The 72089-nt window shown below is 40.3% G+C and overlaps 1 protein-coding gene across 1 annotated transcript; it reads right to left on the reverse strand.

The window, feature by feature from the left end:
• Positions 1-35885: 35885 nt before the first annotated feature.
• Positions 35886-48543, reverse strand: CGA (glycoprotein hormones, alpha polypeptide). Its single transcript, XM_087443738.1, has 4 exons — positions 48312-48543; positions 38251-38357; positions 37030-37214; positions 35886-36237 (listed from the first exon to the last, which is right to left on the reverse strand). Exons 2-4 carry the CDS (start codon positions 38348-38350, stop codon positions 36160-36162), a joined length of 363 nt encoding a protein of 120 aa, XP_087299864.1. The 5' UTR covers positions 38351-38357; positions 48312-48543; the 3' UTR covers positions 35886-36159.
• Between the last annotated feature and the right edge of the window lie 23546 nt (positions 48544-72089).

Genomic DNA, 72089 nt, shown 5'->3' on the forward strand with positions numbered 1-72089 from the left:
AGCTAATACATAACTAAGACAGAATTTGGACCGAAGAATGGTTTTGCTAACAACTACATTCTTAACTAGTACCTTCCTCTTAACAAAAGAAGTAGCAATGAGGAAACTAGAAGACCCTCTGTTTTGTGGCTGTAACTCACATTTAACTAGTTTGCTTGGTCCATAAAGAGAGACTAAAATCAGTTATTTGTACCACAAATAAACCCATGCAATATATTAGACCTGACCCCTAGCAATATTTTCCTTAAGTGTCCTCAGTCACTAAGCTTCAACACTCTTAATCAATGGAACCATATGTCAGCTGGATTTATTGCATATGAAAAGTACCCGGGAACAAACAGAAGAAATAATATGGTGTTTCCAGGAGAAGTAAGAGATTATTGATCACGATACATAAGAGTTTACTCAGGTGCTTTGCTCTAGTTGAGTAGGTGAGAGAAAAGAAAAACAGGTTGATGAAATAGAGCTCCTGTAAAGAGTTGGGTATTCTCCACGCTTTCGACAAACTCGATTTATGAGTGTAAATCTGTGCCACAGAGCTTGCCACCCAGCAACCACACAAAACCATCTGCGCTCACCTAGTGACTGCTCAGAATAACTTAATTCTCCTGTTTTCAAAGCTAATAATATGACATACAAAAGGAAAACATAGGGAATTGAAAGAAATTGCAGGGAGGTGGAATCTTTGCCAATGCTGAACTTAGCATTTGGGCTATGCTTATTCTAATTAGACAAGATACTATATAGGATATTTTCCAGGATAATTTTGAGTATACTATTGTTTTTAATAATCATAGCTCATAAATGAAGTAAAGAAATTTAAATCTGTCCTGCTCATGGAATTTCATACAAAGTCCTGATGGTAATATCCTAGTACATCTACTCCCTCTCAGCATCCTTCACTAGCTCCTCTACTTCTGCCCATGTCTTACAATTGGGACCTCTAGAAGAATCTGTCCTTCACTCACCTTTCTTTCCCTCTCTCCCTATTGTCTTGGCTTCAACCATCGTGTTTATGGATGGTTGCTCCTGAATCTGTATCACCAGATCTAATTTCCTCTTGAACTCCAGACAATTTTGTCCATCAGCGTGTTTGACATGTTCATTTATCGATGTGTGTATTAGTTCTAAGTCATTAGAATGGCCTAGACTAGTCTTGTTGTTGTCCTTTGAATATGCCAGGCACATTCCCACCTCCAGCCCTTTGCATCTGCTGTTTCTTCTGCCTGGAACACTGTTTCCCTATATATGCCTGGCTTGCCCCCTTGCCTCCTTCACATCTTCATCTAATGTCAGTGAGGTCTTCCTGACCAGGCTCTTTAAAACTGCAGCACAAACTAGACCCCTCTATTCCCTGTTCTCTTTATCTGCCTTACTCTTCTCCATAGCAGTTACCACCTCTAAAACATATTTTTCACTTATTTATTTTGTTTATTGCCTATCTCTCCATGCAAGCTCCTGAGGGCAAGAATTTTTTGTCTGTTTTGTTCAATTCTACATCTCTGGTGCCTGAAACAGTGACTGGTACAAAGTAGGCACCCAATTATGACCTGCTGAATAGAATGAATAAATGATTGCTGGCACCTCACATAAAACTCCTTATCTTCCATGAATCTGCTCCTCCTCCTTCCCATACTTGTTAGTATCATCTGCCTCCTCCCACTCACTCAGACCAAAAATCTGTCACCTCAACAATCCTTCTCTGTATCCCTTTATTCAATAATGTGTCAAATTATTTTTAAGTCATTTCCAAATCCCACTTACCCACCTTTTCCTGCCTATTCCATTTCTACTTCCCCAGCCCCGGTCCAGGGTCTCATCACCTCCTATGCTTATTACAGAGACGGCTATATAACTTCAAGTCGTACTTACCTCTATTCTTCAACTGACCTAGACTGAGGTTCCTAAAATACACATGTCAGATCATATTATGCCCCTGTTCTAAATCCTTAGCATGGAATTCAAAGCTGTCCATGACCCGATCTGAAACAAGCCTGCAATCTTCGCCTGTTGGCATGCTCTGTACCCGGACACATTGCACTACTCCCTATACCCCAAAGCCAGGGAGTGCTATTATGATTCCAAGCTTGCCTGTGTTCCCTCAGCCACCCAGGCCAGTTCAGCTGTCACTTCTTCTGAGAGAGTTCCCTGATCTCTCTCTCCCCTCCACCTCCCACCCATCTTGTTAATACCTCTATTTTAGCACTTACCCATTTAATCTTAAATGTTAAATGTTTATCTCTCACCACAAACCAAAATCTCCTCAAGGACTGGCAGTGGGCATCATTTATTTTTATACAAATCAGAGTGCCTGGCCCAGTGTTAAGCATACAGCAGGCACTGAGGAAATGTGTGTTGACTTGCTGAACGAAATGTGAGTACACGTTGAAAATTCCATGTAGTGTCGTCAGATAGAATTCTCAAACACGATTCAGAAAAGAGGCACTGGTTTAATTAGAGCACAATGTAGGCTAATTTCTACTTGTCATTCAGACCAGACTGAGGGCCCGCTAAGGAAGACCGACACGTATCCCCAGTCTAGATCAGCATAGCCTGTGCTTTACTCACAGTGTTGGTCACATTCACATGTGACAGATGAGGTCCCCCAGGCCCACTCCCAGCAGCAAACCTATCCACTCCCATTTCTAGGCTGCACAACTACCAAGCTATGAAATAGAGTCATTATTTATATAAGCAAATCAAAATGAAGCAAAAAGGAAGAAAATCGGTGGGAGGAGAGGGAGAGTGCAGGAGGGATAATTCCACACAGTCCATCTTATTTTGTTTCATCACATTGGATTTCATTTTTTTTCACTTTTACAAATAAATACATAGAAATTTGTATCAATGCACAAATGTGACTGTATCACCTACTTCTATTTTATATTAACATTTTTCTTTTTTTTCTTCCTTGCTTATGTTGATGCAAAATAACCAATAACCATTCTATGGATAAGAGAAATAAGGTGAGTTTACTTGAGCCAGAGTGAGGATTATAACCCGGGAAGGCCTTAGAAAGCATTCCGGAGAAGCATGGTTTTCAGTACAGTCTTATATCTTTTTAGAACAAAGAACATACATTAAACATGCCTGGGATATATATTCATCCAAGTCTCAAAGAGGCATTCAGTTGCAAATTAGCAGGTCAATATGACCCTGAGTTCGGGAAAGTGACTAATCCGGGCCTCACCAATAGGGCGTAGGAGGGGAAGTATGCATTCTTATCTTAAGAGAGTGCATTCGTTACTTTAATGGTTAAGCAAATGTACAATGTACATTTGATAGGCCATAAATCAGGCTTTTTAGTTCAAGCTGAATCAGTTTTAAACCCAGTTACCCCATATACCTCAATAGGTGAAACTCTCATGTCATTTAGCTCCCCCTCTGTCATCTGCTCCCCTTTTTGCCTTAGACAGCCCATGTTAACAATCTAGTCTACATAATTTTCTTCTTTCTCATATAAGCATATGAAAAATCTATTAATCATATACACACACAGCAGTTTGTAACTGTTTTATAAAAACTGGATTATTTTATGCACTCTTTGGCATCTTGCTTTTCTCCTTCATTTTACCTCATAAAGATCCCTCCAAATCAACTGGAACAGGTCGGTCTAATTCATTTGCTGTAATGGCTGCATAAAGTTCCCCGATCTGACTGTTGCATGATGGGCATTCAGTTTGGTTCTAGATTTTCTCTACTAATAAACCATGCTACAATAAACATGATTGCACAAATATTTTAAGTAGTGGTACTTTCATTTATAAGGGATAGATTCCCTGGAGTGAAATTTCTGGTCAGAGTGTACATGTATTTATAATTTTAATACTGTTGCCCAATGTTATATTACGAAAGGCTCTAACAGCGCATATTTTCACCTGCAGTAAATGGGAGAAGCCTTTGCTCTGCATCCCCACCAGCAGTAGTGTTTTGGAGTTTTTAAATTTCCATCTGAGAATTATAAAATGACATCTTGGTGTCACTCTAATTTGCATCTCCAGATGCTAGTGAGCTTGAGAGACTTTGCATATGTTTGTTACCTATCTGAATTTTCTCTTCTAGGAATTGTTTGTTCATGCTTTTTGATTATATCTCTACTGGGGTCTTTTGGCAACTTGTTTCAATTTGTAAGACCTCTTTGATGATAAATATCAACAGTCTGATAGCTCTCTGTATTGCAAATATTTCCCTAAGGTTTTCATTTGCATTTTGACTTAGTTTATCAGATCTTTTGCCATATTTATATAATCTAATGTTCTATCTTTTCTTTAATAGTTTCTAGATTTCCAGTCATGGGTAAAATGTCTCCAGCCTCTAGATTTTTCTCATAGTCACCTAGATTTTCTTGCAAGATAATATTTTTACATCTTTCTTAATCCATTTGAAATTTTTTGTTTATGATTTCAGATGAGGATGAAAGTGGGAATGTAAATTTATTTTTTTCATATTAATAGCCATTTGCGTCAACACAATTTATTAAATAATTCATCTTTTCTTACTAAATTGATATATCTACCAGTTTGGCCTTTATTAATTCTCACATATAATGGGATATATATTTAAATTCTCTTCTGCTCTATTCTGTCCCATGAATCCATTTGCATATTCCTAGGTCAATAGCATTTGATACCTATAAGGGCAAGTCCTCCTCTACTATTCTTTTTTTTTTTCCAAAATATACATATTTTTTGGAGCATTTATTCTTGCATAAAATCTTTTAAATCCTTTATTCAATTTTCTAATTCTCCCTCCCCCTAAAATTCCTTTGGGATTTGGTTTGGGATTGTCTTAAATGCATTTATCAATTTTGTGAGAATTGATATTTTATGATACTGTTTTTCAATCCAATAAAAAGGTACGCATTTCCATTCATTCTAATGTTATTTAACTCCCTGACCCCTGACCTCTGCAAATAAGATGAGACCTTTAAAATACTTTTGTTTTGTTTTGTTTTGTTGTTGTTGTTTTTTTCTTTTTTTGGTGAGGAAGATCAGCCCTGAGCTAACATCCACACCAATACTCCTCTTTTTGCTGAGGAAGATGCTCTGAGCTAACATCTGTGCCCATCTTCCTCCACTTTATGTGTGATGCCGCCACAGCATGGCCTGACAAGCAGTGTGTCGGTACGCGCCCCGGATCCGAACCCGGGCTGCCAGCAGCAGAGCGCAAGCACTTAACCGCTATGCCACAGGGCCAGCCCTTAAAATAATTTTGCTTCTTCCATCACTTCATCCTCAATCCTAGATGATACCTTGGAAAAATTTTTAATTTTTCTGAAAAATTATCTTTATTTCTAGACCATTATTAGCACTTACTTTGCCATATTCATTCAACTAAGCATTTGTTGAGAACCTACCATATGCTATGCATGGTTTGACGCCCTGGGGATATATCAGGGGGGGAAAATCTCTCCTCTCATAGAGTTGATATATGGGGAGACAGATACTAGACAAAATAAATGAATAAATTATATACTATGTTAGAAGGTAATAAATACTATAGGGAAAACCAAAGCATGAAAGTAGGTTGGAATGTAACAGCACTGAGCAGAAGGTGCATCAAAATGTTCAACAGTGTGGTAAAGAAGGCCTGAAGGAAAACATGGCATTGGAGAAAAGACTTGAAAGATGGAAGAGAAAGAGCCATGTGGATGTCTGAAGAAGTGCAATCCAAGCAGAGGAACCACAAGGAAGAATGCACTGAGGAGGTGTCATGCCCAACCTAGTCAGGAACTACACAGAGACCAGAGCACTGAGGTGGAGCGGAGTGGCAGGGCCTGGGAGGTGAGAACAGTCCGAATAGTAAGAGATGAGGTCGTGGAGGTTATGGGGGACAACTCACATAGGGCCTTACTGCCTATTATAAGGTCTTCAACTTTCACTCTCAGGGAAATGGGAAAACCATTGGACAGTTCTTAAAAGAGCACCAGGATCTGACTTAATGCTTTAACAGAATGTCAGTCTGATTGCTGTTAAGAGTAAAGTGTAGGGCCAGCCCCGTGGCTTAGTGGTTAAGTGCACGCACTCCCCTACTAGCGGCCCGGGTTCGGATCCCGGACGTGCACCAACGCACTGCTTCTCTGGCCATGCTGAGGCCGCGCCCCACATACAGCAACTAGAAGGATGTGCAACTATGACGTACAACTATCTATAGGGGCTTTGGGGAAAAAAAAGGAGGAGGATTGGCAATAGATGTTAGCTCAGGGCTGGTCTTCCTCAGCAAAAAGAGGAGGATAAGCATGGATGTTAGCTCAGGGCTGATCTTCCTCACAAAAAAAAAAAAAAAAGAGTAAAGTGTAGGGAGACAAGATGAGTTAGGAGGCTACTGCAATAATCGAAGCAAGAGATAGTAATCTTATGGACCAGGGGACTATGATGACAGAGAGTCAAAAAAAGATATCTTTTTAAGATAATAGAGCCAATGGTATTTGCTGCGGGATTAGATATGGAGTGTATGAGAAAGAAAGAAATCAAAGATAACTCTGAGGATTTTCGCCTGAGCAACTACAAAGATGGAATTCCATTCACTGAGACAGAAAACCACAAGAGGAACAAGGTGGGGTGGGGAGTAGAGGTGGTAAATCAGGAGTTTCATTCTGGACATGTCTATTAGACTTCCAAGTAGCTAAGATAGTAGTTGGATACACCAGATTGCTGTTCAGGAGAGGTCCAGACTCGAGATATAAATTTAGGAGTTGTTAGTATATGGTTGGTATTTGAAAGTGCGTAACTGGATAAGATCATCAATGAGGAGAGTGGAGACAATGAAGAGGAGAAGCTTAAAGATTTTACCATGGGGAATTCCAAAGTTAAAAGATTGGGAAGATAGAAGGAGCTAGAAAAACGGAGAAAAAGTGGCTAGTGAAGTGGGAGGAAAACCAAGAGAATATGATGCCCCAAAAGCCAAATGAAGAAAGTGTTTCTAGAATGAGAAAATGATCAACTCTGCCAAACGCTGCTGCTAAGATAAGATGAACACTTAGAATTGACCAGTGGATTTGGCAACATGGACGTCATTGGTGACCTCAAGAAGAGAAGCTCTGGTCATGTGATGCTGTGAGAGAAGGTTTCAAAATGTGGATAGTACAGATGTGTGGACAGCATCTGAAAACGGGAGTGATAAATTTATTAAAATTGGGGTTATATTTACACTTAGATTGTTAACTATAATTTTATTTCTCATTGTCAGTTAATAAGAGATAAGAGGCATCATCATCTTTTATGGAACACAAACATGTTTTCAATACACGTTTGTTGAATAAGTAGGTATGCATTTCACATTCTAACACTTCCTGGCAAGGACTCTCCTTATTGAATCAACATACTAACAGAATAACAGGAGTCAAGAACACTGATGGTCTCCTTAAATTAATAAATTATTACATTTTTCAATGGTATCTTTAAGATCTCAGTTGATGATTATGCTAAATGGTGAAGTAAAATAACAATTCCAGTCCAGAGCCCTAGCTCCAACTTAAATAACGTTTTCAAGTTCCTAGGTAGGCAGTGAGGGGGAAAAAAATGTCTTCTATGACAGATGACACCACTATATGACATTTTAGTCAAAGAACCAACTGTCCTTTAAAACTCAGTTTTCAAAATTGATCTATATATTAAAAAAGAGCAGTAGGAGGAGGACTAATAGCCCAGCAAAATAATGCAATCCAAATATACCAGGTTTTGGTAGAAAGTGTCTTCATGTGAGAATTGCATAGATGGAGATCAAACATGAAAGAAAAAGGAACAGAAGAAAATATTGTAAGAGATAATATTCACAGTTCCACTCCAGTGGATTTTGTGAATAAAGAAACAATTGTGAATTCCCTTCAAGTATCTCATGCCTCAAGCCATTATGAAGGGTGTACAATATCCTTTTTCAAAAAGTAGAATTAAATCAGATTTCTCAAAGGTTCACCAATCTTGCTTCATGTACGGTTCTTTGATTACAGATTTAAACACCTCTAAAATTCAGAGTAAACATTCTCACCCATTTAGAAGAAGCACATCAGAATGAAATTTCACATGCAATACATTAGCTAGAAACTCACATAGTACAGCATGTATGAGGAGAGAAAATTCTAATAACTAAAGTGAGGAATACAATCAAGGTGGTACCTTTATCCTTAAGGAAATGAAGAAATGTGATAAGCGAGGGTGAAAAAAGATATTATTTATAAAACTGCAAATCATTTGCTTTGATTTACTGTAAACCAAATAATTAAAAATATCGTTTATATTACGCAGGCATTGGAAGTCTATGAATCTTTGGAGGAAAATTGACACTAAAAATAACAAGATAAACTATTTGAGGGCGGGAATTTTTTTTAATTGAGATATAATTAACATATAACATTATATTAGTTCCAGGTGTACAACATAATGATTCAATCTATTTATATATTGCAAAATGATCACCACAATATCTTGTTAATGTCCTTCACCACTCATAGTTACAAATTTTTTTTTCTTGCCATGACAACTTTTAAGAGCTACTCTCCTGACAACTTTCAAGTATACAATATAATATTATTAACTATAGTCACCATGCTGTACATTACATCCCCAGGACTTACTCATTTTATAACTGGAAGTGTGTACCTTTTGACCCTCTTCACCCATTTCGCCCACTCCCCACCCTGCTGCCTCCAGCCGCTACCAATCTCTTCTCTGCGTACCTATGGGTTCAAATTTTTTTTAAGATTCCACATATAAATGAGCTCATACCATATCTGTCTTTCTCTGTCTGACTTATTTCACTTGGCATAATGCCCTCAATCTTCATCCATGTTGTTACAAATGGCAGGATTTCCTTCTTTTTTATAGCTGAATAATTTTCTGTTGTATATATACCACATTTTATTTATCCACTCATCCACTGATGGACACTTAGGTTGTTTCCATGTCTTGGCTATTGTAAATAATGCTGCAATCAACAAGGAGTGCAGATATCTTTTCGAGCTAGTGTTTTCATTTCCTTCGGATATATACACACAGAAGTGGAATTGCTGGGTCATGTGGTAGTTCTATTTTTAATTTTTTGAGGAACCTCCATACTATTTTTTTGATAGTGGCTAAACCAATTTACATTCCTACCAATAGAGCAAGGTAAACTATTGATATGCTATTCTACTCAGTTTTTCAGCTAATATATCAGACAGATGTTGTTAAAAATGTCTCACAAACAACTAATGATAATAATAAGTTTAACACACACACATATATCCACTCCGAAAGTAAGGAAAGCTTATCTAATGTCAATAAATGGCTTTTTATTCCTTTCTGCCTATCTTTATTTCTAATTTTTGTACAATGAGGCTGAATTACTTGTGTTAAGGGTTAAGTTTGCTGAAATGTTCATACATAGAAGGGTAATAGTTGCTAGCCAAACTTAAGGTGCTTGAACTGAAGAATTAATTGGAGAGTATTTCATCCGATGTTCCCATGTTACAGATGAAAAGACTGAGGTGGAGAAAGGTTATGTCAGCTTTGTTAATAATGATCTGAATGTATAGCTCACGTAACGCAATTATTCTCAACGCTGGCTGATTTAAAGGATAATGAAAGTATGCCTGACTGGACCCTACCCCAGACCAATTGAATTAGAATCAAGGCAGCTGTGGGCCAGAAGTTCCAGGTTCTCCATACTGCCTCCAAAGACTCTAAGAAAAATAATGGGGAGAGGGGGTCATTACATCAAAATAAAATCAACAGAAATTTTAACAAACATCTCTGTATAAATTTCCCTTTCCTAAACACGTGTTTGTCCATTAAATGCACAACGTAGCTCATTCCAAAACAGACGTTGGCAGTAGGATGCTGTATCTGTCTCTTACACTAAGGGTGCAATTGATCTTTGCATCCTTTAGATAAATTCACATTTCAGATTCTGAAAAGCATAATAAGAGTAACTAATATTTATCGAAGACTTACTATGTGCCAGGCATTGTTCTATATGTTTTACTCATTTAATCATTTCAATCCTATGAGGCAGGTTTTACCATTATCCACGTTTTACGTGTGACACTGAAGCTCAGAGAAGTTAGATAAATTTGCCTACAGTTACTAAGCAATTGACATGGGCAAGCCTGGAGTTGAAGTCAGCCGAGCTCCAGAATCTATGCCCTCAAGCTGCACACTACTGTGTAAGTAGGATGTTTACTCCTCATCAAGTCCAAGGAATTAATTGGGATTCTGATTTCTACATAGTACATCATACGGCTCCAGAAGAAGAGGAAAAAAGAGGACAGGAGGGGGAGAGAGAGGAATGTGCAAACAGTCCTGAAGGAGAAACTAGGTTAAGTGGTTTCCCCTGAGTAAAGTCTCTAAGCTGTAGTGTGTGGACTTCAAGTCATCTGTTAATGACTCAGCTGACTTCTTACTTACTTCATGACTGTGCTCTGAGAAGCTGAGGTTGGCAGAGGGCATCCTCTGTGTAGGTGCAGTGTGGCTGCATCCTCAAATGTCTACTGCTTGATTCAGTTCATATGCATTTAAAATTAAAGGAGAAGTGTTCCAGGGTTCCAGTGTCTATAAATAAACAAACAAACAAGCCTCTGCAATTGACAATAATAGCTTAGCCAAGGTTAATATTCCTAGTTCCATATGGAAACAGACGTTTTCCCAGCAGTACAGCAAGTAAGTTGGACTAAGTCAGTGTTTCTCAAACTGGAATCCACAGACATATTCTCAAGGGTACACAAGTTCTATGAGAAAGTCAATGTTCTCTTTTTATTTCAGCAATAATCTTTTTTTTTTCCTTAAAGTCTTTTTTATTTATTTATTTATTTTTGTGTATGTGTGAGGAAGATCAGCCCTGAGCTAACATCCATGCTAATTCTCTTTTTGCTGAGGAAGACCGGCTCTGAGCTAACACCCACTGCCAATCCTCCTCCTTTTTTCCCCAAAGCCCCAGTAGATAGTTGTATGTCATAGTTGCACATCCTTCTCGTTGCTGTATGTGGGACACGGCCTCAGCATGGCCAGAGAAGCGGTGCGTCGGTGCGCACCCAGGATCCAAACCCGGGCAGCCAGTAGCGGAGTGCACGCATTTAACTGCTAAGCCACAGGACCAGCCCAGCAATAATCTTTTTTAAAAAGCATATTTTGGGGCCGGCCCCGTGGCTTGGCGGTTAAGTGCGTGCTCTCCGCTGCCGGCGGCCCGGGTTCGGATCCCGGGTGCGCGCCGAGGCACCGCTCCTCCAGCCATGCTGAGGCCGCATCCCACGTACAGCAACTAGAAGGATGTGCAGCTATGACAGACAACTATGTACTGGGGCTTTGGGGGAAAAATAAATAAATAAAATCTTTAAAAAGCATATTTTGAATCATGTGGCTGACTAACTACCATATTACCAAGACCGCCTATAATTCAACGTTGTTTGTGTTTGCATCTACAACCCTGTAGTACCTAGGGATCACCTATAATCACGGTTTGCGCATTTTGGTCAACAAGAATGGCCACCATTCTGTTGGCATATCCTAATATCAAAATGACTACAGTTGGCCCACATTCACTTTTGTTTACCAGTTGTAGATAAAAAAATTTTTTCTCTCCTTTGCAATTTAAAGACACTTTTATAAAATAAGACTTTATTTCCTTAATTTACTTATTAAATTGGAATTGATTTAATATTGTAAAACAATATAGTAAAGCAGAATAATGTGTTTCTTGCCACAGGCTAATTGAGAAGAAAATAGATATAGACATAATAGATAAATGATTCAATTTATACCAAGTTGTTACATGGTACTGCAGTGACGCTGTGAAATGAAGGGTTCGGAGTGGTTTGAATAGAGAACAGAGGCACTAGAATTCAGGTATCACAAAGTAGGTTGAACATGCCAAACTAAAAAAATAAAAAACAACAACATTGTGGCACTCAGAATCGTATTCACTTTGCTAACAAACGTACTGCTTACAATGTACCAATTGTAAGAGTTCATTAGGATAAATGTAGCAGCCAATATTCACAGAAATTTTTATGGTTGAAAGAAACTTTTTTTTTGGATATCTTTTTTTTTTTTTTTTTTTTTTGGTGAGGAGATCAGCCCTGTGCTAACATCTGCCAATCCTCCTCTTTTTTTGCCAAGGAAGACTGGCCCTAGGCTAACATCCATGCCCATCTTCCTCCACTTTATATGGGACGCCGCCACAGCGTGGCTTGCCAAGCAGTGCGTTGGTGCACACCCGGGATCCGAACCAGCAAACCCCGGGCCATCACAGCAGAGCGCGCACACTTAACCGCTTGCGCCACCGGGCTGGCCCCTGAAAGAAACTTTTTAAATCTCCAATATTGTTTTACGTCATTAAATTGGTAGGTCCATGTAATAGATTGGTGGTTTAATATGCACTCATTTTTTAAAATGCAAAATAACATCAATAATAAAAATAAGGACTCAAATGATGGTTCACTATGTTCAAGACCAAAAGAATCAGATCCACAAATGACATATAAAACCTAAACATTTTTTATATTTCTGTAATTCAGTACTTGGGTTTATGTTTGCATTTACAATCCATTTACATTTTTTATATTTTGTTTTCTTTATATTTAATATTAAATTCAATGTTTTAAATTTTGTTTTAGCAAAATAGTATGTCATGCTAAATTAACAAGTAGTCTTTGCCTTGGTTTTATAAATATATGTATTTAAATATTATCATAATATAGTTTAAGTCAACACTGAGGGCCCAAAGAATTTTGCCTTTAAAGCGGGGGTCCATACTTTAATCCAGTTTGAGAAATCTTGGATAGATAATATCTAAAATGTTTTCCTGCTGTACTGTCCTACGTCTCTGAGCTTTTATCATCATCATGTGCCCCACTGCCAGCCTGGCATCTTGCACAAGCATGCTGATGGTGACCACAGGCCAAAAAGAAAACGAGGCTCAATCAGGGTCAATCTTTCATCACGACCAAGATGCTAACACAAAGCCATTGATGCTGAGACATTCAGGTCATTTTGAGATAAGAAAGAGAGCATGCATGCACATTGCACGGCATCTAATTCATCTATTTCATTCAAAACGTATTCTCCTAAGAGGACTATTTTATAAATAAAAATGAATTAAGTGAGTTTTCCTAAAATGACACTGGGTGGAGGGTTAACGAATACAGCCTATTCATGATTCCAGATTGTTTATCAAAGACCCACCATTGGGAAAAAAAATTTCCAAATCTATCTTATCTAAAATTTTCAGGAAGCACAAGGAAAGTGGCAGGCAGCATTCTGGGCTTGCTGGACATGATCGCTGAGGCCGGCTCTATTTTCTTTCTTGCTATGGTAGCTAGCAGCTAGTCTGAACGAAATTTGCATTTCCAATGCTTTACCTTGATCTTCTTTGAAGGTCTCTGAAAAAAGTTGAAATTTGCATTGCTTATAAGTCTCAATATATGACTATATGTGGAGATTCCTATTAGCTTTAATTTTTGATTTCTATTAATACTAATAAATAAATAAATTTATCAAGTTGTTGGCAATTAGGAAGCACTTGCACCAACTCTCCTGTCCTATTGAAGTTAAATGGAAACATTGTGCAGAGAAATAGAAATTTACCACCAACGTGATTGAATTCAGGGTGAATGAGCTTGTTTGCAACTTCTAGATTTTACCAAACGGAAACAAGCAACAGAAACAAAACCATTGTGAACTTCTGAGGTCAGGTTTGCTAATCTGACCGTGTGCTGTGGGTGAGAAGCACTGAAGACAGAAACAAAGTGGACAGAAAAGAGCATGGGTTTAGCCTCAAACACCTGGATTCTACGACTATATTAGTAGTAGTTTTCTTTACAGCAAAAGGAGGTTTTCTGTTTCCTCCACAGGGATTTAGAGAAAATTATAATGCATGACGTAAATGAAACATCTGCTACAGACTAAGCACTCAGTATAAGCTATCTTTATTTTTCAATACTATTATTACTATAATAATTATTATAATTGTCATGAACACTGTACCTGGCACCGAGGCATTTCCAAATAAATTTTAATTCTCATCCCTTTGAACTCAGGGTATAAGAATCACTCTTTTGAAATTTAGCTCATGGCACTCCATAGATTCAAAGGTGAGCGAGGGCATTTCTAACCCTCCTCCCATCCCCCATTCCTGCCCTGGGCCCACTCAGTGCAAGTTAGTCTCATATTGTCCAGAAATGTCAAACCCCCTAAAAGACCTTGAAGACCTCTTGTATCTCCCCCTCCACCCAGCCTCCTCCCTGCATGAAGATTAATACAATTAAAGCTGAATAACCCTTTATAATTCTAACAGTGCATTCACCTACATTATTGCATTTAATTCTTATGATATCTCCATTATTATGTTTATCTCCATTTCACAGATGAGAAAATTAAGTCTCTAAGAAATTAATAACTTAATAACAATAATGAAAATAATAGATAACATTTGGGGCCGGCCCAGTGACGCAAGCGGTTAAGTGCGCGCGCTCCGCTTCAGGGGCCCAGCGCTTGCAGGTTCGGATCCCAGGTGTGCACCGATGCACCCGCTTATCAAGCCATGCTGTGGCAGCGTCCCATATAAAGCAGAGGAAGATGGGCACGGATGTTAGCCCAGGGCCAGTCTTCCTCAGCAAAAAGAGGAGGATTGGCATCGGATGTTAGCTCAGGGCTGATCTTCCTCACCAAAAAATAAAAATCAAAAATAATAATAGATAACATTTGCTCCAGGCACTGTGCTAAGTACTTTACATATATTACTCATTTAATCTTCAAAACAAGTCTAGTAATGTAGCAGGCACAATTCCAGGATGGCCCCTGAGATCCCCTGCCTCGCTCTTCTTCCTTGTGCCTTGTACATACCCTGTACGTATAATCCGTGGTACTGTGAATCTGGTAGTTTTCTCACTGGAATAATTAAAAGCAGAGCTGATAACTTCTTTTCATAAATTGCCATTACTCTAGCCCTTTCCTCTCATCTACCTCCCATCTCCTCAAAATCCAAAAGCCAGATGTAACATCTGGCACAGCAGGGAGCCTCCAGGAGGCACTCTAATGGGCTGGTACCTGTGCCTTTTCTATTGTAAAATATTTTTTTGAACTCTGACTTAAAAGATTCACTGAATATCCCCTAGCTTCATGTCCACTGGTGTTCTTTGCTTAAAATGTATCCTTTGGGTTTATCTCAGTAAAATATGACTTGTATATGGTTTACATGCCAGAGCGCTCTATTTGCTAAGTCCCTATGGGATTACGTCAGGCGTACGACTAGGTGGCTATAAACCCAGCAGTCTGAGTTTAGTGCCCTGGCTTTTGGCAGAGCATCATACTGCCTTCCTCAGTGATCATGGCCATCTAGGAGGGAATAAGTACTCAAATCCTGATCCTGCCCCCTTCCAACATCCCAGGGGTTCCCAAACCTGGCTCATTAAATACACAGATGCCAAGATCCCTCTCCACTGGGTGAAGGGAGTTAAGACTACCCTCCTGGTGACTTGGTGAGGTTGGAATCCCAGAAATATGTCAAGTCTCATGTTGGGGTGACATGGAAAACAGAGGGGCATTTGAACTCCCTAAGCCCAAGCCCAACACCTCCTAAAACCCTAAGCAGGACACATTAATGCTGCCTCTAGATAATCTGAATGTGAAAGAGAGATGATTGTATTTTTGGTTAGAAATTCTACCACATAATGTTTTAGAAACATTTGAAGGTTGAGAAACATTCTGAATGATTTATGGGTCAAATGTGCCATCTCAACAAGCACATTTCTGACTTAGGGCCTTTGTTCTTGCTGTTCCCTCTACCCGGAATTCTTTTCCCCACACAGACCACCACTTCCTTCACATCTCTGCTCAAACATCACATTGCCAGTCCCTGTGTAAAATACAAACCTGCTCCATACCCTCCCCTGACGGTCCTTGTCCCCTCTCTCCTGCTGTTTCTCTCCATAGCCCTGCCTCCATCTGCCACACTATATATTTACTTATTTGTTTATAATATACACAGACATATTATAAATTATACATAATATAGATAATATACAATATAATTATATGTAATAAAATACATAATATAGTTAATATATGTTAATTATGCATACATATTAACCAACTACACAACTAATACACATTGTAACTAAAATATAGGCTATAATGGGGCAGGGAACTTATATGGTTTTTTCAGTACTAAAATCCCAGTCCCTAGAACAGTGCTTCATACATGGTGGGTGTCAGTAAATATATGCTAAATATTTCCTATTGAACAAGGATAGCACCAGAGAAACCGGATATTGTTTATGACAGCTCTAGAATTCATACCTAAAAACTCAGAAGACAAGAGCGATATTGTTGGTGAGCACGATGCAGTCTATACAGAAACCGGTATATAATAATGTACATCTGAAATTACACAATGTTATAAACCAATATGACCTCAATAAAATAATTTTTAAAAAATAAAGTAAGTTGGCCAAGTTTAAAAAAAGAAGAGTGAATCTTGTACGTGAAACAAGATAGAGAGATGAGAGATCCCCTAGATATACACTGGGGAGTTAAAGGTGAATTCGTGCTGGGAAACTGGGCCCATGACGCATGGCTGATCGAAACAAGGACGCGCATGCTCAGAAACAGGAACCGGAGTCAACAGAGGCAACAGGCCTCACGTCAAAATTCTCCCGAAGGTGCGGTTTCACAAGAAAATGAGATTCTCTGTGAGCAAGGAGAGGAAAGAATTGAGGAAAGGTCCTAGAAAAGGAAAGAGAGAGAGACAAAGGAGAAAACAGAAGATCTTTCTCTATGGTCTAGGTTATTAGGTACAAGTTTCTACTGCTGACTGATAAAGCAGGAAAGGAATTTTTAAATAAAAGGGTTTAGGGTTGCTCAAAAAATCATGGGAGAGACGGAGAAAAAGATCAGGACTCGGCTAATCTTCTCTGACCAGGGTGGTTTTTCAGGTGCCCAACCATCCTTGAGGCCATTCCAGGGAGCCTGGTGTAGGGGATGAGCTATGGACAGGAAACATGCCTGCCGATTGGTGAGAGAAAGGAGAGGGTGAGAAAAAGGAAGAAATGGCTGGCGGGGCACGGGGCCGGGAGGGGACAGGTGCTCCAATGACATCATGCCACAATCCTATATGAGGCCTGTGTTGTCTTCAGTTAGATTCAAAACTCACAAGAAATTTTGCTGCTTAAGACAGAGAGGAAGGGAAGGAACCAGGAGCAGGCGGAGTAGGGATAAGTAGGCTGTCTTTTCCATGGGATTGGGTCCAAAAGGGCTCCAACCAGAATCTGTGAGGCATGCCAGGATGCCTCGTCCTGTCATACAGCAGAGGGATGGCAGGTGCAGCCTGCAATGACATGTTTCCAGGGTGGGCTAAGAATGGAGAGTGGAACTGAACACAGCGATTCAAGACAGAGTAACACATCACACACTCCAAACGTAGCTAAGAACTAGGAAATAAGCAAAAAAGCCACTGAGCGGCCAATATAGATATGTCAGAGTGCATCTACACAGTGTACACACTTGCTCAGAGAAGAGACTCACGCTCCCTTCTGCATCTACTCACTTGTCTTTTATGCAAAACTACCAAGTGTAAGATCTACATTCCGAGCCCCTCAACAGGTCAGAAGCAGGAGAAAGGGCGACACACTAACTTCCATGAGGAATAGCAGACAGCAGTTTAACATCATGGGGAAGACACAGAGAAAAATCAGATGCCTAGTAGTCTGAAAACATTTCATCTAAAGGCAAAAAAATCTTACATATCTCAATAGCCCCAATGACATCATTAAATTAGAACAAATTATAATGAATGAATTTATCAACTGAATCATTCCCTTATATATTAAAGAATATTTACTCAGCATCTAGTATGTGTCAGGAAGTGAGCTAGTTGCTTGAGATACAACCATAAATGAAACAAAGTTCCTGTTCATGAGGACGATTTACTCTAAATGAGAATTTATAACATTTTAATACAATACAGTTGATTACAACAGAACAAGAGAAAGTCAAAGAACGCTATCGCACCACCAAGGAAGGGCACAAAACCTAGTAGAGGAAGCTCAGGAGAGGCTTTCCAGAAAAATTGGGGTCCACGCCAGAGCCTGAGGAATAAGTAGGACTTAGCAGCAAAAGTGGAGGCAGGAGGGAGAATATTCCAAGCATCGAGAACAGTACGTGCAAAGGTCCAGAAGCAAATGACAGCACGGGGCCAGCTTTATGGGCATGCAGTCTGTCTACAGAATCCACCCCCTTGTCATACTTGTTTAATATTCTGCTCTCACTGTCTTGAAATTCTTAATAACTTTATTTTGAAACTTGTGTTTCGTAAGTGAAGTCCAATAGGAAAATGGAGCGTGGGCCTGAGCAGAGGAGATACCCACAGCACACAATGGGTGTCCACCAGCCCTTGCTGCTCCATTTTCCGATAGCATTCACCCAGCGAGCACAGAATTCCAGCGGATCCACAGTATGTGGAAGTTCAGCGAGACCCAAAGGAAGTACAAAATTAACATGTTGCATCTTTGAGTGAGTGAGGACTCTGACAGCCCCAAAGGCTACATTTTCTGTTCCAACCAGAACTTGCTTCAAATGCAGAAAGGAGGCAATGGTGTTCTAAGAAACATCAATGACCAAGGACCCCTCTGATGTCTTTTCTTACTGTTACTTCTCTGTATTAAGGTGAAAATGATGACTTTGAAAAAGAGTATCTCATAGTTCTTTTTCACTTCAAACTTTCCTTATGCATCAGTAAAGGAAGATAGGAAGTGTTGGTAGAATGTGTGGGTATCAAAAAGTGAAAGAAAAACAGTTGGGTTAATTTTGTGAAGTGCTTCCACTGCACTGAAGAGAACCAAACACATATGCACGCACAAGTTGTGAAACACAAATTGTGTCATTTCAGTGATTCAGCACACAAGATAAATGCTCTTCTATTTAAAAACTGGCTTCACACAAAATAAAGATGAATGATAAATTTCATGATAATTTAAAATTGTAATTTTTCTTTACTTAGAATGACATTAAGTAGTAAATAAAAAGTGCTATAACAACTGGAGAGAAAGACTGTGGAAGAAAGGAAAGAGTTTTATATTTTTTTCCTGCTTTTTGAAAATAGGGGCCCCACATTTTCATTTTTTACTGAGTCTTGCAAATTGTGTAGCTTGCCATGCAATGGCATAAAAAGCTGTGTGACATAAAAAGTTCAGAATTAGAGGAAAATGTAGTGTATTACATCTGTGGAAAGTGAGAAGGAGGAAGCAGAAACTCGAGTCAGGAAACCACCCGGCAGTCTGCTTGTAAGGGGAGTAGAGCGGCTTTGTATTATCAATGAGAAATATCAATTTTCAGAATCAAATAATGGAGAAAGACTGATAGAGATGCTAAAGAGATAAAGTCCCACCAAAAGCCACTCCTGACGCTGCCACTTCAGGCTAAAAAATGTAGATCCCCATCTAAGAATAAAGGAGAGTCATTGAAGAGAAACAACCCAATAGATTTGCACTATATCCTTCAGTGAGGAGAATATATTAAAGCCTGATAGCCAGTGGGATACTGGTAAACAGGCTCTCAAAAAAAACCAAAGCAAAACAAAACAAAAAGCTCTAATTTTTAGTATTTGCCAAATCCTGAGGTAAACAATCAGCTCACAAAATTCCTGAATATTTAACAACAGCTCTCCTAAGTGGATAAGAGCCACCTCCTGCTCCCCACTGCAAGAGATGGTTACATGGTTGTCCATATCCTTGTCTAAAAAACAGGGAGATCCATTTTGCAGTTTATAAATATTTCCACCAAAATAAAAATATTTCTTAGACAAGTTAATTCTCTCAAATCTGAACACTTTGGTTATCTATGCTGATTTATTCCAAGTTTTCAAGAGGAGAGACAAAATGGAGCACGAGTAATATTTGAAGAGATTATGTCTGAGAAGGCTTCAGAACTGATGGAAAATAGCAATCCATAGATTTAAGAAACTAACAAATCCCAAGAATTAAAAAAAAAAAAATCTATGCCCAGACATACCATACTGAAGCTACAGCTCTTAAAAGCAGCCTAAAGAGCTACAAGTTTAAAAATTGACTTCTCCTGTCTGGCCTTGGCTTGGTGGTTAAGTTCAGCGTGCTCCGCTTTGGCGGCCTGGGTTGGCGGCCTGGGTTCCCAAGTTTGGATTCCAGGCATGGACCTACACCACCCGTCAGTCATGCTGTCGAGGCGTCCCCCATACAAAAAATAGAGGAGGACTGACACAGTTGCTAGTTCAGGGCAAATCTTCCTCAGGAAAAAAAATTGACTTCTCAATAGCAACCATGGAAGCCAAGGAGGAGTGAAATAACATCTTCAATTGTGTAGGGTGAAACTGATCAGGAACCTAGCATTCTATACTCAATCCAAGACTGAAAGAAGAAAGGGGGGCCAGGGCAGGGGGGGAGAGAAGAAGAAAAAAAAACCTCTAAGAATTAGGGCAAAATAAGACATTTCAGACAAACCAAAACTGAGAAACTGCCACCCACAGATGCTCATTAAAGAAAATTCTAAAGATTGTACTTTATTCAGAAGGAAAACGACCTCAGAGGAAAGATCTAAGATCCAAAAAGGAAAGAAGTGTTCTGCCAGTTGGGAAGATTTCTCAAGACCATCCCTAATGCAGCTGCTCTCTACTTTCAGCTTGCACACAGTAAAAGCCATACCAGCAAATTAAATAGACATAGGGACCACCATCTCTGCATCCTTTCTTACTGATGGCACCAGACCCTGGGACGCAATGTGATTTTTATCTTACTATCTTGACTAGTGGCTGGAGTGGGGCAGGGGAGCAGTTTCAGATGCTTCCCCTTGCCCTTCCCCGTAATACCTCTCAACCTCTGGACCCAGGACCTAAGTGGGGACAGGGAGCGGGGGGTGGGGAGTGGGGAAGACTGGATAAGAAGAGCCTCAGACAGCAGTGCAGTTCTGAGAAATCTCAGCCAAGCTGATGGTAAGGCCCTCAACTAGAATTCTTCCTCAGAGCAATCCCTTGCTGATTCCTACATTGTGCTCAGTCATTGGCTGGGGGCACCTGGGGGCGGGGAGGGGGCTGGTGTGAACCCACTGTTTGTCCAAAGGTTCGGTAGCGGGCACTGTCCATCAGCCATACTACTCAGGGCAGGTTCTCCTGCAGGAAATCTGAGAGAGCACCCCCACGGTCCACAGAGAAGAAACAGCGTATGTGTTCTAAGAGACGTATGCAAGAATACTTGTAGCACAGTGTTTATAGTAACCCCTAACTGGAAACAACTCAGATGCCCATCAACAGGAGGATGAACGAATGCACGGTGGCACCGGCACACCATGGAATACTATTCAGCAATGAATGGACTATAGCTACCGGGCATGAATAGGGATGGATCTCACAATGTCCGTCCAAAAAAAGGAAGTCACTGAAGAACAATGGAATACAGTATTTCCATTTATTAAGTTCAAGTATAAGCAAAATTAATTATATATTCTTAATGATATGTACATGGATGGTGAAACCATAAAGAAAAGCAAACCGTTAACACAAGCGTAGGGATAATAATTACCTCTGGGGAGAAGGGAGGGGAATCTCAGCGGGCTTCTAAGGGACTGATGACGCTATTTCTTTACCTGACAAATGGGTTCACGCAGGGTGTTAATTTTAACATTGTTCTTTGGACTGTACTGTATGTTTTATAGACTTTTCCCATACATATGATGTATTTTACAATTAAAATGTATGATATGACTGTTTTATTAAACATCTAAAAAACATTTGCCTTTTAAAAAATCCTTTCAGCAAGCTGGATATAGAAAAAAATGTCTTCATCCTGATGAAAACTCTCAAACAGAAACCTGCATTAAGCATCACAAGTAAGAGCAGAACATTAAAAGCATCCGCATTAGGGTCAGGAGAGGTACAAGGATGCACTGTCATTGCTAGTCTTCATCCTATAGGAGAGGCATACTTCTTTTTTATGAATTTGAAAACATTTAACTCACTAATGAGTAGTTGGTACTTACTCCATTTATCGTATTGACAAAACCTAGACTTTCTCATCATGCTGTGACTTTGTCATATTCTCAAGAACACTTATGAATATACAGTCCCAACTTCCTTTAATAATGAATTAATGTGTCAACAATACTAGTTGTTTTGAACTGAACTTTTGTGGACTTGTAATTCTACTTCTCTGCTGCCTTTGATCATGAATCACCTCTTAGAGAACCATGGCTTCAGAAGATGAAAAAATGAGGCAATTTGGTAGTAGAGTGAAAAATGTGTTGGGTATGACCTCGGACGTATGGCTTAATCTCTCCATTCTTCTGCTTGATGTCTTAAAAAATGGGGATAATAATGCCAACTTTGCAGAAATGTCATGAACTTTCAAAATAATGTATGTCAAGGGCCTAGCTCAATGCCGAGATATAAAAGATGATCCAAAACAGTGTAGTTGTGATTATTTTCTCAATTTCACGATAGCCAGCTAAATTCCTGAAATCAGCCCTCGAAATGTTGATTAAGGGTCCCGGACAGAACTCTGCTGTGCTGCCATGGCACTTGTTGGCCCTGTCCTATTCAACATGTTTATCAAGATCTTGAGACATGGATGAAATTTCTAGATGACATAAAACTTAACCAGATGACTAAGACACTTTAGTGGTCCCCAACTACACCAGGACCAAAACCAACAAGGTGAAATTTGATGTGAGCAAGAAGAAGGCCCCGTGCTTGATCTTCCTGACGTGTGCACTTCCACTGGACTAGCCGCGAGCCTCATCTAAAAGAGAGTGTGAATTTGATGTGACACAGGGCTTTGAGTCTGATATGAGCTAATAGTGTGTGAGAGCTAATAACAGATGCGAATTTAGGTTACTTGACAAGACAGACAGTGTCCTGAAGAAAGCAACAGAGAAGAACCGTGTGGCAGGCCCCGGCTGCAATAGGCAGGGGGGCTCTCTCCTCATCAGAGTCCCATTACCTCCTCAGAGACCCTCACAAAGTGATGGTGGGAACACAGACTTGGATGACATTGGTATCAAGCCAATTTTTAAACTGCTAAAATGTCTGTCTCAGTAACAGCCTCAGGGAATAGGAACTACAAACCATCACCAAAACTGGTTTTTTTTTTTTTATTTTAACACATGACAGCAAAAGTATAATAAAATGGCATAAAATAACCCAGGAGCAAAAGGCAGAGGAAAGAAAAGGTGAGTACAGTTACGGTGATTGCAATGACTTGGTCACCTTCCTGCTTTTGAAGCACCCATTTCTCTAGTTCATTTCAAAGATAACTAACTAATCAGTTGCTTTTGATATTTTCTTCCATCTCCAAATTCTTTTTTTTTGTTTGTTTTTGGCTCCACATTGCCACTGGGTGGTGCTCCAAGTCCGCAAAAGCATGTTGGAACTGAAGCGAGCGAGTGAATAAAGAGCAGGCAGCTCCTAACTGGTTTTCAGAGACTCGCACAAAACATTTAAAATATTTTCTCTCTTGTATTGACGCATAAAGAAGCACAAACACCGAAGGAAAGGAAGTGACCATCTTTAGAAAGAAAGAAAGCAGCTCTACAACTGGGGGGGAGAAAAAAACCCAGCCAGCTCGGAAAGAGGCTGCTGGAGCAGTTTTCAGATCAATAATGTGCAATCTCCTTCAGCTGAGGCTGTGACTGGCGGCTTACAATAATGACAGAATTGAGGCCCTTGCACAGGGGTTTCTTTTTTTATCAGCTTTTTTGGGTTGCACAGAGGCGCTGGCCCCTCCTGAGCTCTCTTTTGCATGTGTGCGCTGTGAGGATGTGTGCATCTTATGAGTCCATGTTAAACAGGTTCCTGCAAAGGAAGCGAGGGGCTGCCCTTGGGGCCCAGACGGTCTGTCTGGCTCCAGCGACTATCCCCTTGGGAAAATCAAACACAAAATGCCGCTCAGACAACCAATTATTGCAGTGTTTTAGATAAGGCAACTTGCCCTTTCCCCCTATGTCCAACTCCTGAAAGGAAGGGTTGCAAACCAGAGGAGAAAAGAATAATGAGCTTTTCATTATCTATAGAGCATGTGCTGAAAGGTCCTTGACAAAGAGAAGATGGGAATCGGGTGTGTCCTGACTGGCTCTAGCACTTTGTAGCTAGCTATACAAGCATTTTTCCAATTTGCAGTTTCCTTCTATTGTACTGATTTACCTAATACATGTTTAACAAAATATAGTTGAGTAGAAACAAAGTAGCTGGTGGTGCTGGGTAATAAAAAAAAAAAAAAGCTGACACAATGAGATTTTATTACACGCCAGGTGCTGAGCAGTTTACCTCCTCACTCCCTTTAATACTCACAACCCTAAGAGGAAGGATTTATTATCATCTCCACTTTGCAAGTATGGAGATGAAGCCTCAGCAAGGTTCAGTAACTTGTACAAAGGATACACAGCTAGAAAACAGCAGCCCCTGGCTCAGAGGCGTTTCTGCACCAAAGCGCACGCTCTTCTTTTTCTATAAGCACATTTCACTGGGATTTCAGGATGTCCTAGTTAAAGATTCAGTCTGAGGGATGGTGTCCTGGTTATGAGCTACCTTGCTGGCCCCGCCCCATCAGCCCCTTGGTCCCACAGAGCAGCACTGTGATCTGAGGATGAAGGAAGACCCCGTCCTGGCTTCCCAAAGAGTTGTTTTATCCAAAGTAAGCTGAGCATCCCCTCTGCATCCAGTGCAGAGGCTCATCACACAGTCTGTATTCGGCTGACCTCCATTTCCATCCCGTGGCAGTCACTGGAGAGCACCCCGAATCTTACTCGCTGTAAGACTTGGGGCAGGTAACTCAACCTCATTTGTGTTTTTCAATCTTTGAAACACACATAATAGCAATACCTACCTCAGAGGTTGTTATGAGAATTAAATGAGTTAATGTATATAATGCTTCTAACAGTGCCTGGTGCACTGTATGAGCTAATAAAGGTTGGCCATCATCATCATTGATCCAGTGTCTCCAGATTTTGCTCCCCCTTTTCTAATCGCTACCCCCTTACCTGCCTTCTCTCTCCACACACAACTCCTGGTCTACCATGAAAGTATCCTCACTTCCAGGCCCCTCCCTCTCCAAAGAATCTTGCAGCTGGCTGACAGCCTACTGTCACTAAAATGCCACCAGCTTTATGACACTATCCATACATTTTTTCTAATTGTGACTGTTCATTATCTAAAAACTAAAGTTCTATATCCTTAGTCCAAAATCTACTGCTTTCCGTGGTCTGCTCCCAACCTATCTTTCCAAGCTTTCCTCCCCAGTTCTTGCTTTACCCCAGCCATGCCTCATGATATACCATGCCTTTGTACCCACCATTCCACATGCTGTATGCCCACATCCATCTGTCAAAAGTTGACTTAGCACTTAAGACATAGGTTAAATTCTGCATTCCCCTAACTCAAAGTAACTTTTTTCTAGTAGGAATTCCCACTTTTCTTTTTTGGCCACTCATTTATTTCTCTGCACTTATTCACTTGTTGTATTGCTATTTTACTCTTATTTTATGGCTTTTTCTTCAGATAGATTATAAGTAGATTAACGGCAGGGACTGCTGAAATCACATATAACTTCTCTAGCTAAAGGCCCTGAGCTGGTACATGAGAAAATCTGAAGGAATGTTTCACCAGAACAAAGAATGGAGAGAACTCCTCCCCCAGCCTTTTTAAAAGTAGTCTGTATTTGTGGTCCTGAGAGCCTGAAAACTTAATTGGAAGCTTCTAAGAAGGTGGGTGTGAGGTGCTCAGTCCTTCTGGATTTCCTGAGGTAGTAAAGTATGGTTGTAATTGCCAAAGGGAAAAAATTGCGGCCTCACTGGCACCAAGCACCGAGCAGATCAATTTTTCCTGTGGGCTCTAGCCAACAAAACACTCCAGCAACATCTAAGGATGTAATGGGACTGCTATTACCAGGAAGCATTAGGAATGATCAAGAAAGGCATACAATATATTTTTTAATGGTTTTAACATTTTTAAATAAGGAGCTATTCTCTAATTAAGTATCAGAGACCTCTGGCCAAAAAGTCTGTAAAACAAATTGGACACTTGCTTTAATTTGCACGTCTCCCCAGAGGTTTGATTCTGATATTCTGAACACTGATCACTCTAAAGAAAACATAGCAGGGGAGCCCAGGGCTTGGGGTGTTAGTTGATACCTCATAACGCCTGTACTTGTCAAGCCTGGGTGGGCAATACTGCAGTGACCAATCCCCAAATCTCAGAGCTCAATAGAACAAAGGTTAAATTTTCACTCACCCTACATGTGTATGTCAGGTGGGGAGGCCTGTTGCGCATAGTACTCAGGGACCCGGGCTCTTGGAGGCTCCATCATCTGCAGTATCACCCTGGAACAGTCCCTGTGGGAGACAAAGAGAAGTCACACCAGCCCAGAAGTGACAAGTCACTTTCACTCACAGCTCATTGGCCATGAGTGGTCACACGGCTCTACCTACCTGGGACCTCTGGGTGAGCATTCCTGTGTTTATCCAAAATGTCACAGACATACTGCCCTGCATTTCTCCTCTAATGGATATCAGTGTGTGTTGCTTCTGGAAAAGGTATAGGAGATTCAATAATGTACTTAAATAAGTCACACATGGGGAGAATAGAGAGTCCAAGCTGATGACTTCAGTGTGTTTAATTCCTGGATCAGGAAATTAAATTCTTTCTGAGCCCCATCAACATCTGTTTCTTTGAGTTAAAACAATTGTCTAGGCCTTCTTTGATATTTTGATTAATGGAACAATTTCAAAATATGACTAAATGCAACATTTTCTCTTTACCTTCTGAGTAGAGAATGGTCAGACAATAAACACTTGATTCCTTTGGTCAAGAGCGAAGTTAAAGACCTAACCTTTTCATTTGTGCTGTGACTTCCTGAAGTTATTGCTTGCGCTGGTAGTGGTGATTTTTTATTACCTGTGTCCTAAGAGAAAGAACATGCATTAATAAGAACTCCATAACCAGCTTTCTTCACATAAAAATGTGAAGTGACATGACAAATGAATCTATCGGGAAATTCCTCTAATTTGAGTGAAGCCAAAACTCCAGGGACTAAAGGCAATAATCATTGCTGCTCTCTCTCTCTGATGCTTAGCTCAAGATGTTTATTCAAGAGAGTTAAGGGAGAAGAAATGCAAAATATAGGATTTTCAAACAGTGCTTCGAAATTAAGACCTAACATCCTTAGGGAAAGGAATTTCAAAAGCAAAAATAGATGACCCCTGTCCGCATTCTTATTTGAGTTCTTCTACCAAACTAAATAGGACTTTTCTAATCATCTGGAACAGCATTTCTCAGTCAAGGACGCACATTAGAAACACCTGTGGTGTTTTAAAGTGTCTGTGTGCTTGGGCTCAAGCCCCGGGGATTCTGATTCACTGGGGCTGGGATTGGGCTCAAGCTTCCATAATTTTCAAAGTCCTACATGAAATTATGAATTTTTTTTAATTAGAAAGCACAAATCTAGGGCCGGCCCCGTGGCGTAGCAGTTGAGTGCACGCGCTCCGCTGCTGGCGGCCCGGGTTCGGATCCCGGGCGCGCACCGATGCACCACCTCTCTGGCCATGCTGAGGCCACGTCCCACATACATCAACTGGAGGGATGTGCAGCTGTGACATACAACTATCTACTGGGGCTTTGGGGGGAAAAAGATAAACAAATAAAATCTTTAAAAAAAAAAAAAGAAAACACAAATCTAAAGGTAAAACCTCTATTACCCAAAGAATAATGGCATTCTTCCTTTTATTCTCCAGTGGAATTCATAGTCACTAATGCATCCTCCATTTATTCAAATAGAGAAACTGAGTCAGGCCACCAAGTCCCCACCACCACAGAAAGAGTCATTATTAGAGCTGACGTTACATCTAGAATTTTCTTAACCAATAATCATTCCCAATTATTTGCATCCATATAAGTGGTCGTTAAATCCTGCTTGTCAAAATTACCCTCTGAATTGTTTATGGTCTTTATCTGGCTACAGGCAGATTGTCAGTGTGCGAAAGCAAAACAAGTAGCATTGATCTTCTCTTCTTGCTTGGGACAAAAGCAAATCCTGTGTGCTATGGCCCCTGCCTGCCTTCACTCATTCCAGCCACACCAGCCAGCTTTTTCTCTCTCAACATGTCAAGTGGCTTCTAGATGGGACAGGCCTGAATGGGCAGGAACATGGACTAGAAGGCCCCTAGCATGGAGCGGGCACTGGGGCAGGGACCCAGCTGTGGGCTTTGGAGCAGTCCAGTCTGGCTGGAAGAACATGTGCCTTACTGAGGCGTGGCCTCAGTGGCCAAATCCTTTCAGGATTTGCTTTTGTCAGTGTCGTGAAGGTCCGCCACAGAGTAAGGAGAGCGTGGGGGAGCATGGCCACCGAGAATTCAGAGGTCATTGAAATCTGGAGTCCCACTAGCAGCCAGCCTTTCAGCATCTGGAAAAGCATTGAATCATTTCACAACATATACATATATCAAATCATTATGTTGTACACCTGAAACTAATACAATGTTATGTCAATTATATTTCAATAAAAGTTAAACTAAGAGCATAGTGATTTTCAACAATATCTCAAATAAACTAATTTAAAATTTAATTTCATATTTAAAAAAATAGATAGGATCACTGGTCTTCTCCCAATTTATCTCTACATTAGACTGGACCCAGAACTCTCTGACACCTTAATAGCAGGTCGTTCTCACCATCCTATCCAAATTAAGCTCTCAAATTCAAGAGACACATGAGTAAATGAGCCCATAGATATGAAAAAACATTTAGTCGCCCCTTCTCCCAACCACAGGAGAGAAAATGGACTTGGCAGAATGAACCTATGAAGGCACTCATAAATATTTTTATGTTTACTAATGTAAAACAATAAAGACAGCAAACCAAATGAAGATAATGTTAATGGCATGTCACACATCTTAAATTAGTAATAACAGGTTGCTATATAATTAATTCTATTTTCCATCCTTGGCTTGCTAAACATTTTTCAGGATCTCCCTTTCCTGAATGTTCAGTAGATGCTTTAATGTACGCTTTGTTTTGTTGTAGATGGCAACCAAACACAGTTTTTTGTTTTGTTTTTTTTTTAATATCTAGTCCTTTATCCCACTGCTTCCCAACCCTTCATGTCATGGCATACAGAAAAAAATGGGGTGAACTGGAGGGTATTTGGAGATGTCCATATGGGACTTAGTAAAAAAAGAATAATACTAGTTATGAGAAAAATACAAAGTATCAAATTTGTATAAAACTTTCAAATGAAATATTTTCTGATATTTCAATGAGAAATTTGAGCATATTTCCTTATAATTTTTTTTCAGGTTTTATTATTGAAATGGCTACATGAAATTCATAATCAAGACTTTTTAATGACAATCTCTTCAAATTTTTGATAGTCACTACCAGCCAAAAACTTTGTGCATATAGGTAATAAAAAATTTTTTAAACCATTATTTCACAACCATTCAAAATTTTATAATAGTTTAAACTATATGTAAAGGACCTCATGGCTTTTCCCTTTTTTTCATTGACAAATGTCATGTTGAAATTCATGTAATAATGTGAATGGATTTTGAGCTTTAACTTTATCAAATAGTTATCAAATATTTCTTATCAAATATTTCTAAAAAGTGTTGAAGCTGTAATTTGACGAATTCCCATGCGTTAGAGCTATTCACCCTGCACCTAGTTGGATGCCACTAAAAGCGCACATCAGAGGCAAATGAACAGAAGGATCCCATCAATATGAATACAAATGTGCCCAGGCAGCTCGACCCATCCTGCCAGGCATCCCAGGAAAAGCGGACACACGCTCCCCAGCCTCACCCACTGAGTCTTCCAAAAGCTCCATGCACTACTTGTCCACTAGGGGCAGCAGTGCCTGTAGCTGACCGACCGAACAGAGGAGCTGGCAGTGGGCGAGAGCCTCTGTTTGGCCACAAAGCTTCACAGCGTTGTGGTGAGCGCTTGTCTTCAGCTTCAGGAACCATGTGCGCACAACTCTGCCCGTGCAAACGGTGACTATATCCCTGGTGTCACGACTCTTCCACGTCAGAGGGTGGTACCAGAGACACACAGTCACTACAACAGCTGCGGTGGTAACCATAACTTAATACAGACAGCTAATAAATTCCCTCCCTAGTACCCAAGGTTAAGGCTTTAGTTCTTCCCACCATAACTTCAACCCAAGCATCTGCCACCAACCCTTTTATACACACCTCCCCATCTTCACACAGGGGCAGTGCATTTCTAGGTTTCCTTTCTTCCTCTTCCTTGGTCTTTTCTGAAGCCGTCTTGGGCAAACCACTACTTCTGCTCTGCCTCCCAGCTCCCCTCTGTTTCCTAGGCCCAGCCCTAAGGCCAGCTTTTGCTAATTATCCCCAACATGAGTTGCAACTGAGAAAAAGGTGTGTAGAAGGAAATTGGCACATGCAGAAATTCTTACTGTCAACTCAATTGAGAATCAATTACTATTCACAGACAATTTACAGCTGAATAAGCGACTGTAATTCAAACACACTTTCTGATCAAGAGCATTTGGAGAAAATTGATACAGTTCTTTGTGCTTTCCACTTTGCTATCCTATTTCTGCAGACATTCCATTAATGGAAAAGGCTTTAAAACAACAGAATGCCTTTGTTGGAAGCATTCTTACAAATTTTCAGTTATGTGCCAAGCATCTGGCTCCTTCTTCAGAGACTCCTCCCCGACCCCCATTTCCCTCACTCTCTTCCCAAAGCCTCAGCTTTCAATTGCTTCCGATGAGGGAGCTCTGGAAGTCAGATTCAACACGAAAGCACTATTCAGAACGTGCTTTTCTGGGGTTCAGAAGGGGAATGCATTAAAAAACATCCAACAGCTATTTCTTTTTTATGTCTCCTTTTTTGAAGTTTGATGCAATAATTAACTTCTCTCCTTGCTCCAAGAAGACTCAGACCCAGCTTCAGTTCTTTGTGAAAACAGTGTTTAATATTTACAATTCCATATGCTCTGCAGTTTTGAATAGGAGAATATGGAAATCCCACTCGGCTTTCAGAACAGAAAAATCTCTTTGTGTTTCGCCTAATTCAGCTCAAAAAGGAAGGGTCTGAAGGACTTGTTGGGTGAATCAAGAGGAGCTGTACAGGTGGAGCTGAAGCTCAACTTCTAGACAGAACATCAGTGGACAATTCACAGCTCAAACTTCATTTCTTTTAATATGGTGGCTTCCTACCTTGGGCTAATCTCCAAGAGAGTTCTCCTATCTAGTATCCAGGGAGAAATAGGTTCTTTGCAGGTAAAGCAAAAACCTCATACCTTGAGAAGAAACTGGAATTCGAAAGAAGCAGCACAAAACTCAGCTCTGAGAAAGTAAAAGTGCTGTACTCACGTCAGATGGTTTGATGTTGATGAACTCTTTGTCAAGTCAGGAGACCTTTCTGTATCTCTTGAGGTTTGTGGTCCTAACCAACTTCTTCATGTCAGCTTCATGGCCATCTATGTGTAGATTCTTTGGTTTTACCTGCCGATTGAACCAGATTATGGGGAGGTCTCCTAGTTTCCCCATAGATGGCAAAAGCAAAACAAAACTATTTCGGGCAGTATTTTCTCCAGCAGCCTCTCAGCAGTATGAGGACAAGACATCATCCTTTGGAATCTTAGATGTCAACTAAGATTCTAACAAATTTAAGACATTATCTCCCCAAAATGCAACAATGGTCATATAAGGATGATGAGATTATGGGCAGGGCTGCCATGTAAGATTGCACAGTGTGTGTACTGCACAAAGGTGCCCAGCCAGGGGTTAAGGACTGACTGATATCCACTTTTCTGTGCTATTTAATCATGAAGCCATATATTCAAGGTGCTCTGCCTGCTCAGAGAGGGCATCTTTTTCCATTTGCACAAAGGGTCCCTATGGGCTGGAGATCTTGACTTATGGGTGATTACTTAGATTTGGCGGGGGCAGGGGAAGAGGTGGAAGCAAGTAGAGTCACAACTCTTCCTTTCTGCTTTATTCCAGTTCAGCCACCTCTGAGGCGACAGACCTTTCCAGCAGCCCTTCTTGTGTCTCCTTCTTCCCTCTCACACATTTTTCCTGCCCCAACTTTTTATACCCTCCTCATTCTCCTCTCTCTTTCCTTCCTTCCATCTCTCCTTGCCTCTCATCTTTTCCTGCCCTTTCCTCTCATTCCCAGGAGACGGACTGATGCGCAGGAGCCATCCTGTTCTGTTGACCTCCTCATTGAGCCCTAGTCATCAGTCACATCCCTAGAATCACTCAGGAGTCTCTGCTTCTGGTCAATTCTTAACACAACCCAGAAGCAATAGAAGTCTTGCTTATTTGTTTCATCCTTCTATTGCCCTGCCTGACACCCGTTTCTCCCTGGTAACCAGAATCCAGGAGCCCCAGTGCAGACAAACCTGGTGGTCTGTTTAACTTATCTTGTAGTATTCATGGCCAGCTGCAACGCCTCAGTCAGATGTGTTGTCATTTAAAAGGAAGGTGCCTGGGATACTGTGTTTTAGCCATAAGGAAGGAATCTCAAATGGGAGAATTTGGGGCAGCTCTCTGACTGAGGTGAATGATGGAGAATTTTTTGAAAGAAGCACCCCTCAAACGTGCTTATTCTCCCTCTAGTACTTCTTTTAGAGATTTTTCACCTAAACGATAGACTTGAAACACAATTTCCAGCCTCCATGCCTGCCTTTCTTCCTCCTTGCTGCTTATATATCTGAGATTATAATCTTTTCTCTAGACGGCTCATGTCAGTACTTTCTAATTGACTGTCCCAGAAGACAATAACACCCATTTTCTCAGGCAGGCTGGTCCAGAATCTATCCTTGGCGGTCCAGCATCTTCTCTTCCTCACACCCTCACACCCTCCTGAGCAATCCTAGCCACCTCTGTGGTTTTGGTACCACCAACCACTGATGACCCTCAAGCATCTACCTCCAGGTGGAAGTCCTTTCCTAAGCTCCGGGTCACTGTCCACGCTGCCTCCCAGACATGCTCACCTGGTACTCCTTAGACACTTCAACTCAGCAGGTCCCAAACTGAATTTGTCATCTCCCCCCTCTGCTGCTTCGCAAACCTTTTCCATTTCCCACTTGTTGGCACAGTGACCCACCAGCTACCCAAAACACCGTGAGTCATACCCACAATCACCACTTCATTTCTTCCTAATTCCTCCCAAATCTGTCCCCTCCTCTTTCCCTCACCCTCCCTGCCAGTAGGCCATCACCATCTCTTGCCAAGACAATTGTGAAGGCCCCAACTCGTGACTCTGTGTCCAGTCTCTCATCTTCTCAAATTACCATTTACTTGCTGCCAGAATGGTTTTTCTAAAGTGAGAAGCTGAGTGTATCATTCCTTTCATAGAACTTCTCAAACTTCTTCACTTAAGTACTCCAAATGCAAGAAGAGTGAATGAGCTCCCAGAAAGTTTGGGAGGGGCCAGAAGAAGAGGATCCAGAAGGTCCCACTCACAACACGAGGTTTCTTTTTAAGTCACCATTTTTAATCCCATTTTTGCAATTTTGCATTCTATTCTATATCAGTTTTTGCTTTGAAACTAAAATAACATTTCTCCAAATCTTCAAACAAAGTTGATCCTACAGAAAGGTGCATGTTTATCCCGTGACTTAGGAACCCTCAGGTCCCCTAGTTTGAGAAGCTACAGTCCTAGCTGGAATGCACAATTCTTTGTGTGTTATACAAGGACCTTCTTTTTTTTTTTTTTTGTGAGGAAGATCAGCCCTGATCTAAAATCCGTGCTAATCCTCCTCTTTTTGCTGAGGAAGACCGGCTCTGAGCTAACATCTATTGCCAATCCTCCTCCTTTTTTTCCCCAAAGCCCCAGTAGATAGTTGTATGTTATAGTTGCACATCCTTCTGGTTGCTGTATGTGGGACGTGGCCTCAGCATGGCCGGAGAAGCGGTGCGTCGGTGCACGCCCGGGATCCCAACCCGGGCCGCCAGTAGCAGATCTCGAGCACTTAATTGCTAAGCCACGGGGCGGCCCTACAAGGACCTTCTTCACAGGTATCTATTTGTCTCTGCAGCTTCAGCCGTCCAACCAGCTCCCTGCAGTCCAGGAACACTGAACCTCTTGCAATTCTGTGAACTTCATACCGGGTGCCATCTCAGGACATTTACCTATGCTGTTTCCTCAAACTAGACTAAACCCCTCCCACCTCTATCTACTTATCTCCTAGACCCAACTCAAGTATCACCTGCCCTGTGATGCTCTCCATGACGAACCCCACCAGACCGAGTTAACCATCCCTCCTTTTAAGCCACTCAAGTCCACACCCCTTCTAGCATACAATCACTAGATTGTAATTCTTTGTTTATGTCTCTCTTCCCCACCAGACTGTGGATTGCTTCAGGGCAGGGTCTGTGTCTTACTCACCTAGGCCTTCCCAGACCCAGCACCATGCCTGGCACCTGGTCAGATGGGAGGTCAACATGGCCAAGACATTTCACCCTAGTGCTCACCACGGTTGATTTGACTGATCTGAAGGACCATGGGGATGTCCCCTTCCTCTTTCATTACTCCTTCCATTCTCTCTGTCAAACAGACTGCTCCCAGATGGACAGGACACTCCAGCAAAGGTGTGTCAGTAGCTTTCCTTTCCTGTTGAATCCTCCAAACAAGCCCTCAAGACCTGACACACAGTAGATTCTCAATGAATATCTGTTCAATATTTGAATGAACTGATGATCACCACCATTGTCCTCTTGAATTAAGCTGTATTATATTTTCTCAATCTTATCTTCTAGAGAATCCTGATATCTCTGAATCCCCACGATCTAACAATGTGCCAGCACTTACTATACATTAAATAAATGTATAATAAATTAACAAATGAACAAGTGAAGTAATGTGTTCGTGTATATTCAGTGTTTCTTGAAAACACTTTAATTTTTCATCCTGACACCTGGTGTGTTTACCAACTGTTAGGAATTAGCATTTCACTCAGAAATGGAATCTCAACAAATTGGTGATGACTGAATTTGTTTTTGAAAATCTTATCCCTGACCAGTGAGGTGTTTTGTCATTTTAGGCTCCTGTAGGAGTAGAACTTTTGGGTGGGTTTGATCTCTACCATAACTAACATAATTTAATGGGTAAAAACCATGGTCCTCAAAGTTAGGACTATCTCTTAATCATTTGAAGTATAAATGCTCAATAAATGTGACTTTGAAGCATATCACTGCTCTTAAGCATTTGGATAGAACTCAGTGAAAGTGCTTGACCGTCCACCTAACCCACAGTGTGCGCTCAATGAGTACTTTGCTTGTCAATTATTCATTCCTGTCCAGACCTGAATGTGGAATTTAAGAGCTGATGCCTCTGGAATTTTGGAGCAATGCCCAATTTTAGTTGAGGACAATAATATTCTTGCCTTAGCCACCATTCAGTTACAACCTGGCTGCCAGAGACTAATAAGATGCACTTTTTTTTTTTTGGCTAGGCATAAGCCAAGTGGATAGAAACTTCAGACTGTGAAGGATTTTGTGTTTCCCAAACCCTAGAGCAGTGTTCTCCAATTTTTTTGTGGTTGGAAACTTCTACCAGTAAAAAGTTTCTGACCAAATATCCACAATATACGCATAATTATTTATTTATAAATTTTATACATGTATTATCATACTAATGTATCTGTACTTTTATAAAACTCATCAAAATGGGCATTTAAAGAAGTGATATAAAAATGAATCAAAATAGAGGTTATATTTTCTTCCCTCATCCCAATGGATTGCCTTGTAAGTAGCCGCTTGGCTGGAGCAGTCACACTGGCTCTGGAAGGCTCGGTGGAAACAAGGTTCTTCAGTCTCAGGTCCCTGAGTGCATGGGCCCCGGCTCACTCATGGGCTCACTCCCTTCAATTAACCATATCAAAAGCCACTGCCTTTAAACTTTTAAGAAGAAAATAGAATTCAATGATAGAATGATGATTTAAAAGACTTTATTTCCAGTGGAACCAGCTTTTTATGATCATGCTAAATGCTGTATTTCATTCCAAATGAAAAGAGCTAGACTGCTGATGATACTGTCGGATGAAGAGAAAGACAATAAAGCTGCAGTGTATCCTTGAAGCACGCCAAAGGGGAATGGTGAGGAAAGGGAGGCTTTTGTCTCACAAGGCCATATACACTGAACAAATTAATTTTCCAATCCAGGAAATCAGCAGTCATCAACACGGCACTTTGCAAAATATTTAAGATTTGTGATAATAGCAGGTACTGCAGTGGCACTCTGTGTGGTTCTCCACCTTGGCATTTCCCATCACTGTGGCCTAAAGGGGAAGGAAAAAAAGGAAGATAGATGGATTAGATAGATAGACAGATGATAGATAGATAGATAGTTAATAGATATAGATAATAGGTAAATAGATAAGAGATAGATAATAGGTGGAAAGATAATAGATAATGGATAGATAGATAGACAGATAGATAATAGACAGACATATAGATAATAGATAATAGGTAGATGGGTAGGTAGGTAGATAGATAGATGGATAGATAGATAGATAGACATATAGATAATAGATGGGTAGATGGGTAGATGATAGGTAGATAGAGCAGTAGATGATGGATAGATGGATAGATGGATGGATGGATAGATAGATAGACAGACAGATAGATAGATAGATAGATAGATAGATAGATAGATAGATAGATAGAGATAGATAGATGACAGATAGATAAGCAAAATTGAAAACTGTTAAATAAAATTGTCCATAGCCACCTGAATTAAGTAGATGCTTGCTATATTTGCATATTCTCCCTTTCAGCTGATATTTTCACTCCAAAAGGTTAGCTTTGTGTTGTGTAAGTATGGTGCACTCTCTCTCAACCTGCCCCTCATCACCTCCCCGCCTCTTCTCCTCATTCTGAATAAATCCAGCCTGTACCCACGAGGTTGCTGACTCTTTTGATTAAAGGGGACAAATGCAGCCCCTCCCTGCACAAATGTCCACAAAGGATGGGTCATTAGACACCTCTGACATTAAACCCCATGCACGTGCTCTGAGGACATTTCTCTGGTTCAAATGTTAGAAAGCTTCTGGGGCCCTTTAAGTTCTTACCTTAGTAAATGCTTTGGCCACACAGCATGTGGCTTCTGAGGTGATGTTCTTCGGGACCAACATTGTCTTCTTGGACCTTGCTGGAGTGGGATATGCTCTGGAGAAGCAGCAGCCCATGCACTGGTAAATTGGGGCACCCAGCTTGGAGAAGTATTTGTTTTCCTTTAGCTTGCATTCTGGGCAACCTATCACAAAAGAGGCAAAGAGTAAAATAATCCAAAAATGATTCAAAAAGAAACTATGAATTTTTCCTTTTTATGGGATGGTAAATATTCTTTTTTTATTGGGAATAAAATAAATAAATGCTTTTTGGCTATATGTTAATCTTCATACACAATATCTATATGTACTGATTACAGTTATTTTCATCGGAAAACTATTTTTGCTGACATGCATGGGAAATTTCCATAGTAGTAGTTTCTCTCTCTTCAAGCACGGATTCTCCTACCCCAGTGCTAATAGCGTGCCTATGTGGAACACAAAACTTGACAGATGAAAACTCCATGCTCACCTGAAAGGAGAATTTTGCCCGGAGGCAAAATAGTTTCCCCTTTAGAATCTGCTATTGTGTTTTCCCCATAGAAACTCCAAATATTGACAGAGAAAAATATGTCAGACTTGAGAAAGCTTGGTGATTGTAGAGAGCCTGATATTAGATTGGGCATCTGCATTTGGGAACTGGGAGTGAAACATTACCCACTTGTCTAGAGAAAAACCACAGCCAGTAGTAGCTCACAATTTCATAGCAGATGGAATTATATCAGCCACTATATGAGATTTCTCAGACAGTACAGCAAAACGAATTTACCGCATAAAGTGGTTTTGTTTTTCTCCCTTGTGTACTCATGTGAAAATTCATCTACAAAGGCAACGTTAAAATCCTCTCAAATCTTCTGGGAGAAATGTAAAAAAAATTGAGCAAAACTGAATAAGGAGCATTTTCTTCTCGTAAAACTCAGATAAAGAATAATCAGGAATCTATTTCAGATGAAAATGTACCAGCTGCTATTTAAACGGACATGTAAGATATCATTTTCACTGTACATTTTTGGAACCTAATTTAATCTTATGTTCACAATCTGCAAGTGCCTAGATATGTACCCAGCAGCAAAGATTTATTACATTTGAAAAGGAGGTGGAAGTGTAATTAATGGAATTATTGATGTACATCTAGAAATGTGTGTTTTTCTTATTACTGCAAATCCAAGTTTGGTCACACACCCTGCATTGTAAACTCTGCATCAGGAAAGGAATGGAGAATATGCAGAAACACAGACAATGTGGCCAGAATGACAGCTGCATATTTTCTGTAGTAATCCATGGCTCTTCTGCAAAATAGACAAGGGAAAAAAAGTTACTCTAAAATTGGCTTGCCAGTCATAACAAAAACAAGTAGTTTTAACATTACTACTAATAACACATCATCAGTCTCTTGACCCCTCTGCTTACAGCTCCCAACACACTCTAAAGCCATATATAAAAGCACAATTTCTCTTCAGGAAAGAGATGAGGAATTGAATCTCCCTATTTCTCACAGCAACCAGTAGAATCGGGCTTAATGATAACAACAATAAATTCTTTTTTAAACATAACATCCTGTTAAAAAGCCTCGATGTCTTTATTAGTAAAACATAAAACTTCAACTTGATAATATCTAAAAATATATATAAGGATGGATGGATAGATAGATAAGCTTTTATATGACATATAAAATATACAAACATTTGAGCCCATCCTTCCCATTCCCACATTACCAGGTGGGAGAACAGAAGGAAAGGACAGTGTCTCTCCTGCTTATTATTCACTGGTGGTAGGTGAGCTCTAAAGTTAATTATCAATGTGCAACAGTAAGTGCTAACCCAGCAATGTGGCAGGATTAGACAGCATAGAATGTTAATGAAATTTCTCCAAAATGCACTTCTTGACTTATTTGTACCTGTAGATACAGCTTTATGCATTTTGAGTGCATGAGATCAGGCTATCCAAGGTCAGCTGAGTGATTGACCATAGCCAGGCATGGACCTAACTGCATCTGAGAATGGGGAGACAGGAGATTGGATTGCATCTCCTCATGACCTAGAAAAATCTCTTGTAAGATAAAAGGGGCAGGTTTTTATCCTCATTTTTAAAGTGAAAGTGTTATAGATTCCTTGTGCTCAACCCATGAGAGATAAGAGAGACAGAGCATCAATTACCAATTAAAAAAACAATTCAGAACATTTAAAGAAGAATTAACACTAATTTTACGAGTCTCTTTTAGAAAATAGAAGAGGAGGAAACTATTCCCAATTCATTTTATGAGGCCAGGATTACCCTGACACCAAAACCAGATAGATAGGTACAAAAGAAGAAAACTAGAAACCAGTATATCTCATGAAATTAAATGCAAAAATCCTAAACAAAATAATAGCAAACTGAACCCAACAATGTATAAGAAGAATTATACAAAACAACCAACTAGGAATAATTCACAGTATGCAAGGCTGGTTCAATATTTCAAAATCATTTAATGTGTCCATCACATCAATAAGATAAAGAAGAAAAAAATCATATGATTATATCAACTGACACAGAAAAGCATTTGACAATATCTAATACTCTTTCATTATAAAAACTCTTAGCAAACAAGAGTCAAAAGAGTTTTTTCAATTTGATAAAGAAATTTACAACCTGCAGCTAACTTCATGCTTAACAATGAAAAACTGAATGCTTTCCCCTTAACATCAAGAACATGGCAAGAATATCCACTCTTATTCAATATAGTACTGGAAGTTTTAGCCAGCACAATATGGCAAGAAAAATAAATTAAAGGCACACAAATGGAAAAGGAAGAAATAGAACTATCCCTATTTGTAGATGACATGATTATCCATGTTAAAAAAAAAAAAAAAAAACACAAGGAACCTACAAAAAAGGTCCTGGAACTAATTATTGAGTTCAACAAAATTGCATGACACAAGATCAACACACAAATAACAATTGCATTTCTATATACTAAAAAAAAATAATGTAATAAATTAAAAACACAATACCATTTACAGTCACTCCAAAGAAAATAAAATACTTAAGTATAAATCTAACAAAATATGTACAAAATTGTATGCTGAAAATTACAAAATACTGATGGAGTAAATCAAAGAAGACCTAAATAAATGGAGAGACATATCATGTTCATGATTTGGAAGACTCAACATAGTAAAGATGTCAGTTCTTTCCAAATTGATCTCTATGTTTAATGAAATGCCTATCAAAATCCCAGCACAGCTTTTGTAGACATAGACAAGATTATTATTACTGAAAGGCAAAGGACCTAGAATAGCTAAAATAAATTTATAAATGAAGTGGGAGGAATCACTCTTCCCAGTGTGAAGGCTTATTATATAGCTACAGCAATCAAAACATCATGATGCTGGCAGAGGGATAGACACATAGACCAATGGAACAGAATAGAGAACTCCAAATAGACCTATACAAATATGCCCAGCTGGCTTCTGACAAAGATGCCAATGCAATTTAACAGAGGAATCCAACCTTTTCAACAATGGCTGCTAGAAAAATTGGACTTCCATAGGCAAAACAAGCAAACAAAAACAAAACAAACAAAAACAAATAAACACCTCACTGTAAATCTCATACCTTATATGAAAATTAACTCAAAATGGATCATAGACTTAACTGTAAAAAGTTAAACTATAAAATTTTTAGGAAAAAATTTGGGAGACCAAGGTCTAGGTTAAGAGATTTAAAGTTGACAACAAAAGCATGATCCATAAAAGGAAAAAATGATAAATCAGCCCTCATCCAAATTATGGATTAATCCTCCATTAAGAGGGTGAAAATACAAGATACAGACTTGGAGAAAATATTTGCAAGCCACATATCCAACAAAGGACTAGTATCTAGAATATATAAAGAACTCTCCAAACTCAACAGAAAAAAAATCCAAGTAGAAAATAGGCATTGCACTAAAGAGGATATATAGATGGCAAATAAGCACATAAAAAGTATTCAACATCAGCCATTAGGGACATGCAAATTAAAACCACAAATAGATATTACACACCTATCAGAATAGTGAAAATAAAAAATAACAACTCCAAATGCTGACGTGGATGCAGAGAAACAGGAAAATTTAGACACTACTAGTGGGAATATAAAATGGTACAGCCACTCTGGAGAATGGTTTGGGAATTTCTTGTAAAACTAAACATGTACTTACCATACAACCGAGAAGTTTCACTCTTGGGAATTTATCTCAGAAAAATGAAAACTATAGAATAGATTAGCAGTTTCAAGGGGTTAGTGTTGGGGAGGGAGTTGAGGGGGGTAAGTGTGGCTATAAAGAGATGGCATGAGGGAGCTTTGTGGCAATGGAACAGTTCTGTATCTTGACCACGATAGTTGTCACACTAATCTACGCATGGGATAAAATTGCATAGAACTACAAACACAGACAAGACTAGTTAATGCTGAATAAGCTCTGTGGGTTGTACCCATCTCAATTTCCTGGTTTTCACATTGTACTATAGTTATGCGAGGTTAATTATCATCGGGGCAACTGGCTAAAGGGTACCTGGGACTTCCCTGTACATTTTTTTGCAACTTCCTCTAAATCTATAATTATTCAAAACAGAAAGTTTTGTTTTGTTTTTTTGCTGAGGAAGACTCGCTCTGAACTAACATCTGCGTCAATCTTCCTCTATTTTGTATGTGGGTTGCCGCCACAGTATGGTTGATGAGTGGTGTAGGTCCACACCAAAGATCGGAACCCCTGAACCCGGGCTGCTTACCTAACCACTAAGCCACAGGGCTGGCCCCAAAAAGTTTTTTTTTTTATAAAGACATTTCAGAATGAGATTTAAAATTGCATGTGAGTCAAAATTTGTGGTTATTTTTCACGTAGACTGACATAATAAGACCATGTTTTTGTTAGATGGTTATATCAACCCATATATCTTATAAGAATAATTTGTCAGATGTAGAACTAACAGTTTATAATACAGAAAAACAGACTGTGTAAGTATAGGTACAGCTGAAACATATGTATGTCATTATTTCTACCTGCTGCATTTACTTATACACAATTATGGGTTTTAGTTATCTTCATCCATAATTAACACTGAATAAATATTATTCTCAGTCAGTGGTTTTCTTTTTTTTTCTGTGTGTGTGTGTGTGTGTGTGTGTGTGAGGAAGATCAGCCCTGAGCTAACATCCATGCCAATCCTCCTCTTTTTGCTGAGGAAGCCTGGCTCTGAGCTAACATCTATTGCCAATCCTCCTCCTTTTTCACCAAAGCCCCAGTAGATAGTTGTGTGTGCTAGTTGCACATCCTTCTAGTTGCTGTATGTGGGACGCGGCCTCAGCATGGCCGGACAAGTGGTGCATCAGTGCACGCCCGGGATCCAAACTCGGGCCACCAGTAGCGGAGTGCGCACACTTAACTGCTAAGCCATGGGGCCAGCCAAAGTCAGTGGTTTTCAAAGTGTGATCTGGGGACTCTAAACACTTTCAGTGGGTCTGTGAAGTCAAAATGATTTTCATAATAATACTAAGATTTATTTGGCTTTTTAACTTTCAGCTTCTCATCCGTGTTCAGAGAAATTTTCTAGAGGCTACATGACGTGATATTGCAACAGATTGAATAAAGAAGCACATGAGAATGTAGCTATGTTCTATTAGGCTGGTCTTTTAACAAATTTGGAAAAATGTAGAACAATGCCACTCTTCTCACTGATATTTTTTGTTTTGGAAAGTGTCTTTCTTTGTGTGTGTGACAAAGATCAGCCCTGAGCTAACACATGCTGCCAATCCTCCTCTTTTTGCTGAGGAAGATTGGCCCTGGGCTAACATCCGTGCCCATCTTCCTCTACTTTGTATGTGGGACGCTGCCGCAGCATGGCTTGATAAGCGGTGCATAGGTCCATGCCCAGGATCCAAACCTACAAACTCCAGGCCGCCAAAGCAGAGTGTGCAAACTTAACCACTATGCCACCCGGCTGGCCTGGGAAATTGTCATTTTTTATAAGTATATGTCATTTATGTTAACATTTGATGGATTTAATGTGGTTTATTTGTTGTTGTTGTCTTTTTTTCCTGAGGAAGATCAGCCCTGTGCTAACATCTGCCAATCCTCCTCTTTTTTTGCTGAGGAAGACTGGCCCTGGGCTAACATTCATGCCCATCTTCCTCCATTTTATACGGGATGCCGCCACAGCATGGCTTGTGAAGTGGTGCGTCGGTGCGCACCCGGGAACCGAACCAGTGAACCCCAGGCCCCCGCAGCAGAGCGCGCACACTTAACTGCTTGTGCCACCAGGCCGGCTCTGGATTTAATGTTTTTAAATGTTAAATGAACATTTTAAAACTCTTTCTAACATAATTTCTAAGTCAGTAAATGTTGATCAACATAACTTGGGCTCTTCAATAACTTTTAAGAGCATAAACATGTTCTGAGACCAAAACGTTTGAGAACCACTGCTTAAGTGATACACAAAGTCACAAGGAAGATTTCAGAATTGAAACTGGTTTCCTTTTTAAACTACTATCATTTTTGTGCTTTGATATTGCAGCTCATATATTATGAAAATTCTGCATTATGCAGTAAACAATTATATCAGAATTAATTCAGAGAGAAACATTTATAACAAGATTGCAGAATGTGAGAGCATGAAGTCAATGCACATTTCAGAATTTGCTTTATGATAAAGTGAAAAGAAGATTGAAAAAGCAGAGCCAAAGTCACCATTGCTGTAGCTTTCAATAACAGAAATGGCTTGGTCTTATTTTAAAAAGAAATGAGATTAATCAAGCAGAAAAGGATTAACCCTCAAATTCTAGGTGTTTTTGAAAACCTTTTAAATAAATGTTTTCATCATCCTAATCACCTTTGTTCTTTCTATTTAGGAACTTGGGAGAAAAACATTAAGAATCAGGGCAAGAAAGATAATTATGTTCAGCTGGGATTTATGCTATTTTGCAAAATGTGTTTAATCTAAATCAGATTTACTAAACTCAGCCTCTTGGCATTCCAAACGAGTACGACGCAGACATAACAGACTCTGTACATCCAACCTCCCGGAGCATCTCCAAAGTCCATTCAACGTGCCCTTACCTCCCGCCACCTGCCACATCAGAATAATATGGAACCAAGAAAATGCGTGTTTTCTCAACTTGGGCTATAAGACCTTTCTCCCCCTTCTCAGCTCATCCACCTCAGAGTCCTTTCAGGAGCTGCCCAGTTGCCAGCTTTACTGTAAAGCTTTCACTCAATCCAAAAGCCAGATTAAATGACTCTTTCCACTGCATTCACTTATCATTCTGCTTATAATTCTTCGGTGAAGTTCCACAGTCTGTCATGAACCCTAGCCAGTCATGTACACGTTCGTCTCTCCATCCACTTAAGAGCTGCTTAAGGGTAGAAACTGCCCCTCTCATCCTAGCACAAGGCCTTGCACAGAGGAGATGCAATCATGTTGCACTGGGGCTTTAGAACAGTAACAATAATATCAACCAAAAGTTGCTAATGTAGAGTTGTCATGCCCCCTGAAGAACAAGATAACTCTTGAATGACAACTTAGAATAAATGTTTAATAAAATAAAACATTTTCAGATAATAAATTCATTAGAGACAGTATATTCTCACTTGGCTATATAATTTGTAGCTGGCTAACACGTGGATCTATAAGTGTAAAACATGCCACAGGTAGGAGCCATTTATGCTAAGATATAAAAGCCATAAGAATTCAAAAGAAAGCATTAATACAAAGCATGTATAAGAGCTTCAGGGTTTAAATTGGGTGTCTCAGTTTATATCAAACTATGTATGTGCACAAATTGAGATTCTTGATATAATACGACTGTGAGGAAAAGATAGCATTTTGAAAGTATAAAAGAATATTATTGCCATAATTTACTGTTATTATTTAACACATGTTTGCATAATATTATTTATTGTTATTATATATAATGAATGTATTAAATGATTTATAAAATAGGTAAACACTCTACTAGTGTACTATATAAGCCATATATATGTATATACATACATATATGTATACACACATCAATATTGACACACCAAGTATCATACTCATACACACACACCCGTATATCAAATGGGATACAAAGATAGACATGCTACTTTTTGATGTGGGAGTGATAAGGTCATACTGTAGAGGGAATGTAGGCTGAGAGATAATTTTGTAGCCATCTTTGTGGCATACGACCTGCCATTGCAGTGAAAACTTAGGGGCGATGAACAACAAGGGGTTTCTCTTTTCAGCTTCCCTGCTCTCTTTTTATCACAGAAAAAAATACTTAGTGGGCCGGCCCCGTGGCTTAGCAGTTAAGTGAGCGCGCTCCGCTGCTGGCGGCCCGGGTTCGGATCCCGGGCGCACACCAACGCACCGCTTCTCTGGCCATGCTGAGGCCACATCCCACGTACAGCAACTAGAAGGACGTGCAGCTGTGACATACAACTATCTACTGGGGCTTTGGGGGAAAAAAAATAAATTAATTAATTTAAAAAAAATACTTAGAAAGTAAAGTGCCAAGATTGAGAAATCTATAATCCCAGCCTGTCTATTCTATTATTAAAAGACTTCAAGGCAAATTAAATACATTTTTTACGTGTTATATACATGTGGGTTGACATGCATGTATGTGTGTATATATACATACATATATTATATGCATATATATAAAAGATTGTTCCAAAAGACTACCAGCACCCAGTACAAGGTGACATCCTGCCCTTCGCTTGCAAAGATGCTGCCATTGCTCTGCCACTGCCAGAGAGTCACGTTTTCGGTTTTTCTTTTTTTTTTTTTTTTTCTTTTTTTTTTTTTTTTTTTTTTGGATGATAAGTGAGTTTTATTTTCTTCTTTGAATTTCCTTTATTTTCAATATCTTCAACAATTACGATGTTTTACTTCTGTAAGCAGAAAACTATTTAAAAAATCACCTCTGCCCCTTCTGTCTTCAAGAAAGCAGGGGTGGAAGGTGGGAGAGGAGGTGCGGAAAAGGCTTATGAAGGGTTTCTGAGCAGCAAGTCTGTTCATGGGCACTGCCTTGGGGAGCCTTTTAGGGTCATGAGAGGACCCTGGGTATGATGGAGGAGGAACTCCTGTACAGGGATTAAAAGGGGGGCCCAAGGGACACACCTGCTGGTGCTTCCACTCAAGACCCCTGGCCAAGGCGGGGGCCTTCCTTGTGTGACACCAGGAAGGAAGCTCTGTACGCTGGCACCAGCATGACACACAAGAGGGCAGGCAGAGCAGGCATGAGGCTGCCAGCCTTTCAGTCTTTCTCATGGATGGCTCCCTCTCACAGAGGCCTTGCCTTCCTCCATTTCCCCTTCCCACCAGCAAGCCTTCTCGCTTGTTAATCTCCCCAGGGAACCCATTTGATCACAGTGCATATCTTCTCTTCCTGGCGAAGCCTTGTTCTCTGCTCTCAGACTTGGAACTGGTCTGACTTGTGAGAGAGCCCAGGTTCTTTCACTGCTAGTTCAGTTCAAAGAAAGGGTCAGAGAATTCTGGGGCAGAGTCTCGCTCTTCTCCTTCCGGGACACCTATAACACGGATGTTAGTGCGCTTGATGTTGTCCCAGAGGTCCCTTAGACTGTCCTCACTCTTTTTAATTCTTTTCCCTTTTACCTGTTCACCTTGGGTAATTTCTTCTAGTCTTTCTTCCAGCTCACAGATCCGTTCTTCTGTATCCTCTACTCTGCTTTTGAGTCCCTCTAATGAGTTTTTCATTTCCAGTATTGTATTCTTCATTTCTGATTGGTTCTTTTTTATATCTTCCATTTCTTTGTTGACATTCTCACTGAGTCCATCTATTCTTCTCTCAGATCAGTGAGCATCCTTAACACTCTTAGTTTGAACTCTCTGTCGGGTAGGTTGCTCATTTCTGTTTCACTAAGTTCCTTTTCTGGGGTTTTGTCCTGTTCCCTTACTTGGAATGTATTCTTTTGCCTCTTCATTTTGCCTCTTTCCCTGTGCTTGTGTCTACGTATTAGGTAGGTCAGCTACGTCTCTTGCTCTTGGATAGGTGACCTCATGTAAGTGATGGCTTAGGAGGCTTCCAGTGTGCTTCCCTCAGTTCTCAATATTTCAGGGGTGACCCCTATGTGGGCTACGTGTATCCTTCTGCTGTGGCCTGTTTGCTCTCCCTGTAGGCGCCCAGGGAGGCTGAGTTATGCTCCTGGCCAGCTGTTGTAATGCTCAGCTGCTTGTAGTTGTTGTGGGCCCTTCAGTCTCTTTATCAGCTGTGGGGAGCCCCAGCACAGTTGCCTGCAAGTTCTAATACCACATTTGTGTTGCAGTATTTCTTTTAAGTGAGTAGGCCTCACTGTGGCAGGTTGTTAGGCTCAGGGCCTTACAATTGCTGTAAGCCTCTAGCCTATTAGGTCTCTTGTCAGCTCTCTGAGGATTGCAGCTGGGTGGGGCTGGCCTCAGGCACAGGAGCACCCAATTGTTTCAGGTTTTGGAAGGTGGAGCAAACCTCCTATGTGGGTCTTTGAGAAGCACAAGTCTTCTGCGGCTGAGAAGCCCTGCCGCCCACAGGTCCACACACACAGTCAACACAGTCCTGCCCCGTGTGAGCGCCCCGACCTCCCCAAGTGGACCCAGTCTCTCCAGGGCGGGAGCCCCACACACTCTGCCACCGCCCGACACTCTCCACCCGCTCCTTGTGCACACCCTGCCCCGCCTGTCAGCTCAGTTGCCAGGCTGCAGAGAATCCAGTCACCAATCTATGCAGGCCCACACGTTGCCTGAGGGCTTGTTGTTGGGTGGGGCTAGTCTCTAGGGTGGGCTGCCTGCCCTGGCTGAGCTGGATTAGATCGGCGCTCTAGCGGGTGGAGCAGACCCTGGGCTAGCAGGGCCTCAGGAGAACTCCAATGGCGTCTGTGTCAGCACGCTCACACCAGGCCACAACAATGCTGCCGCCGCCAATGTCCCAGTCCTGAGAGGTCTCACCCTCACTGAGATGCACTCAGGGGCCTATTAGGTGAGTCTCTTGTCACTGAAGCACTGTGCACCTTTCTTTCTGGTGATTTTAGATGCTTTCTGGAACGGGTGAGTTTGTGCGCGGGCCCTTTAAGAGCCAGTTTTAGTTTCTTTGTGAACCGGGTTTTCTGGGGGTGCTACCCAATGCTTTAGTAGCAGGCAAAGTCAGATATTATGCCGCTGGTCTCAATTGTGCTGGGTCCACAAAATGCCCACAGCGGGGCGCTCCCCAGCTCAGGGCCCCGCGCCTCCAGGGAGGCTGCGTACCTGTGAGCTGCTCCCGGCGGCCGTGAAGCTGGCGGCTTGTGAAGGTGGCGTTTTTCCTCTCCAGAAGGGAGTCTCTGCCTCTTCTACCCCAGTTAGGATTGTCCGTTGTTGCAGGAGTTCCTCTTATCCAGTTTTCAGTTCTGTCTCAGGGGTAATTTTTCCACGAGTAGTTGTAAATTGGCTGTGTCCACGGGAGGAGGTGAGTTCAGAGTCTGCCTACGCCGCCATCTTGACTCCGCCCCCCCCACGTTTTCGGTTTTTCTAATGGTGGTAATAGATGGGGTGACTCAACCGTACTCTCCACACCAAGAAGCCCAGCTGACTCATAGCACATTTCTGAGATGACTGGCTAGGATTAGATTCATAATTCTTTGTTAACAAAACAGATTAAATCTAACTGACTTCTAGAGAGTTAACCTAAGGTTTCACCTCATTGGCCCCATCTAACCCAGCTAACTACCAAACACAAAAAAAGTAGGCTGCCCTCAGTGAACAGTAACTGATGAAAGGGAACCTTGAAAGTAAAGCCTTTAATTCCCAGCACACTGCCTGGCATAAGACAGGTATTCGATAATTGCTTGTAAGAGAGAACAGGCCTGTAAGTTTTAGCATCTTGCCTGGTCCAGAGAAGATAGCAATAGTTCAGCCTTGATGAAAGATTTGAAGGTGGAGATTTACAAGGGAAAATAACATGTTCAGAATCCTTCATCCCACCAGCTCCCACAGAGCAGGCCCCCGAGCTGGCTCACCTCTACCTCCCACCCAGTGACCACCTCTGTCTCTAGGTGGACAAATTTAAAAAGTCTGGGGTCAGTGGTCAGGAAACTCAGCTTACAGTGGCCTTGGCTACTAGTTTTCTTTCCTCGTGTGCTCTAGTTGCAATAAGTGAGTTTTTACCTTGTTCTTATAACGTATACTGAACCCCAGGTCCAGTAGTGAGAGTTGTTCATGATCCTGCTCTCCGGCCCCAACCTCAATAATCCTCCAGGTTCCCAGTTCTTCCAAGCAGACACTCAAATATTGCTCCTAGGCACTAGAGTGAACTTGAAACCCATTAACACATTCACTGATAGTTTTCCCCAAAGACAGTGACAAAGGATGGCGGAGAAATTGGGGGGACAGACGAAGAGACTGGTTAATACTACCACAACGTTCCTCAAATCCCCTCAACCATTCTTTGATATAGATAATTCATGTTTCCTCTATCTTATAAAAAGATGACTTTTGGATAATTTGACAGGAGTTCAATGTTAAGTGCCAAATTTAAGGTCCAAATTGAATGCTTGGAAGATTTAAAGACTGAATAAGTACCTGCTACATGCCAGGCACTGTGCCACGTATGGGTGACACAAATATGAGTAAGTTTCCTGCAATCTGACCCAGATACAAAGGCAAATAACTAGGAGTTAGCGTGATCAATGCTGTAATAAAAGCATTTGCACACGTTGAGACTTTCGGTAGACTGGGGACATAAAAACAGAGAGATGCAAAACTAACGAGAATAAAGAGCCTGCTCACTTACAGTAGTAAATATGTTTTTCATTGTTTTGACATTTGTGCAGGAGCTTCATGTATCCCCAGTCCTCATGATCCCCCAGCAGGTAGAGGTGCAAATAGTGCCGCCCTGAAGCATCCCAGAGGAAACAAGGCCAAGCGAGGTCCCACAGTTCAGCGGCAATATTCGGGATGGGATTTCTGTTTATCAACCACTTCACAGTGTTTTGTGCCTTCACAAAACTTTAAAAGAGAGCCAACTTGTTTTCCAGATGAAATGGAGAGAAAAGAAATGAAAAGTAGCCTCAGAGACAACAGAAATATACCGCACAGCTTGTATAGCCATGCTTTGCAAAAAATGGGGGTTTCCACAAAGAACAGAACAAAAGACGGCCTTACAGTATTTATTTTAAAAATAAAGAAAAAGAGCAGGCAGCATTTAGAAGAAAATTGAAAGGCTCATAGAATTATAAAAATGATTTCAATTCCTTTATGACCATTCTTGTAACAATTATATTTTGAAAAGTTTCTTTTCTTTTTTTTTTTTTTAAAGATTTTATTTATTTATTTTTTCCCCCCAAATCCCCAGTAGATAGTTGTATGTCATAGCTGCACATTCTTCTAGTTGCTGTATGTGGGACGCGGCCTCAGCGTGGCCGGAGAAGCGGTGTGTCAGTGCGCGCCCGGGATCCGAACCCGGGCCGCCAGCAGCAGAGCGCACGCACTTAACCACTAAGCCACGGGGCCGGCCCGAAAAGTTTCTTTTCTTAATTGACTAAATTTAAGGGTCTTATAATAATATGTACACTTTCTAGTTTAATCATTATTTAAAGGCACTTTACAATGTTAACATAATTATGTAATTAAAATCTTGGTTTTTCCATTAGCCTTCTGTTTTTTCTAGTACATGAGCATTTTTTTAACCGTCTGCATAGTAAATCAAGAAGAAATTTTGATGGGACAAACTCTATACACCATAAAATATTATCTTAAATGAGAAATTCAAATGTTTGTTGTTTACAAATACTCAATTTTAAAATTAACATTATTGCAGCAATAAATGCTATCAGAAATAAAACACTGGATAGTGTCAATTTATCACTCAGAATAGTAAAACATCCAAAGGCCAGAAAAGTTTTTATGGAGTGTTATTCTAGTAATATAAAAACCTTTCTTGTAACTTTTAAAATTTGTGCATTAGAGGCCAGCCCTGTGGCACAAGCGGTTAAGTGCGTGCGCTCCACTGCAGCGGCCCAGGGTTTGCTGGTTGGGATCCCGGGCGCGCACCAACACACCGCTTGGCAAGCCATGCTGTGGCGGCGTCCCATATACAGTGGAGGAAGATGGGCGTGGATGTTAGCGCACAGCCAATCTTCTTCAGCAAAAAGAGGAGGATTGTCGGATGTTAGCTCAAGGTCGATCTTCCTCACAAAAAAACAAAAAAAGAAATTTGTGTGTTATAGGGCCGGGTGCCCTGGCATAGCGGTTAAGTGCAGGTGCTCTGCTGTGGCGGCCTGTGGTTCGGATCCCGGGCATGCACTGATGCACCACTTGTCAAGCCATGCTATGGCGGCATCCCATATAAAGTAGAGGAAGATGGGCATGGATGTTAGCCCAGGGCCAATCTTCCTCAGCAAAAAAGAGGAGGATTGGCATCGGATGTTAGCTCAGGGCTGATCTTCCTCACACACACAAAAAAAATTTATGCATTATATTTTATGTTTATTTGACCTATTTTCATGCAATCTTTTGACACACCAAGTATCATTCCCATTTAAAAGCACTATAGCATAAAAACATATTTAATTTGCCTTAAAGTCTTTCAATAAAAGGATAGACAGGCTGAGACTATAGATTTCTCAATCCTGGCACCCTACTTTATCAGCATTTTTTTCTGTGATAAAAAGAGAGCAGGGGAGCTGCAAAGAGAAGCTCCCTTGTTGTTCATTGCCCCTAAGTTTTCACTGCAACAGCAGGTGGTATGCCCCAAAGATGGCCACAAAAGTATCGCTCAGCCTACATCCCTCTGCAGTAGGACCTTGCCACTCTCATATCAAAAAGTAGGTCTATCTATGTTAGTACCCCATTGGATCTAGGCGGGCCCTATGACTACTTAGACCAATAGAATATGGCAGGAGTAACACTGGGCCAGTTGGGGCTGTGTCCCTACACTGACATGACAGTTCCTGCTTCCTTTCTCTTAGAAGCCAGTTGCCATGTGAGAAGTGCTACTGCTCTGAGACCACTGTAGGATAAGAAGGCTAAGCCACACAGAGAGGCCCTGGAGAATGAGATGCCGCATAGAGGCAGAGAAAGAGGCCAAGAAGTGATGAGTGAAGAAGCCTCCTGGATGGCCCGCCCAGTTAAGCCTTCAGATGACTCCAGCCCCAGCACTATCTGAAGGCAAATGCATAAGAAACCCAAGTTAAGAACTGCCCAGCTGAGCCCAGTCCTCTTATAGAACCTTGAGAGATAATAATAACTTGCTGTTTTACCCACTAAGTTTTCAGGTAGTTTGATGCACAGCAATAGATAAATGGAACAAATGCTCTCTCTTATAACAAAAATTTCTTCCTCCAGGGTCTGAGATATGGGACCCCATATCTTGCCTCTCTACTTTCTCCTGGTACTTTTCCTCTGTGGGGAGTTATCTACGTAACATATATTCAGTTACTCTACTAGGGAAAATGTAACAACATGTGAAAAGATTTTGGAGTTAGCATTCTACACAGTATCTGCAATACTGGATTTGGTAATAATAATAGCTTATAGTTAAAAAATAATAACCACCATTATGCATCCCTATGTTCATAGCAGCATTATTCACTATAGCCAAGACATGGAAGCAACCCAAGTGTCCCTCGACTGATGAATGGATAAAGAAGATGTGGTATATATATACCATGGAATACTACTCAGCCATAAAGACAGACAAAATCGTCCCATTTGCAACAAAATGGATGGACCTGGAGGGTATTATGTTAAGTGAGATAAGCCAGAAAGAGAAAGACAAACAGGGCATGATTTCACTCATATGTGGAAGATAAACCAACACAAGCACCGATACAACTGTTTGGTGGTTACCAGGGGCTAGGGGGGTGGGGGGTGGGCACAAGGGGTGGAGGGATACACTTATATGGTGACTGATAAACAATAATATACAACAAAACTTTCACAATTAAAAAAAATTATAATAATAATACCCACCATTAATTGAGCACTTGTATGTGCCAGATATTCTTCTAGGCACCTTGAACACACAAATATATTCGATACCCATGACAGCCCAGTGAGGTATTATTCTCATTTTGGCAGTTAAAGAAATTCTAGAGGTGAAATAACCTATACAAGTCATAAAATTTGTCACCGGCAGAGCCAAGATTTTAGAATGTCTCTTTATAATTCCAAACTCCGAGCTCTGAACCACACTTCACTATGCTGCCTTCAAGTCTTTACATTTTACAACGAACTTCTTAAATAATTTTTTCAGATGGTAGATCCCTAAATAGAATGCTGACATCTTTTTTTAGAGCAACTTTATGTTGTACCAGCTTAAATATAACTTGCCCAGGTAATTTTTTATTTTATGTATATTTATCTGACTTCACCTTCTTCAGAACAGCCTTAAGAAAGTCATATCATTTGGATAAAGAGGCATTTATAACCAATCAAATTAGAGGGACTAGTGTCTGATTGGTGGGGATTGGGGAAAAGAGGAGAAGCATTGGCTTTCACACACGTGCCCTTGTATGATTCTCTTTACATTTCTGTGAGGAAAGCATTATTACAGCACCTATTTCATAGACTAGAAGACTACACTTCATGGGCCAGCTTGGTGGCGTAGTTGTTAAGCTCACGCTCTCGGTTTGGAGGCCTAGGGGACTCGGGTTTGGATCCCGGGAGCGGACCTACACTACTAGTCAGCCACGCTATGGTAGCATCCCACATACAAAAAAATAGAGGAAGATTGGCACAGATATTAGCTCAGCAACAATCTTCCCCAAGCAAAAAGAAGAAGATTGGCAACAGATGTTAGCTCAGGGCCAATCTTCCTCACCAAAAAAAACCCTACACTTCAGAGAAGTAAAAGGATTTGCCAAAATCACCAGAAAAGTGATGTGATCCTAAAATAGTGCCCTTTCACCTTTACCACCCTTGTAGCCTAGAGGCACAGTGTTAATCCATTTCCTCCTTTAGGAGACTGATTCACCCATGGATCATGCTGTTATTACTGTCTTTGAGGAAGACTGGCCCTGGGCTAACATCCCTGCCCATCTTCCTCCACTTTATACGGCACGCCGCCACAGCATGGCTTGCCAAGCGGTGCGTCAGCACGTGCCCGGGATCCAAACCCCCGGCCGCCGCAGCAGAGCGCGTGCACTTAACTGCTACACCACCAGGCTAGCCCCCTATTACTGTCTTTTCTAATCCGATTCCTAATATTGCCCTTGATTCCACTCCTGGTCCAGCCTAAGTCCTTTCTCTTTCTCTCTATCTCTCAGACCTCAGTGTAATAAGGATGCTAGAGCATTTCTATAATGTTATCTCTGAGTCTGATGAACCAAGGAATTACTGGATTACTTGGTGCAACATTACAATAGATAATGCTGAAATGTTACAGACCAAAACCATAATTTGCAAGGATTATAAATTGGTAGCAAACTACTATAGGATTCACAATCTATAAAAATGGAAGTTTGGTGACATAAGTCATGCTTTTCTCAATGGAAATATCAATTATTCCTGTACATTTTCTCTCTGTGAAAGCAAATTCTCTTGATCTACTTTTGAACAAGATGCACGTTACTTTCTAATTTTACTGTTTCTATTTCCCAGTCATACTTTGAGTTTTCACGTAAATTTGAGTCCCACATGAAAAAGAAATATACAATGAAACTGAGAATCTGTTCTGGAACATAATCAATTGCTTTTCTAACATTGTTCACCTGCGACCCTTTTCAGCAGGAAATGGTAAGAAATATGACTCAAAATTTTAACAACTCTACTACTGCAAAAAAAAAAAAAAGAAACTTAAACCAAGACCAAAGTTAAAGTTGAAATGAAAATACATACATTTTTCATAAATGATTGTTCTTACCTTTTTAAAATAATTCAAGACTATAGCAAAGCATTTCAATGCAATTTGGGTGACCAATATTTTGGATAGTTGAATTGGTGTTAAGTCAAGTAATTATTTAAAAGACATCTTCAGAAACTTAAAAATATTCCTCTGTTCTAATGTAACATATCTTACTTTTGAGTAGAGAAAGGATTGTAGAGCTTATAAAAGAAAAGTTCTTGTGAAGATGAAATGGAGCCTCTGTATTCCCAAGGGACCCACATAAGATCAGTGCCTAATTCTTCCATGAGCCCAAATCCTGATCTTCAACACTAATAAGGAGGGACAAACGAGCACTTTTATTTCCTACTCTCAATTTCCCAACCAGCTGCCATTTCAACTAGTGCTGATGCAAATATAACTAAGGTTAGCAAGTTTCCAGAAACTCGCATTGGAACAAACCAATTAGACTTAAGCAAGTAATTTAGAATTGCAGGGTCATCAGTAACGGTTGGAGAAATACCACTGACTCTTATTTTTGTAGCGTTTTAAGAAAGAAGAAAACGGAAACAATGTTGTTCAAGAGATTTCAGTGTTGCTATCCAAGTCCACTCAAGAATATCTATCCAAAAAATGTCAGAAGCTGAACAGTGAGCTGCTTTATCACTGGCCAGCTTGAAGATATAATTATGCATCATTTAAAAACTGGTGATAAAACAATATCAGCAACATACCTAATGTCTACTCGCCCTCTGCCTGACCCTTGGAAGCCACTCAAAAGAGTGCCTTTCAAATGACATCCAATATTTCTTGAGGAAAATTTTTAGTTACTGATAGACACTCATGCGTATCAGCAGGAGACGTTTGGTTTCTGGCTTCTGTTAGATAACATCTTAGCCTGTGATCACAGACCACAGTTTTGTAGACTTCCTCCCAATCCAATCATGAGTGCTGAAAAGAGAATGTGTAAATGCCTGTCTTTCTTCTTACTAAGGTTTATGCATAGCTCCCCTATATTCTCAAATACTTTACTCCTCACTAAGTTAAAATCCCAAAAATTGTCTCATTCATATTACTTACCTTCCTCTGGACTTTTTGCAAGACGTGTTCAGGGCAGTTGATTGTGGATCTGAAGAGGGATTTTAGCTTCGTCTTGTGATTTCTCAGTAACTGCAGTTAATAAAGTTCTCACCTATCTTTTATACTAGCAGAGTAATAAAAACTGCATGTTCCCACCTGCATCTAAGCCAAGGGATCAACAGTAAATTCCATCCAATAATTGAATGGTACTTCATGTAATTACCATGACATCAATTTGATCTTATCTTGTTTCAACCCTCAGATCATTTTTTGTTTTGAGCCATTTTCAGGCGGTGAGGATCACAAGGTCAGCCTATGAAACAAGAGTACACTGTCATCTTCTACATAATTTTATCGAGACTTACACACAACATCCTGCAAGTTGACACTTTCCTATAAACAAGACCCTATGAGTATCACATTTAATTAGCTAAGTACCTGATGTTTACTTAAAACAGGAGAAGAGCGGTAAATTTCAGATAATAGATATAGAGCATTTCCAGGCTTACAACATTATTCCAGTAGGAAACAGAAAAATAAGACACATGCCTATTTAGACTTTTCTAAAGTTAAATGTGCATTTGGATTTAATAAAGGTGCGTGGAGAAGGTCTGAGGCGGTTCTGAGGAATGATTGGTTCTCAATATTTGTGCTTTTTTTCTCTCATTTCATTTTAGTAAAGCTCAGTTTCTTCCTAAACAGGAAACACACACATCATGGCTTGCCAACTGCGGGACACTTAGCTTTAAGATTCCCAATACCGTGTCTCCCTAAAACCTACACAGCTCCTTGGGTTACGGCTGCTTCTGCTTTTATCTGCACAGAGATTATGATCCTAGAAAGAGTCCTATCTCCATCTACTCTGCTCAGTGCACTTCTGTAGGAACTGGCTTAGATACCAAACTACCAGCAACGTCCCAAGAGGAGAGCTTAGAAGATCCCTGGGTATAAAAGGCAACTCTTGTTTAACACCATAAGAAACTGACCAAAGAAAGCAAAGTTGTCTGTGATTTATTATCTGTGATAAGTTGATTTGTTTCAGTTCTTAGCCTCTTCAGGTTTCCATTATCTCCTTCCAACAGTTTCTCTCAGTATCTATGCTATCCAGGCTCCTTTTCCTGGTGACAATTGATGTCACCATTATTCATGAATTTCTATCACTTAAATCTCAAAGGATTGGCAGTATATTATCAAAGTAGCAGACTTATTTTGGAAATTTGGAGCCTTCATAGTTTCAGGGGAAGGAAACTTTCAAGTGTCATGGAAAAAAATTTCTTTTCCTCCCTCTCTCCCTCCCCTTCAGGCATTTCACTCTCCTCTATTCTATGCTCTCCCCTCCACTAGTGCCTGCTTTCAATCCTTATTTCTTTTTTATCTGGCTGATTAAGTAGAAATTATCTTTTGTGTGTGTGTGTGAGGAAGATCAGTGCTGAGCTAACATCCATGCTAATCCTCCTCTTTTTGCTGAGGAAGACCAGCTCTGGGCTAACATCTATTGCCGATCCTCCTCCTTTTTTTCCCCAAAGCCCCAGTAGATAGTTGTATGTCATAGCTGCGCATCCTTCTAGTTGCTGTATGTGGGACGCGGCCTCAGCATGGCCGGAGAAGCGGTGCGTCCGTGTGCGCCCAGGATCCAAACCTGGGCCGCCAGTAGCAGAGCGCGCGCACTTAACCTCCAAGCCACGGGGCCAGCCCAGAAATTATCTTTCTTGTGTGCTCTTATTATTTTTATTTGGTTTATGATTTAGTAATGGGTTTTATTTTTATTTCACATGTTTCTATATAAGAATTAGGAATATTAGGGGATTCATATGAATGTTTTTGTAGTGTTTTTAAAATTTACAGTACTTTTGTATTTTTTTAAACATGATGTGACAAAGTAAGTTATAGAAAAGAGTTGTCAAAACAGTGCCTTCCACACGTGTGTGACCTCTCCAGATTCCCAATTTCCTTACTTAGGGGTAATGTTTCCAGTTTTTTATATATGTTTGTGCACATACTCTATGTATATATAAGTAAATAATATGTAACTCCCCATCCCTGTCCACATATTCTCCTTAAAATGATGAACAGAATACAGTAGTCCCCCCTTATCAGTGAGGTAATGTTACAACACCCTCAGTGGATGCCTGAAACCTCAAATAGTACCAAACTCTATACATAGTATGTTTTTTCCTATACATACATACCTATGATAAAGTTTAACTTATGATTAGGCACAGTAAGAGATTCACAACAATAGCTTCTCTTTGGCGTATTCAAATTGCCAGCATCACTACTCTTGCACTTTGGGGCCATTATTAAGTAAAATAAGGGTTACTTGAAGACAAGCACTGCAAGACTGTGACAGTTGATTTGATAACTGAGCAGCTACTAAGTGACTAAGGCTGGACAAAAGGATGATTCACATCCTGAGTGGGATGGAGCAAGGTGGTGCGAGATTTCATAATGCTACTCAGAATGCCATACAATTTAAAACTTATGAATTGTTTATTTCTGGAATTTTCCATTTAATATTTTCAGACTGCAGTTAGCCGTGGGTAACTGAAAGCTCAGAAATCGAAACCACAGATAAGGGGGGACTGCTGTACAAAAATTGGAGGAAACTCTGCATTTTTGTTCATAGTTTAGAGAAATGTCTTTCTGTTAATATAGTATAAATTATACTTCTCTATACTTTCTAAAATGAGCATATGTAACTTTTAATTATAATTGGGGAAATTAATTTTTAGTTCATTTGGGAAGTATAATTTTTAATTTTAATTGGGTAAAGTACTGTTACAAAAGAGGCAGCAGGCCCAAAATGGAATCATTTGTCCACCATGACAGTAAACCAAGACTTAACTGCAGTTTCAACTCGTCCCAGAAATATGACCTTTAAAACAGTCAATCTGAAATTTCTTGATAATCTGCACTATAAAATCCCTGCTGTTTCCTTCCCCTCAAAATAAGATGACCAGACCTGAAACAATCCTTTCTTTTCTTTTGCTAATAAATTCTTTGCCCCACCTTCCTTCCTACAAAAACTTTCCATTTTGTACATCTCCTCGGAGTATCTCTCTGCTTGCTAGGTGAGATGCTGGGAGATTGAATTGTAGAATAAAGACAATTACATCTTCAAATTTACTCGGTTGAATTTTGGGGTTTTATTTTTAACAGTACTGTTAACAAAAATATGTTTTTAAGTCTCACTAATTTATGTAGCTGCTTTCATGTATTATTTACTGTTCTATCCAAAACCTGATAGCTCTATTTTCCTCCATCTTAGGTAACTGGTAGGGCTGGTGGTTGTGAGATTCAAACCACTCTTCATTCATTTACAGTTACCTGCCAGGTGCTAAAATTTGGCGTGCCCATTACCAAGAAGGTAGACTGGCTGAAGACACTGGGATGACAGGGCAACTAGCCACCTTTACTAGGCAAAGTCCTCAAAGCACGTCATGCTACAGAGAGTGTGCAGGAACACATTTGCCTAGCAGTATGACACAGTGAAGTACATACAGGCTGTATGCTAAATGCATGAATTTTTTCTAATGAAGTTTTGTCATTTACACACTGAGTTTTTTAAAATAAACATCTTTCAAATGTTTCACATGCTTACTCGATTTGTTTTATTAAACATGATTTGATCTTCCTAATAGCAAAGTATAATTATCACAAACATTATGCTGTAATCAGAAGAACAGCTGAGGTATGTAAAATCATTGCTTTTTCAAGTAGCCTTTTCCTCAGTAATTTCAATGATACATGATTTTAAATTTTCAAGCAATACAAGAGTATATTACAATGAAAAATAAGCCTTCCTCCTGGCCCAAAATCTTTACTTCCATTCCCAAAGGTATCCATTTTTAACAATTTCTTCATGTTTCCAAAAATTGCCTATGTATACTTTTTCAGGGGTTTTGCTGTACACAAATAGAAACAATATACACATTGTTTACTGCCCTGACTTCTTTCTTCTTTTTAAGTGTAACAGTGTACCTTGGTGGATTTTTCCACATCCAAGTATGCAGATCTCACTATACTTTTTAAATAGTACAAAGTACGGGCCGGCCCGGTGGCGTAGTGGTTAGGTGCGCGCTCCGCTGCTGGCGGCCTGGGTTCGGATCCCTGGCGCGCACCGACGCACCGCATCTCCAGCCATGCTGAGGCCGCGTCCCACATACAGCAACTAGAAGGATGTGCAGCTATGACATACAACTATCTACTGGGGCTTTGGGGAAAAAAAAAAAAAAAGGAGGAGGATTGACAATAGATGTTAGCTCAGGGCCAGTCTTCCTCAGCAAAAAGAGGAGGATTGGCATGGTTGTTAGCTCAGGGCTGATCTTCCTCACAAAAATAAATAAATAAATAGTACAAAGTATTATGGATCATTAGTTATTTAATCAGCCCTCTACTAATGATCATTTGCATTATTTCCAGTTTTTTATTACAAACAATGTTTCTATTACAAACAATGCTATAATTATCATCCTTGTCTGGTTGCACGCACAATTGTAGTTCTGGGATATATGTTTGAAAGTGGAATTGCTGGATCAAAGAATATGAGTATTTAAACTTGTATAGATAGAGATCGCTCAAGTGCTCTTCTCTACCCCTCAAAGCTGATGCGATGAAATATGTTAATTTTTGTGAAATAGATGAAAAATAGTATCTTATTTTCATTTGCATTAATATAATTTTGAGCAGGGTTGAACATCATTTCATAAATTATAGGTCATTTATGAGTTATTTTTCTGTGAACTGCCTATTTAAAAACCTTTCTCAAGTTGTTAATTTTAAGTTTGACTTTTGACTCTCATATATTTTCGCCATACTATAGTTTGTATGTGGTCAAATATATCTAGCGTTAACTTTTAGACTTGTTGGTTTATGCATTGCCAAGACACTAAAAAGAAGTATTCGTATTTTATTCTAGAATGTATACAGCTATATTTGATACCAACTCAAGACAAGGTTGACATAAGGGAAGCCATACCATAGAAAAGAAAAACCCTGTTGTAACTTTGAATGACCTCTGACAAACTAACCCAGCTGGATATGCACCCTCCAGGAAATCTAATTGCTCTGTAGGTTTTACGACCCCTGCTTGTGCAGGTACCTCCCAGCTGCGATAAGATGATAACTTTGTTCTTTTGAGTTCCTTAGGAATGTGATGACCCCCAAACAGAAAGCCTGTGCTGATAGCCATCATCAAAGAAAAGTGAAAGATCTGGTGTGGCACTCCCAGTCTGTAACACCAGAAGGTCAACATTCCTAACCCCCTCCCCTGTAACCCACTGGCCTATATAACTGCTGTAAGATTTTGTGCCCCCTTAAGATGGTTCTTTCAGACATTAGTCGGCCATCTTCCTCCTTGCTAGCAAGCTGTAACGAACTGCCCTTTCTTTTCCATCATCTTGCCTCTTGACAATTGGCTTTTTTCTCACAGCGAGCAGATCATGCCCTTTGCGAGGGAACGTTATTTTCAGATTAGATCTTTAATTCATCTGTAATTTATTTGGGGTTGAGGAGTGAAGTAGAAATTCAGCTTCTTTTTAAATCTAAATGGCAAGCCAGTTGTTATAACACTATGTAGGGAATAATCAATTGTTTTTTTTTCTTAACTAACTTGAAATGCTACTAAATTCCCAAATATTTTGGGGTCTAGTTTGGTTTCTATATTTCGATTCATATTAAAAAATGTTCAATAAATGATAATAAATGTTTTAAATTTGTTAAGATCATTAAGTATTAGATTTAATCATTTAGTGCCTATCTACCAAGTATATCATCCAAAGTGCATTACCAAAGAGAAATTAGACATAAATCACATCCTTAAGGTGCTAACAATCTGCTTGCTGTAAATGAGAAGTATTGGGATTTTCTCTCAACATTCTCTTGGACTTGTCATGAGTCTGCCAAGACAGAACACTGATTTCTTAACCTCCACTCGACCCGCGAATGCTGCATAGCTGTGTTTCTTGCAGTATGTCCCAAGTTGCATCTAAATCAGGTTGTTAGTTTAAAATGCAGATTCTTGGTCCAATCTGGGACATACCGGATCAAACTCTCTGTCAGTTAAGCTGAGAAATTTGCATTTTATAGGCCAAAGCTTGAGAGCCATGAGTGGGCAGCACTGTTTAGTAAGCCAGAAACGTAGCGAAAGAGCAATATGGTTTGTTTTCATCTTCAGCTGCCCCTGTAGCACAACTAAATTGAAAATGGTTAAGTCATTTTCTCAGCTCTGGGAGACTCCACCCCACACAAACAATGAAACACCCAGCCCTGGGAACCTACAATAAAGATCACCCAAAGCACCAAACAACTCTCCCATGGTCACAGACACAAAAACAGACAGCTGCAGACAGCTTCTTGGTTGAGATAAGGTTTTTAATCAGCAGCCGCAGGTGTGGTGACTGACAGTCGGAGAGAACAGCCCGAGACATGACGGCTAACACATGCGGCAGCAGCAGCATCTCCTCAGAATTGACGGTCAAGAAGCAGGCCGATTTGACACGTGCAAATCAGCCCAGAATATTCTCTACCATTTCAGTCAAAACCGCGTGGCCTAATCAATAATGCAAACATCCTGTTTCTCAGGCTAACAATCTCTGTCACTTCAACCCTCAGAGAGAGAAAGAAACTGCTAGCACAATTATGCGTAATCTTCCTCAAGTCTGAGATGTCAATGGACAGGCAAAGAATGCTGCAGAGAAAGGGAGGCAAATCTCACAGGTGAGAAGTAATTTGTTTAACATTTTCGCATTTCTTTTTGCTTTGCACATATCTCCTCCCACTTCCATTTCAGAAAGCTTCTGGTAATAGGCTATCAATGAAAGGCTTCACAGGAGAAATGGGTTTTGTGCAGGGACAGAAAAAGAAGCAATTGTATTGATAGAGTTGTTCAGTTGTACTTATAGTGAATATGAGAGGGGAAAATATGAAGCCCAAAAGAACTTCCTACCCTAATTTCACGGGGGAAGTCTTAGGAGACATTAGATGCCGTATGGTTTTTTCTAAAGCATCTCTATCCTGAAGGGCTTGGCTATTTTGCCATGAGAGGTTAAGGGTGCTACATTCAGAAAACTCTGTGTAATTTCCCTCTGTGTCTGTATAAATGGCCATGTACAGCTTTAGAGACAGTGAAGAACATGGTGGGAAGGAATCAGAGCCACTTTTATTAAGTAAAGGAGGAGATTTCCCTTGGATGATGCTTTTGGTGTGGGGCATGGGAATCTCATTGTTCTTGTGAGAGGGATTTTAGGCCTAGTTGTCCTGGCCTAAAATCTTGGCTGCTATTCAATGAAAAATGTTTAAGAGGAAAGAGGGAGACCTTGTCACAAACATTATCCTGACACCTTCTCCCCAAATACCCAACAGCCCCTACCCCCCGAGCTTTAGCTGAATTGGAGAGTGGAAGGATTCTGTCTAATCTCAGCCTCTAAATGCTGCCTACACCTCATTTGGGCTGATCAAGCCCAGTCACTGTTCAGACAGTGGAAGACTCTGCTTCTTATAAAGGTGCCTCCATATTTCTCCAGTGTCTTAGAGGTAGTATGAATCAGCCATCACCCACCAGCCGTTTTCCACATCCATACATTTCCCACACTCACGTCTCCAGGATAGATGTACTCTCTGGGATTTGGAGACCAAATGGGAATCAGAAGTAAAGGTTCCCCCACTTCATTTATCTCTATGCCTGATCAGATTCCACGGGAGTTGTTTTAACATAGGTCACTCTGTGAAACATTAAAGCTGGGTTCCAGGAAAAAAAAAGAAGAATGAGAAGGAAGAGGAAGAATGAGATGTGAAGAATATGGATACACCTGAAAATTGCCAAAGGATAGAACACCATTAAATATAGCCTGAGAGTTGTGGATCAAGAGACAGAGAGTAACCAGCGTGGAAGCTGACTCCTAGAGTTCAGAGAATTGAGACAGCACTGTCATTATGCGGCCCCTCTCCCTACCCCCAAAATTCTGTATTTTTAAAAATTAATTTTTCTTTGAGAATGATTTAAATCCATTGAGATAGAGACATTGTAGATGCAGTCCCAGAAATAGGGTTGGAAGCTCTGGCCTCAAATACGAGGCATACAAAATGCATCCTCTCTCATAGCTTCATGTGAAATATCTGTTCCAGACCCGACATCTCCCTTGAGCTTCATGCCAGCGTCTTAGTTCAGTACACTAACTATCTACTGCTGTGTAGCCAATTACCCCAAACTTAGCAGCTTTAAACAACAAACATTTATTACGTCAATAGTTTCTGAGGATCAGAAATCTGGGAGCATCTTGACTGGGTGGTTCTGAATCAAGATCCCTCATGAAATTGCAGCCAAGCTGTCAGATGGGGCTGCAGTCGTCCCAAGGCTCAATTAGGGTGGAGAATCCGCTTCTAAACTCACACACATGGTTACCGGCAAGCCTCAGTTCCTCACTGGCTGCTGGGCAGAGACAGAGTGGTTACTACGTGGATCTCTCCATAGGGCTGCTAACAACATGGTAGCCAGCCTCCCTCAGGGAAGAAGAGAAAGAGAGAGGGGGAAAGAAGGCACTCAAAACAGCCACCGCTAGTGAGGATACAGAGTAACTGGAAATCTCGCACATTATTGGTGGGGAGACAAATGGTAATATCACTTTAGAAAATAGTTTGGCAGTTTCATCTAATGTTAAATATATATTTATGTTATGATCCAACAATCTCTCTCCTAGGTATTTATCCAAGATAAATTAAAACACATGTCCGTGCAAAGACCTATATGTGAAAGTTTGTAGCAGTTTTAAGCGTAATAGCCAAAAACTAAAAATAATTCAATTGTTCTTCAACTGGTGAATGTGTATACAAAATATGGCACATTTATACAAATGAATACTATTCAGCAATAAAAAGAAATGAACCACTGGTACATGCAACACATGAATGAATCTCAAAATCATTATGCTATGTAAGTCTGCCAGACAAAAGGCTATACACAGTATCATTCCATTCATGTGACATTCTGGAAAAGACAAAACTATGGAGACAGAGATCAGATTAGTGTTTTGGGGATGGGATGAGGGGATTGACCCCAAAGAGACACAGGAAATTTTCTCTATCTTAAGTGTAGTGGTGGTTACATGACTGCATATTTTCATCACTACTCAAACCATACATCCAGAAAGGATGGATTTTACTGTATGTAGATTATACATCACTGAACCTGACTTTAAAAAATAATAAAAGTAAAGGTGGGAAGGGCATTCCATTTAGAGGTAACACCAAGGGAAAAGGCATGGAGGTATGACAGTATGGTACGTGCAAGAGAGAGACTACGACAGTTCAATATGACAAAGGCATAAGATTCGAAGCAAGGAGTGGCAGTGACGGAGTCCTGAGCTTTTCACTTGCATCTCCAGCTTTCACCTCAAACTCAATATATCCAACAATAAGCCTGCACCCTTCTCTCTTGAAAAGTACCGTCTTGCCTGCTGATGACGTCATTTTCCTAGTCACTGAAACTCTAAAGTTAGAGTCATTCTTGACTTCTCCCCTTACCTGTCCTACCAAATCCATGCTACTCTGTTGCAATGCCGTGGTTTTTGTGGGTTTGGTGGTGGCAGCAGTGGCACAATGATGACGGTAATTGTTTTCTATTTTTCTCATATATCATTCTTTACTACTCCACTGCTCTCATAGAGTTCAGGCTTCTATTTCTTCTCACCAGGACTGGTGTGGCAGCCCTCTCACTGATCTTTGTGCATCTAGTCACTCCCCCTTCTTGTCAGATGAGTCTTCTGAAAATACCAACCTCATCCCACCATGTCCTAATCAAAAATTGATTCAAGGTGCTTGTCAAGGAAAAGACCCTCTCCACTTGATCCTAATCTACTTTTTCAGTTTCTTCCTCAGTACAGCCAGGTCATCAACCTGCTTCAGAGCCAGTCAGCTTGTGCTGTTCATTCCCCACCTGCGTGCATTTTCTTCAGGTCAGATCTTACAGTTCTGTCTGAGGTACCCTCTTCTTTCTTCTCCGCATACTTACATCCTCCTCTTCCACCATGACCTGATACAAGTCCTACCTCCCCACTCTCACCTCTCACTCTCAACAAGATTCTTCACGTTAGACTTTCTTCCTTCTGCAAACTCTGCAGCACCTATTGTTCCACCCATTGGGGGGTTGAGTGGTTATATGGATAATGGTAGCTTGTATTTCTACAGCCCTTGAAAGATTTCAAAGCACCTTCCTAGTCATCGTCTGGTTTGAGGTCTTCTCTACAAACCTGTGAGACTATTCCTATTTCAAAGACAGAAAAGCTGAGGATCTATAATGCACAGTAATTTTCCTAAGGTCACACAGCTAAGCAGAAGATTTTCAATACATTTTTTAAATGAACAAATGAAGACAGAGACAGAATATTGACTTAGCAATCAAGAGAAAGAGGCAGGTCTGTTTTTAATGGAGAAGAGACTATTTAAAGTCAGAAAAAAACTACGTAAAGTCAGAATTTGACCATGATTACATTCATATAGACCACACTGTCTGCTTGGCTTTTGTGAGACTGGTAAGATACAGTAAAGGGCAGAGTTTAATCTAAACAGTTCAACAGATGAATTTTTGAAAAGCTTAGAACTGGGAAACTGTACCCTCAGCAAGCACTGATTTCTGCTTTTGCAACTATTGGAGCTGACTGTGTGGGAGAGTTAACTGCTGCGTAAAATGTGGAATTAAAATTAAAAAGCTCTGATGTATATTTTTAGAGAACAAAAACAATTAAAATTAAATGTAACTCAAAATCCAGTTAGTAAAGTTGGCATTTAAATTAGCTGTTTAATTAGCAAAATTCTATATGATTAAAGTAGTCATTTGAAAATGTCTTTCAAAGTAAAGCATTGTAATATGCTCCAGTTCTTAGATGATCTACATCATCTGATGTTTGTGTTCCCCTCCGGAATTGACTGGTTCTGCCATTTGAGTTAAGGAGCTCCTGGACTAATGCTTTAGAAAGGGGCTTATCAGAATGAAAGCAGAAAGTGAACCTGATTTGACACTCAAATATACTAAGTCTAAGACTATTACCTGTCTTCAGTGTAGAAAGGAGTGTAGGGAGAAATCTTTTTCTTCATGTTGAAGTCTTAGACCCCTATCTTACATTCCATCTGAGTCATTGGGTGGGTGACTACCTTTGAGGGCATTGATGAATCAAAGAATTCCTGAAGATGTGCTCCTGACCTAAAACCTTTTTTAAACAAAGGACACATTTTTAAAAAACCCCTTACACACAATCATAGGAAGGTCTTTGAGAAAGGATATCTAGTTCATTCCATCTTTTTCATTTAGAACTAGACCAAAACCATAACCAGCAGTAAGAATCCAAATGTTTTTAAAACTCCCCATGGCAGAGACTAGCTAGATATTCACCAAATACATTTCCTCTTCCTGCGCACCCGGATAAACTACATTTCTCAAGTCCCTTGCACCTAGCAGTGGGAACGTATGATCAGTTCTTGTGAATGAAATGTGAGAAGGGACATGTCACTGCCCCATCGAGGCAGTTAGGAGGGCTGTACCCTCCTCATGTGCTCTCTTTTCCCCTGTGTGCTACCTGGATGATGCCAGGGTACCTTTGAAGTGACATGCTGGAGAGGGCAGAGCCACAGCACGGAAGGAGCTGATTTTTGAAGGACTGTGTACAGAAGACACTCCCACACACTGTGATGCACAACCCCACCTCCCACCACTGACTGCATTGATCCTCGAGGTGAGCAAGAAATAAATTGTTACTGTGATAAGGCGCTGGGGTCTGAGGGATTGTTTATTAGACCATTGGGTGTTGGCCTACCTGCTAACGCTACCTTCCCCCCAAAAGAAACTTTTGTGACTGTAATCCACAATGCAATGTCTAAACAACGTTGCTCCATGTCCTTTTGTTCTAGTTGCCTATGTTAGAAGCCAGTGGATCTTAAGCTTTGTGGAGCCAAGGACTTTTTCAAATCTGATAAAAATTCAAAACCCCTTTCCTTAGGAAAATAAACAAATGCACATATGCTTAAGATTTTGCCTAAAATTTCAAGATGTTTTCAGAACCCCAAGAAGCTCATCAATAGACCCCAGGCTAACATCCCTGATATTAGTAATCAGTGTATTAGGAATGTAGAGGAGCCTTGAGTAAGTGTTAAGTGTAGATCATTTCCAAGGTTTCCAATTTTGCTCGTCATCCCCTTCATATACAGCTGCTCAGTCATATTTGTGTCTTTGATCTTTGGATTTAAAAAATGTGGAAAATTTAGTTCTGCAATATTGATTTTTCTCTCCCAAAGCAAAGATGTCAGCATAACAATCCCAATGCCAAACATCAATTCTGTGACCATGCCTTTTGATTTCTGTATCGATTGTGAGCAGTCTCTGCGTCAGAACCATCAGCAATATGGTGGTCAATATTCTATGCCAGGCTCTGTGCAAGTTCTTTTGGAAACAGAATCTTAACTTTCTATCACGACCCTTGAGACCTTTTCAATTTCGCCCTTGTCAAGCTCCCTAACCTCATTTCTCATCACTCTGCTACATAAACTTTTTATTCCTATAGTATCACACTGCTCATGGTGCACTGAATCTAAAATGTTCTTTAATGCCTCTGTGACTTTGCCTAGAATGTTCTTTCTCTTGAATTCCCAAAAACTCCTATTATCCTCTAAGATTCAGCCCAAGCATCACCTTTGCGGTAGCCATCCCTGGCCCGCACACTTCTTCTGAGTGAAGCATCCTCAAGAGTGCTCCCACGGTATTGTCCACGCCCTTGCCATGGTCCTCATCACACACAGTGAAGATTTACTGCTCTGCCTCCCATTAGACTGTTAGCTCCTTTGGGGTAAAGTCTGTCTTTTATTGCATATTCTTTACATAGCATAATATCTGACACACAATGTAGCATGCCACATTCTCAAGGAACTCACCTTCGAGGCAGGTAGTTAGGGATACACGAAGAAAAACAACCAAATGTAATATACCATGTTTTAAAGACACCAATAGAAGAGTGCTCAAAATACCGTGGGAACACACAGGATGGAACAATTAGTTCTGGAAGAGTAGAAGGTGATAGAGAAGAAGAAAGGGGGTAAAGGAGACATCCAGGGAAGATTTCACTGGAGAAGGGACTTTTGAGTTCGGCCTCAAGAATTGAGTTAGAGTTTGCCAGAGAGAACAAGGAAAGATTTATCCAGGTTCTCCCACTGGGACCCCTTGAGGGAAAGAGCTCTACCTCATTATCATACAACCTGAATGGCAGAAGCCTCAGATTTTTTATAGGCTTTCCTGGCTAAGAGATTGGTTCTCAGTCACCTCACTCCTTTGTCAGCTCCACTATCCCCAAAGCTTGATCTTGAATATCTTCCTGGTTTATCTGAGTCACTGACCACCCTGGCCCAGGAATGTGCCCCAGGAGGCCTGTCTTGTCTATGAGCTTGGTGGACATGTGCAAATTTGATCTCCAGGACCTTGGCTTGGAAGAACTGGAGTGAGTTGTCCCATCTGTAGCAAGAGCTTAACTGAATGCTAAGTGTATTAGGGACATCTTCTTTAGTTGTCAGTGTTAGAAAGCCATCTCAAACTAGGTTAGGCAAGAGGTGGAAATTTTTGGAGACTACGGTGACTCATGAGGTAAAAGTACACCTGGACCTCAGCTCTTCTATTTTCCATTTTAGTATCTCTCTTCTAGGGGACTCTATTCTTTTTCCTTTATGCCAGCTTCTTCCATACCTCGAGAAACATGACTGCTGATGATCCTAAAGCTCATATGTCAGAGCTTCCATCACTATGGGGGATTTTTCTCAAGTTCCAGGGCAAAAAATCCAGAAGGACTCTGGCCTGACTTAGGTCAGATTCTTACTCTTGGATCAATCATGATAGGCTGAATAATGGCACCCCAAAGATGTCCACATCCTAATCCCCAGAACCTGTGAATATGTTACCTCACATGGTAAAAGGGACTTTGCAGATGTGATTAAGTTAAGAATCTTGAGATAGAGAGATTATCCTGGGTTATATGGGCTGGCTCAATATCATCATAAAGGTTCTTATAATAGGGAGGGAAGAGGATCAGAGAAAGAGAGAGAGATGGAAGGATAGAAGCAGAGGTCAGAGAGAAGAGAAGATGCTACATTGCTGGCTTTGAAGATGGAGGAAGGGGCCATAAACCAAAAAATGTAGGCAGCCTCTAGAAGCTAGAAAAGGCAATGAAATGTATTTTTCCCTAGAGCCTGCAGAAGGAATGCAGGCTTGCCAGCACCAATTTTATCCCAGTGAAACTTATTTTGGACTTCAGATCTCCAGAACTGTAAGATAATAAATTTGTATTGTTTTAAGCCAGTAAGTTTGTGGCACTGTTATAGCAGCAACAGGAAGCTAACACACTAACCAAATATGGCCAGGGAACCAGCTAAGATTTACCAAGCTTGAGTCAGATTCTGCCTCAGATTGATCTTCTATGACAAATACCACCTGTAAATAGTGTCTGTGTTCTAGGCTACATTAGAGGGTCAAGAGTTGTGGAGTTGTCATTTTTATTTGTTTAACCTATTAAACTCCCTTAAGTATCCTCAACATCTAAGATTTCTTCACTGTAATATGACAAGCTGGTAAATTAAAGGATTCTAATATGTTGACTTTCTGGATAATTTTAATATACATATTCTAAAAAGAATTAAATTTTATAACATGTATTATGTAATAATATAACGTTATAAGATGTAACTCTCTACTCAGTTACTTTCATTGACTGTCTTCCATGTACCAGACACTGTTCACCCAGACATTGGTGATAGATAAACAAAAATTTATATGTGAACAAAATATACGTGGTTTCTGCCTTCATAGTGCTTATGGTTGAATAGAGGAGGTAAATACTCAACAAACACAAATAAATATGCAATTATGGATTGTAATAATGTTCTGAAGGGAAAGAGGAGACAAACTATGAAACACAATTTAGAGAGAACAAAATTTAGTTGGGAAACAGGTCAGAGAATTTTTAGAGTTTTTATCTCTTCTGATTTCGAAGGGAAAAAAATGCATCAGAAATAAAGATGAATTAACCACACTTACCACTGTCATTCTTAGGTAACTTAACACTTACATTTCCCTAATAAAGGCCCACCCTGAGTTTTGGACATATAGCTTCTTTTTTTACATTCTTCTTTTATTTGTTTTAAATAGCCCATGAAGGATTGGTGATGACTTCCTGTGGAGGCCTATCTTAAACTTTCCAGTGAGCCAGTCTTTAAGATACAGACACATTTATCTAAAAGGGAAAATTCTCTCTAAGTGTATTTAAACCCAGAATCTGAGTGTCCTGAAAGGTAGGAAGTAAAATAAATCTAGAAAAAGCCTTGGCTGTATTTCTACCTTAGATATAATTACAGATGCTGTCATGTTTCTTTCCTCCCTGCTGTCTCTCAAATTGAGTATTTGGACTAGGATAAAGTGATGGTTTTTCCCTTTTTCCATTCCTTTACATAGTTTACTCAGAAGCCATTTACACTTGGGTTTGGATGGTGAAAATGAAGGCCCTACAAAGCGTAAAGGCATCAGGAATCTTCCTGATTTTGTGGGTGGCTTCTTACTGTACAATGATTTCTAAAATTCACCACTGCTGCCTCAAAGGTGAGGTTGCTCCTCTCACTCCCTATTAATGGATTGCTGATCATACACATGCCACTCTCTCTCAGCAAACTGGCTCTCCAAGCAAGCAGTTTGATAAAGATTGCAGGAGTCAAAAAAGCCACAATTAATAATAAGACATCTGAAACAAACTGGAAGATGCTATTGGCTTCTTATTCCCTTCAAATAGTTTAATCTCCTTATTTCTCTTTTTTAAAGAAAAGAAGAAAAAAATAACACGCGCGCCCTCGTGCACACATCTTGGATTACAACAGGATTTGAGATTATCAGATCAGATCTTATAATGAGGGCAAGTCCTGGGGCCAAGTTAATCAAGATATGAATTTGTGAGTTAAGTTGTGGAATTTTAGATCTTGGTTGATGAAACCATCATCATTATCATCACAATTATGAATGATTTCTGAGGGCCAGAATCCAGACTAAGCAGTTGATACGTATCATTTTACAATAACTATTTCTCATAACAAGCCTGAAAGATAGGAACTTTTATCTCCATTTTACAAATGAG

The sequence above is a fragment of the Ceratotherium simum genome, chromosome 19 (genome assembly GCF_057802395.1).
Source record: "Ceratotherium simum simum isolate JZ-2026a chromosome 19, ASM5780239v1, whole genome shotgun sequence".
Taxonomy (NCBI): domain Eukaryota; kingdom Metazoa; phylum Chordata; class Mammalia; order Perissodactyla; family Rhinocerotidae; genus Ceratotherium; species Ceratotherium simum.

Coding starts and splice junctions, on each gene's coding strand:
- CGA (XM_087443738.1), bottom strand. CDS start 38,350: ATGGATTACTACAGAAAATATGCAGCTGTCATTCTGGCCACATTGTCT. Junction 37,215..38,250: donor TGCAGAGTTTACAATGCAGG/GTGTGTGACCAA, acceptor CTTTTGTGATAG/GTTGCCCAGAATGCAAGCTA. Junction 36,238..37,029: donor TGGCCAAAGCATTTACTAAG/GTAAGAACTTAA, acceptor CTTCCCCTTTAG/GCCACAGTGATGGGAAATGC.